Source organism: Pelecanus crispus, chromosome 2, assembly GCF_030463565.1.
Source record: "Pelecanus crispus isolate bPelCri1 chromosome 2, bPelCri1.pri, whole genome shotgun sequence".
Lineage (NCBI taxonomy): Eukaryota > Metazoa > Chordata > Aves > Pelecaniformes > Pelecanidae > Pelecanus > Pelecanus crispus.
Window position 1 is genome coordinate 130488821 of NC_134644.1, and position 72089 is coordinate 130560909.

General features: G+C 39.4%; 1 protein-coding gene across 1 annotated transcript; it reads right to left on the reverse strand.

The window, feature by feature from the left end:
- Window positions 1–13179: 13179 nt before the first annotated feature.
- ALKAL1 (ALK and LTK ligand 1) lies at window positions 13180–45456 on the reverse strand. The gene is made up of 4 exons (XM_075728234.1): window positions 45126–45456; window positions 19275–19328; window positions 15571–15651; window positions 13180–13244 (listed from the first exon to the last, which is right to left on the reverse strand). The coding sequence occupies exons 1-4, from the start codon at window positions 45454–45456 to the stop codon at window positions 13180–13182; spliced, it is 531 nt and encodes a 176-aa protein (XP_075584349.1).
- Between the last annotated feature and the right edge of the window lie 26633 nt (window positions 45457–72089).

The following is a 72089-nucleotide window of genomic DNA, read 5'->3' on the forward strand; positions in this document are numbered from 1 at the left end:
GGTTTAGGGCCAGAAAGGATCATTAGATTACCCAACTTTTTATGTGTTGCAGGCCAAGATATCTTAATATGTTTAGCTACTTACTAAGCCTAATAATTTATGAATTAACCTAGTACATTTTTCAGAAAAACCTCCATCTTCAATTCTTTTCTGATGTTTCCAGAGAATCCAACGTATCTCGATAGATTAACTTTTTGAACAGATGATTGTGATTTAGGACTGTTCCAAATTTGAATCTGCATAACACCACCTTGCAGCTTTTGGTATTTATTGTACCTCTCCATACAAATTTATGAAGTCCTTTTGTGCCTTTCCCTTGGGAAAGTAATTAAACATGGAAATCTATTCATTACTTGGTAGCCTTTAAAAATCAACCAGGCAGACTGAGCCCTTTAATTCTGTCATTCTAACATATACTTTCTAACTCCCAGACATTTGTATTCCTTCCCTACTCTCTCTCTACTTATGCAACAAATCTACATACCTTGGAGCTGTACAGATAAGATACAGATATGGAGCAATAAAGATAAGATAAACACTGTTATGCAACATATTACAAAGGTAGTGCCACTTTTGTCACTCAGGAAAAAGCTTCTCAGCACACCTAATATGAACCTAGAACTCTTCCCAGAGTTTTCAGGATGTAATCCTTCATTCTGTATATATGGTCTGTATTCCATATTTCTAGATGTGCAGCCTTAGTTTTGCTAATATTAAAGCAATGTTAAAACAGGCCTGTCTTATAAATCAGTCTGGTCATCAAATAAGCCATATGATTACAACATTTTTGTGATAACTTAACTTGACTGTTACCAACAATAGCTTCATACTTCCAAATCATAAATCAAAAATATTTAATAGGCTTTAAAAGCATTAATTTCTACATCGCCCCTTTTCAACAACTCTCTCATTTAATGACTTGTCATTCACAATTCCTTTAAGATCAGTCTGTTGGCTATTTGTAATCTGTCTAAATATGCCTTTGGATTCTACACAAACAAAATATAGAATATATAGAACATAGAAGATAAAATATAAGTGAGATTGTGGAAATGAGAAAGTTTATTAAAATGAGAAAAGAGCACATACTGCCTTCTTCAAGAACACCCGCTTGAATTCACCCAATCTAGCAATAAAACTCATACAGAAAAATGTGTCTAGAGTTTGGGGAAAAAAACCAGTAAGAGTCCTTACTTCATGTTGTGCCCCTAATATTGTCACTGTCAGTTAGGATCTCTCAGCCTGTGAGGCAATGACGTGAATAGACATGCTCTCCTCCCACTTCTAATCTTCTATTTTTCCAGACAGGCAGCCTGTTAAAACAAACTGCACTTCTCTCCTTATTCACATATCCAAGTTTGCACTGGGAGATGGTAAAAAGGTAGAGAGCATATATTTTTTAACAAAGACTGCAGCCACAGGAACACAGTGCAGCCTGATAATAGAATGCACTTTCTAAGACATGTGGTGGGATTGGAATATCTTGATTAAAAGCTGTGATGTTGCTGATTTCATTGTGCCTAGGCAAATCTCATCATTTTCTCCCAGTTCTCCAGGTCTCTTCTTTCCTGTGATTAGATGCCAGAAGGTAAAATAAATTAATTTAACTTTTATCAGTGATGGAGAATGATAAATCTTGTAGAGAGTGAGTCAAGACTCAAGTTCACCTCCAAGTCTTTTTGTTACCATTGAATATTCTTTAGTTAACAAGTGATAGGAATTCTATTTAGGAATGACAGATTTAGTGTACAGACAGCTTCTTCGAGTGCAAGTTTTGACTAGATCTCATCTTCCTTGAGATATTTTGCAAATATCATGTTGCAAGGTATTATTAGACCTTATGTTGATTTAAAAATAAAAATTCCACATGACAAAAATATTATGGTACACGTGCCTCCTAGGGCTCAAAGCTAGCAATCACCATGATGGAGTAGATGTAAGTTATGAGATTTCCATGGAGGAAAGAATACTGGACCAGTGAGAGAATGTTATAATCCAGCTGTAGCAATAATTCCATGTAGCTTTCAGTCAGTGAAGTCTTAATAAACTTAAACACTTTTGTAAGCCAGATTTATTGAAGCAGCTTCACATATTGTGGTTCTGGTTTAGGGTTTTCTATTCTGGGCAGAGCACCAACTGGAAAGATGCCTTGGAATATGCACTCCCTAGTCCACCACAGAGTCTACTGAAAACTTCACATACCTTTTCCTCTGCTTTTCCCTGTCCCCCACCGCAGGTATTACCAATGTTAAATAATAATGTAGTTCACACATTTATGCTGGAAAAGTTAAAATTAAAACAAACCAAAAGAACTGTGTTTTATTCACCAAAAGAGGATGCATGTTACCAAGCTTACACCTGAGACAGCAGGTTTCTGACAGCTCCCGTGTGGGCTTGCCTTGAATATCTGGAAAAGTTTTTACAGTCCTGTTTATTCCCTTTTTTTAATTAGGAAAGAGATAAGTATGTGCTGAATTTTGTATCTGCATATTTCATGATACATTTTGTCACTCATTCATGCCATCTTGGACTCAACTTTTTTTGGTTTAATATAATTTGCCCTATATTACTCCCTCCAGAGCTCTAGGATGGCTTCTATTTAGATTTTACATTTTAGTAAAAGGAGCTTTTGCCTTTTCCATGATCACTTGTTCTGTCAAGAATATAGTTTTCTTTCCTCATCCCTGACTTATTCAGAGAAGTTTTTCCATTGGCATCTGCATTTCATTTCTGTTTACAAATTTAAAGGCATATAATTTAATTTTGGGAGTTTTAAGCATCATTCCCTCCTTTCAAACATAAACCAGTCTGGAATTCATCTCTATTCTTTCCAATAATAATTTACACGTATGAAAACAAAGCTTACTTCTCTTTCAAAGCACATTATTCTTCACCATACTGTAAGGTCTCCAGGATCTCTTGAGTCTAGGGAGATTCTAGTTCAGTTCTAGTCTAGTAAACTAGAAGCCATGCCTGAAATGCACTGCTTTGTCTCATGCTAAGACTCCATGTTCCTTGTTTCTTCTCCAAAAATCAGTACTGTGATGAAAAGTTAGAGTATGACTCAATCAGTGCTTCTTGTTATTATTCAAAGTGAATGATAATTAAAATTGAAAATTCTCTCAGATTGTTACTATTAGTGATGCCTTCAAGTCTTAATGAAAAATGACTACAAAATTCTTTCAATCCAAAGCCTTATTTGAGCAAAGTGGTGACAATGACCCTGGAACTCTCCAGGAAGAGTGAATTTGTGAGGAATTTGCATGGGGCCTGAAGAACTGGCCCGAGGATATCAGACAGTGGAGAACAAGGTAGTTCCCTCAGAAGTCTGGCACTCAATTTGGTGTCACCCTTCAGCCGTGAGACTGTGTATAGATTAACTGCAAGAATTCAAGGATTATGATGGTTACACTTACTTTGTTTGGGAAAATACAATGTAACTCCATAAACTGACAAAATCCAGTCTCACCAAGAACAGTTCAGCCCCATATAAACTTAAAAACACATTTCTGTTATTCAGGTGGCGACCAAATATAAGCCGGTGACTTACGTGCTGTGCCAATCTGCTATGTACCCTGAATCTGTGTGTGATTGGTCATGTTCAAACCTATAGTGTTCAGAACCAGTGTTTTTATCCTTTGTACCTGGTTATCACATGTAAATACGCCATACGTCTGCTTAATGTGCCCTGGAAGCTGCACAGTTCATGTAAGGGAGGTACAAGTTAATCTCAGGGTGTGAAAAGATGAAGGAACTCTTCAAGAGCAGGTGAAATTTAAGACCCTTTTCCCCCCGTCTTGCAAACCCCAGTCTCTGATGTTAGTACTTCAATATCTTACCTTTCTTTGTGGCACAGGAATGAGAGAGACCTCTTGAGACACAGAATTTAGCTATTATGGGAAGGCATCTTATAATCTTTTCATTCGTAAACATATTGAGTCCCGTCATAAAAATTGCCAGTTCCTGATTTCCATAGGTCCTAAAGGGTCAGAGAGACAGCTTCCATTTCTGTGCATTGCTACTTTCGTTCTTGCACTGTCTCACTCCAGGTATCAGGAATGTTACCAAAAAGCACTAAGTACCAGCTCTAAAACATTCCCAGGAAATTAGAACTACAGTAAGAAATACTGAGGTCCGGACACCCTGACAGAGGCCATGCTGTAGCACTGAGGCAGGTGCCACAAGGGAGCACTATCAGCAGTGTAGACAGAGCTGGTGTATGTCTTGTTCAGTTCCCTATGCAGTCAGCTGCAACCAGTTGTCACATCTTATCTTCACAGTCCAGTTTTTAGACATTGATACAGTCCTATCTGTGCACAGAATGAAGGCAAATGGCAAATGTGGCAGCTTGGGTGCTGGACCTATTAGTTTTGAAAATATGGTTGGGCAAACTACAGCTTGTCTTACATAACCAAAAGCATGCTTGGAGGAAATCAATATTTATGTCCCTATCCCTTCATCTGGGCATCCTGCAAAGGAACTGTGGAGGGTAAGTTCACTCATATTTCCACCTAAACATTCAAGGGGCCATGCAGAAAATGCATCAGTTATATGGCTCTTCACACCTTCTAGTTGGAGCAGGGAGAACACTGTAAGGCAGAGGCATATTTGCTGGGAGAAGTAGGCTTTAAAAGGGAGAAGAAAGGAAACACTGCAGTTTGTTCTCTCTCTTAGCCCTCTCTTAAGACCAAATGCAAAATATACACATCTCTTATGAAGCAAGATCAAAAACTGATCATCTTAAATATTTTTGTTGCTGATAAGGAGCCTCTCTGGGTATCAAAGATGAAAGTCAACCTGTGAAAGGTTGCTAATAGACCTTAAGATACTTAAAATTCAGTGTGGATGATCATAAAGCAATGCATATGAGAAAAGTCATATTATGTACTTAAGCACACATATAATGATGGGCTTTGAGCCAACATTTTCTACCAAAGGATGAAGTCTAGAAGTTAAATACTTCCATGAAAACATACATTCATTACTCAGTGGTAACCAAAGTGAATGTTACTAGGAAAGGCATATCAGTTACATAAATTGGAAACATTTAATATATGTACAATTTAGGCAACGTGTTCTAAGAGAGTCAAATGGGATAAATGGAGTTCATGCTGCAGAGAACAGAAGAATACTGCAAAATGTGCTTCATAAGTAAGAGTGTATGACCATCAAGGAACATTTCAAATAAAAGATACCAGTTTTGATTGTAGTAACTGAGGTAGTAATCATTCCTTGAACTTGTTGCTTCATATACAAAATGCAAAAATTACCGTATTCAGTGTAAAACTGGACAGCAATTTCAATGAGAAGAATATTCTTCTTAGCAGAAATACCTTTAATAAAAGGGCACAGGAATTTTCTGATACTGCCAGTAAGCAAATGAATCGGATAGCAAAGCAAAGGGCAGAATTACTGCACTTCCATAGAATTATGGGAGTGATAAGGACAAATGAGCAGCAAGGCTAAATTAATTATACTCATTACATTAAATAATGTAATTACATCAATAACACTCTACATGGATGGTAAAGTGATGCTGATATGGTTGAAAATAATACACATTCTTGGGTCAAAAAGCAAAATGCATGCTTTCAAATGGTATAAATTTGTCTGTCAAAGTATTTATTTTCTTACACTGAAGCTACAAGAAAACTTTGAAAAATTTTTGAACCCTGTTTTTCCCCTGAACTCAAGTCTTTTATGCCCTCATAAATCTTGACCTGGAGGATTTTTAATAATGATAGTTTATATTTGTTTTTTGAACACCTGTCTGTGAGCAGGTGATAAGGTTTTCGGATTCATGGGGACAATGAGGACATAATGTCCAAGACTGGGTGGTAAGCTCAGCTGTTAAGACAGTTAATGGAGGAGGAAAGAGATGAAATGTAGGCCAGCAGCAAATATTAGCATAGGGAGGTCAATCATACTCCAGTGCAAAAAGTGCCGCCTATCTTTACTCCTTTTATTTGCACCTCTCCTTTATTTCCCCTTCTTAGCAATCTTTCCCAGCCCAGGTCCAGTGCAGGTAGCACCTGGCCACGGGATGGTGAGAGCAGTGGGGTGTATGTCAGGCAGACACTTGCTTTCTCAGCATGGCAGCCACTCACCCTAGCCTTCTGCACCAACTAGATGTCACAGCGCACAGTCTCTCATGCTAAACCACCCTGTGCTGGGTTGTTACGGCATGTCTGGGAGCAATATCTTTATTTCTGCTGACCTATGCCAGCTTCTGACCCAGGTGAAACAGGCGTCTTGTGGCAGGGCAAGAGGATCAGGTGGGATCCAAAAGGATGTCTGTGAGGTGCTGGTTTCTTTGGCCAGGTTGAAATAATTAGGGTCTTTACATGAGGGGTCTCCTGTGCCCACTGTATTCCTCTATCTGGTCACCAAGCCTCAACGTCACCCTTCCTCGCCCTCCTCCCCCACAGCTGATAAACACTATAGCTATTTACATAACCTTTAAGATATGATCTGAGCATATCTGAGCATGTTGGTTTTTGACATCTCAGTTACTCCATTGTCACTTTTACTGGTCATCACAAAAGGTGACCAGGTGCCTGTGTGCAAGGTGATTTTGCAAGTTTTTGCTTTCTGTATTTTTGTTTGTCCTCATTTTCAAGGTCTTTCATGGTTATACTTTTCTTTTTAAAACTAATGTCTCACTCCATGTTGAAAGTTCAGTTTCTGACCCTTACAAAGTTTTTATACTGTCACTTATTGCCTATGTGGATTTAGAGTTGCAGTTTTTTGGTTTTTAGAAAAATTTCCAAGAATCCCCTCTCCGATCAGAGCCCCCATCATGGGAAGAGTTCCCTATAAAACTTTGTTTGGCTGCCTGTCATGCTCTCTGCTGTCAAGTCTCTCTCTGAGTGATGCCTTTAGACAGCTCACAATGAAGCCATTATCTACCTCACCAATCATCACAAGGTCATTGTTTCCATATACACCTCTCTCACACTGTTTTACTCTATGGCTTTAAACTCTTTGAGATGAGAATAGGGTCTTTGTTCTGCATTTGCATATCACCTAAAACACAGACTAAGACCCCTTCTACAGTGCTGTGATAAATAAATAAGATAGTCAGCGATAAAGAGAGAAAACTGAACTTTGCTTTATAGTCTCCATTCACCCAGATCCAGGTTAAGTTGCTGGTAGCCTTGTGAACCCATCTACAATACACCGGAGGATCAATATTATTTGCCTACAGTGGTTTTTTTTTTACAAATGCAGAAGTCTGGAGCAATGAAGTTCTTTGACAAAGGTGATCAGTTAACTGGAGTGAAAGATCAGGATGAGGCACTACTGTACCTGCTGGCCCTTTCCCTACCCAATATTGTCCATCAGAACATTAGATAGAACTTTTTGAGCATGCAAGGACAACATGGTTATGGGAAAAGCCATAAGCAGACCTTATTTCTGAAGCCAAAATATTATTTAGATTTAATCATATAGAAAAAATTAAATGAAAGCTGGAAAAAAATCATGTGTGAAATCATTTTAACTTGGAAAAAAAGTACAGCTTACTTAAAAGTGTATCATCTCCTCTCAGCTTCTATAGTACTTGGTTCTTAACTGTGTTTCCAATAACTACCCTCTAGACTTGATTCCTAAAATGTAGGCTCATTAACAAATTTTAGAACAGAAGGAATAAATGGTATGTTTCAGGTTAAATAGTAAAGTGACTACACTATGCTACTTTGTGATTTTTATACTACTAATTTTAGTAGCTTTGCATCTAAAAACTATGATGAAGAATGGTGACAGATGACCATATAGAGGGAAGATACAGAAAAGCTGGTTTTAATTCCAGCCATTCAGAGCACCCTGAGCTTCAAAAAGTCTCTAGGGCCAATAGAAAGAAGAAATCCATACCACAGCTGTATCAAAGAATAACTTGCCTCCAGAAAAAAAACTAAGCCATACAACTTCAGGGAAATTAGAACAACTGGGGTTTTTTAGCCTCTTACTCATTTCACACACACTTTTTTTTTTTCTTCACCAAGATCTTAACTTGTCATACTTATCTCTGCTTAGTATCTTCATAACATCTGTGAATCTTCCCAAAGATGGGGAGTTGACCACTTATCTACTCAGTAGGAAGAAGATGCCTTTATTCTTACAAAGTAAAGTGAAGCTCTTGATTTCGCACATTAGATTTGAGCCCTAAAATTACATTAAATAAGGCAAATTAGTTTCTTCTGTTGGAATTCACAGTTCACAAAAAGCCACTGTCAGAAAAAACTTTTTTGTTTGTTTGTTTCTTCTTTCATTGTTCTCAGTCCCTTGAGGAGAGAAAGGAGGGACTTTTATAAAAAATTGAGAAGAAAACAAATCAGAGTGGAAATACAAAAGCAGGATTAAAGACAGAAGCTTTTCTTGGAGCCTCTGATCACTATTCTGGACCTCACCCTTTCTTCTCTGACTGCAGTGCTTCTTTTTTGGCCAATAATCCTCCTATGAAATATGTTTCTCACAGAGAAACCAGGTTCTCCATCTCACCATTAAGCCACTAGGATTTCCCATATGCTATTGTATCTTCTGTATAAATACTGCCTTCAACATGGATTAGAATGAGGCTTTGAAAACTTTGCTTTTACCAAAACATCATGATGGCAAAAAGTTTGAAAAATAACCATGTTAAGCATAAATACAAATGGCACAAGGCAATCTTCTAGCCAGGACTACAGAGAGAGTAGCTACTTCAACAGCTGTGACTAAGGAGCCGGTTAGAAACAGCCGCTGTAATATATTGTTGCACAGACAAAACATGATAGTACCTGCAGAAGTTGTGGGTTGGACTGCCTGCTGCATCATAGGACAGTGCACAACTTTGATGCTGAAACACACTGAAAAATGTAGAAATAAGGGAGAAAAAAAAAAAACCCCACCTTTGGGTAATAGGGTAGCTGTTTGCTATTTGACAAGGAATCCCAGGGCAGAGCTTCCCTGCTATTCTGTAAAGGGAAAAGTGCTGCCCAAAGAAGTTAAGAGGCTCATGCAGCCCACACTGAGGGAAAGGATAGAGACAACATCTAATCTTGAGGGGATTAGTTTGAATGGTCAGTTAATCACAAGAATTGTGATTTGGGCACAGTAATCAATGTGTGTTGTCAATTACTCTGGGCCTGACCATAAAACCTCACTTCATACCAGGTTCCTTGTAAAGCAATCATATAAGCTTGCAATAAAAGAGCTGAGACAAATGGGTAGCAAATGTCATCTCAGTTTGATTTTAAATAAGAAAGATGCACAATTCAAATTGTACTTTGAATTCTTCCCAAATAGTTAAGCTTGATGTGTCACCAGCCAAATTCATTCATTATACCCCTTGGTTTTATGATATTATACTTTAAAGTATTTTCTCTTCTACTAGGATATTTTATTACCCTCTCTTCATCCTCACAGAAGGTTTCTGTTGTTCACAGTGGGTGCACGATGCATTTTTTTTTTGCACCCTTTCAGCTGAAGAATAAATATCTGAATAAAATTTACCACTTGGAAATGAAATGCTGTAAAAAACTAAACCCACAAGTTCTTAGTGGAAAATTATTTCAAGTTCACCAGATAAATTAAATTTATATCTTAAATAAGTAACCTCTTAATAAATTTAAATAACCTCTCCTGGAAAATAGTTTATTTTTATGTTCTTTATTCCACCAAAACTGCATTGCAGTTTTCCAGTCTTTATATTTACATTATTTGCAACTCTTTCCATAAGTGCCAGTACAAATGTAACTGATGAAAATCCAGAATAATCATACAAATGTTCCTGAAAGCAAGGTGCATTTCTGAGCAATTTTTTTTCTGATGCGCAATAATATATATGTATATATTAACAAAGCTTCATAATATAAAATATCTTCCATGGCAAGTAAAACTTCCCCACTTACAGCTTATTCAGATTTCAGTTACATAGACTTTTGCATTTCAAGTTAGTGCAAATAATGAAAGTAAGAGCCTGAGCAGAATGATGTAAGTACAATGGAACAAGAGAAACAAGCAAAATTTTACCAACTCCCTGCATATGGTTATAACATTTAATCAGTATATCATTAGTATTCTTTATATACAACGGATTTAAATAATTGGCTTGTCTGAACTATAGGCAACAAATTTACAATTTAAAATAAAATAATGTTTCACACAAATATGGAATGTCCGACAAATATAGGAAAATAAAATGCATCTAGTAACAAAACGTTGTAAATCAAAAAGGTAAAAGATGTCTTCTCCATCTTGGAAGATTTCAAGGCACTTTCTTGGCAAATCAGAATTCTCTCCTTAGTACAAAGTCTGCAAGAGAAAAGGACATGCCATTTTATAACTAGTTTCAAAACAAAGAGGCAGACCGCTTAGTATAATTCTGTTTATAAATCACAGTTTCCCATGGATTGCATAAATCTTAAGATTAACTCCAGAATGCCAGTGGGTCTTGCCCTCCTGTGAACACTAATGAGTTTTGCCATGGCAAATACTCAGCGTTGATGCTAAGAGGTTTAACACACAGTGGTCCACGCTGCTGCACCTTACAAGGAGGCTTCCCATGCATAGTTATGTGCATTTCTAGATCCTGGGTTTCATCAAATGCTTTACTTCCATTTGAGAGGATCTGAATTAGGAAAAACAACAACCACCACCACCAAACTACACAAGCAAAATGCTAAAAGCCGCAACGGCGACTAACTGCTGCGAAGTGGGCGCGGCGCCGAGCCCCCTCGGGAGCCTTCTCCATGGTGCTGAAACAGCCCGCGGCCGCTCCCTTGGCTCCCGCTGTGGCTGGCGCTACCAGCTCCCCGCGGGAAGGTTGGCTTTTCCCAGGCAAAACTTCATTTCTATCAGGAAAAAACCACGTCTCCTTTTAGTACCCCAGCACTTACAGGAGAAGGAGGAAAAGATTCGCATCATAGCGCTGCAGTTCTTTCCTATGAGGAAAATGCAGCCTATTTTAGTACATGCAGGAGAAATGCTTAAAAATAGTTGTCAGTCCTTCGAGTGGGAGACCCTCCTTCTTCAAGCAACCAAGAATCTCCAAGACTCTCTCATATGTTAAAGCAAAGGCAAAATCCCTTACAGTAAACAGGAACTATGACCACAGGGTCTAAGCTAGGGTGAGGGTGGTGAGGAAAACAGATCCTCTGTGCCAAAAGATGGAGTAGAAGCAATCACAGAATCATGCTAGAAATGCAGTGCTATTGAGGGGTGAACATACGTAACTCCTGTGCTGCCCTGTCCATTTGGAGGAAAGAGAGAGTGACTCCTGCCACTCTTCATCCTTCTCAGGAAAATGTCCCATTCCAAGAAGATACTAGATATGAGTAAACATGAAGACCTGATCCTGTCTTATCTCTAGTGGAAACTAGCCACTCTATCTATTTGGTGGAGGAACATGGCGAGGGAGCACAGAGGCACCTGGGAAATGCTCAGATCATAGCTCTACTTTTTCCTACATTGTTTTCTCTATTTTTAACAGAGAGAAAGTCAACCTAGATACAACTTTAAGTGAACACAGTGCACACGAGCTGCTAACATTGCTTACCATTTAGATCCTCCCTTCCCCACATGTCATCTCCTTGAGTGTATTTTTGGCAGGCAAATTAGAACACCTGGATTTGCAAATCATAGCAACTTTTGATCCTTTTGTATTTTAAAGATGGAAATAGGATGAGATAAATGATTCTGTGCTGTGGATATGGAGGCAGATATTTGACTCATCCTCTTGAAAGAAAAGGAAAAAAAGTATTGGAACACCCAGAAATCTTTCCGGAAGCCCTGAGCCATGAACCCAGAAGTGTAAAGAGATACAGATGAGGGAAAAACAGTCTAAATAGGTGAAAGTGCAGAAAATGAGAGAGTGCTGGGATGTTTCAGAAAGCTGAGATTTAAAAGAGAACACTAACAAACAGGAATTTATGCACCTCAAAAAAAAATCTATCAACAAAAGGGTATTCAGAAAAGGATTCCTGCCCTTACTCATGAAAAGGAGATCCTGGAAAAGTAATGAGATCCCTAGTTAGTCTCTGGTTCAGCACCCCGATATATTCAAAACCATCTGCAAGACCTGGAAGGCAAGAGGCCAAACAGATTGAAAATAGTTAAGAAAAGAAAAGAAGAAGAGAGAGAAATGATGTAATTTCTTCTCAGCACTGAAATATTGCCATATTCTTCAAAGCATTTTCTCACAGTCACCAAAATGAATCCCACCTCCACTTGGAAATCAAATCAGCTAACACTGACTCATATCCTACTCGTCCTTTCTTATTCTTGATTAGTATGAATTGAAGTCTTGATGCAGGAAGAAGTGACATACACAACTCCCCCAAACTCCAAGCTTGCAGTATTTGTCAGGAGGACGTGGTGAAGGAAACCATCTTTGAAGAAATTTAAATAAATGAAATTCACTGATTTTATATATTTTATTGGTCAATAATAACCAGTGCAGTTTTTCAAATTACTGTTGGAAGTGTAACCATCTTATTGATATTCAATAAACTGGAGAAAACAGCTCACTTGAAGATGTTCCTTTTATCAGTAACAATGCTGTTTAATTAACACATTTAACATGCTATTCATAGACAAGAATGGACTGGTTCCTTCCACAGCCTGTTACTTGAAGCTTTTAGTTTTGTCACATCTTTATGTTCAGTTTACTTCCATCACCATGAAGTGGTATTAACTTTAGAGAAATTCTCAGGAGACAACCTGGGAATGACAAGTGGTCCCAAAGATTAATAAAGTGACAGGGTATCTGTGAAGATTGCATTGGCAGACTTGAGACCAAGACATTCTGCTTCTTCCATGGATTAACAACAAAGCTCTCTTGAAAGGCCTGAAATAAATGTGTTGATGAAGTTCTCATGCATTTTTCTTTCACCAACAGACTCCTCCTTCAAATTTTGAAGACTAAGAGGTCACCCAGTGCATAATTACGGACTTTGGTGTCACAAGTGACATGTAGAAAATTACAGTGGGGCTTATCAGAGGTATCTGTGCTTCTGTGTATTCCCATGAGGAACCGGTCGGTCCTTACAGCAATGCCAGAGCTGCATGTTGACGCACTCTGTTAATACCACACTTCTGTATGCATGCCTGATAACAAGGTACAAGTGTGAAGTAAATCATTAGACCATTCAACAAATGAGAAAATGAATGGGGAAAAATGGTACTTACATAGCAAACATCCTAGGACTGCGTACACAAAGGGCTCATAGCTAATCTTGTTAGCAACCTTGCACACCTTTTATAATCTATAAAACAAAATTACCCACAGCAATAATGAATGTCCATTGCCAGATACCCTCAAAAAACCTGCATAAAATTAAACGCAGAATTTGTACTAGAATTTCAGACACTTTACACAATGAAACCATTCTCTGATAGAAATTCATGAAATTATGCACGGAAGATGCAAAATTAGCTTGTCACTTATCCTAGCCAGCGCTCTAGAGGAAATGTGAGTGATCGTAGCAATTAATTTTCTAGTTTCCTCCTAAGATTTAGAAGACCAGGTTCAACTCCCAATTTTACTTGAAGGAATTTAACTCATTAACTGGGAGGCTATTCTAACCAGCAGACCGTGAGGTAGTTTGAGATCAGGTTCTTTCAAACTTTTTATTATTTCACTTAGTATTAACATTGATGGAAATCCATATTTTCCATGTCTAAGTGCGTCTCCTAATCATCGGACTAGAGATACTAGTGTCCCACTTGCTACCTCTCTCTCTGGCGCCGTTGGTTCAAATGACCACTTGGCTCAAGTGGCCCTTGAGCCACTGCCGTCCTTTCTGAACAAAAGAACAAACTATTTGGTAACAAGAAATACTTAGGTGTAATTTTCTTCTCTTGTTTGGTAAGTATTATAATAAAATTTAATTGAAATTTTGCCAAACACGAAGAGACTGAATGCTAGCCCATGTTCAGTTCTTGAGGGAATGTTTGTACAGAATATAACTGGAGAGGAAGTAACTCATCCTCCGACATCCTATGGTGACTAAGGTGTCACTGAAAGAAAATACCAAACCCCTCTAAAGAGACAGGAAAAAGATCCTGGCTATGATCAGCCTTGATAGCTATTCTAAACCCTGAGGTCTGGATAAGGTGGAGACAGTTCTGAGGATTTAGCTCTTATTTTTAGATCAACAGAATACTTCAGGTTGAATGAAACTCATTGTCTGCTTTGGGTTTGGTTGGCGTAAAGGAGAAAAAAAAAAAAAACAAACTGCTTTGGTTTTAATCACATTTTTTATTTTACATTTTGTTTTGTCAGTTGAACCTAAAAATCAGTTCTTCACACAGTCTTAACCACAATCTTTTTTTTAAATTTAGAGAAAAGCTATTTAATCAGAAGAGAAATATTATGACTGTGTTTCTTCATAAATAAAGTGAAGCACTCAGGAAATACAGGGGAGTCCAAATAATATTCATATACTCTGGATCCATATATCAAGGCATACGATATGCAACATGCATGGTATTTTTGTTATATAGCATGTAACAGATATATGTGTAGCCTACTCTTACGTCTACTTACAAAGCTATATGTATGGTTTTTGAGGATCAGCCATGGATTGCTATATTCCAGCTTCTGATCAGTGTAAGAGTGGATAGAGACAAAGGCTGCTCCAGCCCCTTTCAAAAGGCACTCTGAGGTGCTGAGCTTTGGTGAGAAGGCATCTCAGCTGCTCAGAAAAAGTGCTTACCATCTTTCTAAGTTGTGCAGACAAGAAATGTCATTATTTTGTCATGTTAAATCCTGAAAAATTTCCAGAGAACCCTGGTCCGTAGTTTCAATCTCCACTAATGAGATTCACCTTTTCTAATTAAATGGTATTGCTTATTTTCCACTCGCTTTGAGTTGTCCATTGCACTAGAGAATGCTGAAGTAACTTCTTTTTAAGGGATTTCCATTTTGTTTGGGGTTTTTTGTTTGGTTGGTTTTTTGTTTGTTTTATCCATTCAATAACATCTTAGGACAGTTTTATTTTTCAATCTCTCTGACAAAATTACATTCAGGCTGTGTTAAAGCAAAACTTCTGTGGATCTCATACTGGAATATTGTTTGATATGAACTGCACGTATCAATAACAGAAATGATGAATTAATTGATCTTATGTTCTTTAACAATGGGCATATGACAGAAAATTATAATCACAAATTGAACTATACTAAAAAAAAGAGATATAACCATATTATTGACCATTAAGAGAAGGTAGAGAATGGTTCAGGTTGTATCTTATTGCACAAGTTAATAAGTAGAGGTAAAGGGAGCAGGAAGGAGAATATGGCTTCATATCTGCCCTCTGCACAGGCATGTCCGACTGGTTTTTCAGAGTGTAGTTTTAATTTCATTTATATTAGTCTCACTTTAAAGGAACACCACTATACGCAGCTCTCTGCAAGTGCATTAATAGAAAATCTTTTTATATTAGAAGACCTTGGGTATATTTTATAGTATAATGCTAAAGTAAAGAGCAACAGTTACAAAAGGACCAGCACATCAAACACTTAGTAGGAGAAGTAGGTTGCTTTTAAACAAGTACCACAGCTAGCATTATAAGGTACTTTACTACTTACAGGCTGGCGTTGAGCAGTCCCTTGTGTTGTGATACAGTCTATGGAAGTGCTTGCTACACTCTGATGAAAATGTGACTGGCCCTGTTTCAAAGTAAGCAGACGTTAACCACGTGCTTTCAATGTCACTGCTTTGCAGACATAAGTTAAATTTTTGGGGGCTAAAATTACATTTAGTCTTTTACTACACCTTAAGCAATTATGATGCAACACAAGTATAACAATATTACTGAAATAATAGAAAGAAATACTATTGTTACATTCTTATGTTCATGACCTGAATAACAGAAAAATGTCCCTTGGAAATGATGGACTGGCTTAGCCTTGAAATTCCAGTAATTCCAAATTAACAGTAAAATTTCTTACTTGATGAAAAATAGAATGCTGCAACTACAACAGCATTTAGTTTGCTCAGTAATCTTCAGCAGTCTAATTTAGAAGGAATAATGTAGATGGAATGTGGATATTATTTCTAAAGATAAACAAAAGCAACATTTTAAGCAAATATGAGTTTCTAAGCCCTGGAAAGACTAAGTAGTTTCATGTACTAATGCTCCTAATTTGCACATAGATGGTTTATGAAGTTCTTAATATACAATGTGGGCGTTGAGGAAAAAAAATGACAGCTGAATAACATCTAGGAACCTGATCTCCTGTTAAAGTGGTCTTAGCAAGAAAGGGTGCAGACATGCAGAGGACAGCATGTGTTTCAACATTTGGGTGAGGTAAATCCCTGTGTGCCCAGGGTGTAGTGTGCTGTGTCTTTGTTCTTCCAGCCTGTGCTCCCTTCTCTGGATATACAGTGTCAACCGCCCACACTAATATTTGATAAGAATATGTAGCTAGTGGTCTCCAAAACATGTCTCAAAGGTAATGGGGTTGCCAAAGAACCCTTCCATAATTGTTGATGGCCCCAGGAAGGTATTACTGATGGCATCCAAGTTGAAAAGTAAAGAAAAAATGTAATATTTGTATCATGTAACCTGCTTAGCAATACTTCCATTGACAGCTGGGGACAAATTTCCTTTGATTTGGACAGAAAACACTGGCAGAAATTGACACTAACTGAACAAGACTAAAATTAACTTGCATCCTCTAAATTGAGCACAAATAGGAACCCTGAATAAGAATAGCTTGTTTCAAGCAATGCTACAAAAGGATCCATACGAAGCACACTGTGTTGACTAACATTCCTGTCAGAGGAAGACAGCAAGCATTTCAGGGCAAAAATTATTTATTTCACAACTTGAAGGGTTGTTTATCAGCCTGGTAAACATACCAAGCCAATTTTCTCTGGATAGTAGAGCCACACTACCAAAAGCTTGAGAGAAGATTCTTCTCCATGACAGTGAACGCACTTGAACGTTAGATATATGTTACAGCAATATGTGGATTTCATGAGATTTTTCAGCCACAAATAAGCTTTTCAACAAACTGACAAAGCAGCCTTTGCAACTTCAACCTGGAAGATTGTTGCCATTTTTTATCAGAGTGAGTAATTAGGCTCAAGAGAAAGTACATAATTTGAAATTATCGAAGATATACGGAGATAACATCAGCTTTTGTCACTAAATAAATTCCATGACCCTTCAGTTAATATATGGTTTTCTAGCACTCTTCCTTGCCATCAGAAAGAGGCTGTTAATTTTATTTGTGCCTTACAGAGCACTCTGTCAGCTGGCTTTTCAAGCTGAATTGATAGATAGCTTTATGACTCACAAGATTATTTATGATTTTTCCTATAGTTGAGGACTGTTGCATATGGTTCTTATTTGGCTTTAAAATGGTCTACTATTCTTGGCATACTAGAAGTGTACAATAATTTTCTTAACCCTGAAACTGTAAAGATAATGGACTGTAAAGATCATGTTGATTTCCCTTTCTCTTCCCTTTTTCCCAACTTCATTAGTTTAGGATGTTTAACTCTTGAACTGGTAAGGACTATATCAGAACAGTTTGCTTAACTGAGGATGACAGAAAAAGGATTATGATTTGAACGGAAAAACAAAGTGAGGCTGTATTTTAATAAAACGCCTGCAGATTACAGGACCTAACAAAGCTGTGGAAAAAGAGAAAAACAGGCAGAAAAAACCATCACTGAAGATCTTAAGAGCATAATTTAAAAAAAAAAAAAAAACAACGATGTAGGAAGAAATTCTGAGCCAACAAAGAAATAAACTTCAAGAATTTTGGAATGAACTTGCTTTCCTTATTCATTCCAGCTAATGTTAGTGAAATAATTTCAGCAATTTTGATGACAACTACTCATGCAGAAAAGGACTATTAATTTAATGAATGGCTCCAGAAACAGGCCTTCAAGTATTTTTTACTCTGTTTCTTTTCTATGATTTAGTATTCCTAAAATACCTTCTGTAAAACTAATGGTTGTTTTCCACTGTTGTTTTTCAGTAATGAAACTTGTTCTGTATTCATTATTTAGCTTCCCCAGAGTCTTATGTTGAACTTTTTATGGTAGTTGAGCAGTTTTCAAAGTTTAAAATGAAAAGGAAATGGATTAAGTATTAATATAAGCCAATCTTTCCTGTCTGTCCTCCCCAGGAGAGGAATTTTCAGTATTCCTGTGCTACATAGGATAGCATAGTTGGAATCTATATGTTCTTTTTATTTCTTTCTCATATGAACTGAAAATGGTAAGGTCCATAATTACTCTTGTTTACTGTGAGTGAAGGGCCAGCTGGGTGTGGCACGTTTCCTGTAGATGCTGTTAAGCTGCAGTTAGCAGTTGGCAGAAAGATCCTTAAAGTTGTGCTTATCCTAAAGGTTTGAGGACATCTCCCCCATGCAAAAGAGATGAAAAATTCCTTACTTTTTTGCAAAGGACAGTCTGAAATTTCCAGCAAAGACGAAATGCATAATTATTTCCAATTCTCTTTTTCATGCTCCAACCGCCAATTATTTCTCTACTTTTTAGTTTCACTAATCCCAATAACATTGAAAATCACCAACAGATTTTCAGTGTCATACTCCGAGACCTTCACTTTTCTGAATTACAGAACACTTGGAACTGGAGAGTAAAGAACCAGTGCAAGCATCTTACTGTTGGCAACTCTTTTTGCATATATTCAGAGGGTACAATTTTTTTCCCAGGAGTTACAAGACGGAGTCCCAAAGGTAAGTGCATTATACAGCTCCACTCAGTATTCAAGTAAGTACTTGACTGTAATCATAATAAACTTTCATATTTGAAATAGCAAATTATTTTTTTGTCTCATTTACACTGATGTAATCCTTCCTTGTTCTATTTGTTTCCCTTTTTAAAATAAGCATCCACATGTATACATCATATGACAGAAGACAAAAAGTGTTTCCCTGATATAGTGAAAACTTACATGGCCACATAGATCTGTTTCTGAAAGGTATATGCACTCCAATGAGAAGTTTTAAAATTAGAGAATTTGAAAATAAATATGGCAAGCAAAAATAGGATGATAAAAATGAAACAATAAATTTTAAATAACGTTTTAACTTACCATGTTTTGAAAGATATTTTAGGCTAGATTATTCAAAAAGAGAATCAAACCTCATCATAATTAGGGTTCTTTAAAAATTTCTAGACTTAAAATACACAAATTTAACTTCACAAATGTTAAACTTGCTGCAGAACCTCAAAAAAGCTAATGGTGTGACTCTTGTGGCTACTTAGAATATGCATATACAGGAAAATTAAGAGCAGGCAGCTTCCTTACCTGTAAAATGTTTTATGAACTTGTCTTTTAGACTGGAATCCCTTGGAAAAATTTCTGAGAAAAGAAGAGAAGAAAAAAAATGTATCTATGTAGTATAGGAATTACAGTAAAAGCCCTGAAAGCATAATATGCCAAGATGTCTGCTGTAAGGACACCAAATAGCTTCCCAAATTAACTATGACATTAATTTTCATAGTTGTGTGTGTGTGCATGTGCACGTGCATGTGTGTGTATGCAAACATTGTGAAATGTTTCAGGTAATTCACAGATGAATACCAAATGCTCATCCTACAACACACGCTACCAGATTTTCTGACAATCATTTCTGCACATCTTAGATCTGAGTTGGGCTGTAATTTTAGAATGACCATAAATAATATAAATATGTTATCATGTTATGACAAGTATTTGAGTACCTGAACAAACTATGTAAAATACCTAGACAAATACAAACCAAATACCATATTTTGGGTTTTGAAAAAACAGGCACCTGAAGAGACATGATCCTACAGATTACCTAAGATAGATATGGGTCATGCATATTTTCATTGCCCTATTAGTCAAAAAATAGTACTCGTCTCCTGTGAAAACTGCTGTGAATTTTAAAATATTCCCTTTTCCTATATGGTATTTTTTCCAAAAAATACAAAAGAAAGTAGAAGTCTCAGAACAGCCAAAGGAATCAGGCAGAACAGAAATTGGAGCTAACATGAAAACTATGCTGGTTTTTTGTTGCAACGGGATGCTGCCTCTGGCTTACAGAAGAAAGTTTTGATGCAAGTAAATGTTCTCAGAACTAGTACATTTCCCCTCAGTTTCATAAATTTTCCAATGGAAAACTGTATTAAAAAATTCTTGGGTAACTGCATTTATTACTGAAGACAGTAACTGTATGTAACAGCTGCCTGTTATGTTAAATTCAAAAGAAATACCTTTCTTAGCACTAATAAAAGGAACATGATTAATTCTCAGCATTAGGACCTGCAGATAAACATATTTATTCACTAAAAATATTTCCTTACAATTTATGTAATTTTAAATCTTTGCTTTCTCCTACATTTTTTTTCAATCCCCAGTCTGAACTAACATTTAGCTCAGAAGAAAGCAAGTTTCCTTTCATACTATAGGAAGATGTTGGTTATCTGCCAAAATAAATTCTTACCACTGGCTTTAGGCAGCTTCTCAGAGGTCACATGAGTGTATTTTTAGGTTGGGATTTTAAGCTAAAATGCCCAAGTCTTACTACAACTCAGCAAGATTAGGGGACCTAATTTACTTAAAATTCCTCAAAAATCTCAGTTTTAACTGACATAAACTTAATTTGTTTCCTTATTGCAAATGAAATATCACCCCTTCTACATTAAACTTAGAATTTTACCAGCATGAAATGTCAGGTAGTTTAACATTACACAGAATGAAGCATATGAAAACCCAAACCAGCGAAACAATCTGGGTGAGTTTTGAATGGGATGCCTCAAGTGGACCAGTACTGACAAATAACCAAAGCCTGGTGAAGGTTGGGAACAGGCCATTCTCGCTCTGACAAAGAACATTTAGACCCAAGTCCTTTTGAAGTCTAGTATTTGCTATGGGAACAGTAACCACCTTTTGCAGCATAAAATTCTTTAGGAAAATTCCGTAATACAGTATACTGCCAAAGCCCCACCCCTCAATGCACAGAAGATAAAACAGGATAAAGGATTTGATGCTCAGGCAAGGAGCTAGGCACTGCAAGCGTAAAATTGCAGCTGTAGCTGTGTCGGTAAACCTGAGAAGGAGCACTGCAGGGTCTGCTTCCCACGAGTAACCTACATTGGTCCAAGGTTCACACCAGCCCTGCTGTGCCTGTCCCAAGAGGGAAAACTAGGTCAGTTGTGTGCTGGAAATCTGCTGAATGATATTGACTGCGTGCTTGCTCCCTCCCCTGCTGCGGCTGCCATCCCTCGGGGCAGCAGTCAGCTTTTCAACATGTGCCCACGTTTCAGCTTTCTTCAAGTGCTCCTTTTCTTAATAGTACAGTACATTTGCTTGGTAAAACACAATCAGTGAGCCCCCAGCCCTCCACAAAGACAACCTAGGCTCATTTGTATAAAAATCACGGGCGGCACAGGTTACTGGAACACTTCTGTCTGCTGGCTCTAACGGCAGGGGCAACTCCGCCTCAACTAGGAATTGCCCGACACAAACACAGTCATTTTCTTCCATCTTCCAGCAGCACGGCCAAGCCCTCCTATCTGTAGACAACTGTGAGGCTCAAAGGACTTAGTATTTCGATCAAACTGATGAACATCTTTTTTGAATAGAATATGTATCACTGACTCCCGACCGCATCACACTGCAGCCAGAAGCAGGATCCCAAGTCCATGCAGGATGCTTTTATAAGGCAGTGAAAAATCACCATGACAAAACCTTTACGCTAGCTTTTCCTGGCTTCTAACAAGCTCTTAGTTGCTCCAGCCATATTTCACATGGCATCTATCACCTATTAAGACAGAGAGCTTAGAATCCATTCTCACAATGTATGCTCACATCCTCACAATGCAAGTGAAATTCCTTTGATATATTAATTTCACAAAGGAAAAGCAGAAGCATGAACATAATAAGATAGATTGGCAAAGCATTAATAAAATCAAAACACTTGAAAGTCACACTGGGCAAAAATACAAAAGACACAGGAAAATGAAAGAATAAAATACTTTAAGTGTGAAACCCACATGAACAGGAAATATTGAGTGAAGAGAGTTTATTCAATCCATTCTTGCCTCAAGACCATGTTGCACAATCTAGTAAAATACAGCCAGTATATATCCCATGGGATATAGTAACTGTTTTTAATCAGCTGGGAGAATGTTCGAACTGCGGCATTCTTGTGCCCGGGCTTACAAAACCTGCACTGCTCACCAGAGACAGTACATCTGAGTCATAAGGCACTTGTGTTATTGACCCTAGCTTCAACCCGGGTATAGTCTCAGTTTATAATCATAAATAATCTTAATTCAAGGATTTCCTTCTTATTTACCTTAGGACCTCTATGTGTGTCCTTAGATAATTACTCATCTGGGGCAAAATGCTGCCCATCCTACGCCCCTTCCACAGACAGCAATGGCCATGGACAACTATTAAATGGTGCTAGGACAGATCTGCTACTGGATCTGTTGTCTAAAATACTAAGAATATTTATGGCAAAAATCTAGGGACAAGACAAATTTAGAGGGTTTTCCAGCTCTGCTTCACAGACAGAACGGTTAAGTTTATACTGCAAATTTGGTTCTAAACCATCCATTCTGTTAATTTCCTCAAGTTGTGACACCTCACAGATCTTGTGGCTTCAAGTAAAAGATCACTGGATCTGCTTGACTTTTATCCCATGCTGGGATAAATGGGATGATGGGGAGAGCTACCAAGGTCTGAGCTAAGAAGCAGTGAGCAACAGCTGCTCCAGCTCCCCACTCTTTCATTTTGTTGTAAACTTTCCAAAGTTGATTTAAATCACTGTTGTTAAGCTAATTCTGTAGAAAATTATTCTGTGCACTTTTCAGTTGTTATTCAGCACCTGGTAGCTGACATGAATGTTTAATTTTTCACTAATTTGGACACGATCACAGAGAGGTAGAAGACTAAATAAGCCACAGGCCTGGGCTCAGGCATATGCTTAACCTGCAATATAAGACATAGTTTCTTCACCTTGGATCAGGATTTCACCATTCTGTGCCTTCCATCTCTCTGTGTTTTGTCTGTTCAGACTGCAAAGCTGTGACAGCAGGTGCTGATTTTTACCCTGTGTTTGCCCTGTCTTCAGCAGCATGTCACCATAATCATGCCTGGAAAACTCATGTCCTGCTGTAGTATAACTAACAAGAAGAGCTGTGCTCGCAGCACTGAAATAAGCCAAATCCACATAACAGTTTGTTGGCTTGAGGCGTGAAAACTCCACATCCTCAGGTGATATCACCTTGGCAGAAAAAAATCAAGATCTCAATTTCTTTATGCTCCCAACGGGCAGCCTTTGCTTATTTTTAGCTTATTCAGAGAAGCAGTGTAAATCAGAAAGCAAAATTACTCTAGATCTTGGCCTGGTCCGGGTCTACACCAGGGGGATCTACAACATCTCACAGCAGGCCGTACTGTAGGCAAGCACAGCAAATGTGAAACAGCAGAGCTCAGGCTCTGCTTCATTGGCCAAGTCCCTTAATCTTTCTAAGCAAGAAAAAAAAGGCTTCATCAAGAAGCATAATCTTCTCTTTTTGTAAGAATATTTGTGCACCTAAAAAAAAAAACAATAAAATCCAAAGCAATTTTTCCTCAATTACTGAAAAAAAATAAGAAAAAACCTAACTCTTAAGCTATTCATGGAAAACTTCTCCAGGGCAGGTAAATGTTTCAGGAAAGTGTAAGTATATCCAACAGAATGTAAAACCAGAAATGACGTCAGTTATCACCACACCGCTGTCTGCCACCTAAATGATATTCGTTAGGTTTACATGCAGGTGCTAAAGCGCTTGCCACAACACGCTTCACTTACAGTATTTAAAGCTTGCCATCTTTAGCCAGGTTTAATAATTATCTGTCCAGAATATCCATTGTTAATTCAGAATATCCACTGTTATTTTGTACAACATTCCTTGAAATGATATGTCACATGATGGAAAAACAGGCTTTTCTCATTTTTATGACCTTCCGCACTTCAAGAAGTTACTTAACAGAGCTAAGCAGTTCAAATGATTATAACCTCACAGAAATTTTTTTACAATATAATACATAGTCCAAGATATAGTCAATAGCAATGGTAATACATCTTATTATATCATGTAATGGTTACATGACCGTGATCTGGTTTATATTCATTCTGGTAAAGCCATTTTGAGTTAATGTAATTGTCTGTTATTCAGAAAGGGCAATGCTTTAGAATTACACTTCTTTCTTTGCTTTTTATTCTTCTTTCCCAGTGATATTTTCTTTTACTTTATAATCCTTTTCAAGCCAAATTTATTTTAATACAAAGCAATACATTTCAGACGATCTTGCATTACCAAACTTACAATCAATTTTTCCTAGCCTAATATAGATTAATCTAGATTTTGCACAGCTGTAACCCATACAATCTTATGAAAAACTTAATTCCTGCATATTTTGTTTAAAGTTATTTTATAACTATGGCATTTAGAAAAAAAAAAGTTTTATTCTGTATTTTCTTCTTTCTGTCTGTAAAATGGCAGAAGAAAACCATCAGCAGTGTGATGCAGCTGACTCTTCTATTATAAATGCAGATGCAGGCTTCTAAAAATGTTGTTTTGGCACAAAAATAGCATGTGATTTTTTTTGGTTTTTAAAGATCATTTCATGTTATGAACCTGCTTACAACACAGTATGTGTTAATAAAGTTTTAATTACAAGTGACATTTAGAAGGACAAGACTCTCCAAAGCTTCAACTTAAACAAAGGCTGTATTTGTTCATTGTAAAGGAATAAATCTTGCAGTGGTTGAAATATCATGCTTCTACAAGTATTGGAACAGTCAGCTAAACTGCCTCAAGTACATGTTAAACTAGACAAGCCCCATCTATTTGGATGGAGCTTTTCTTTCCTAGAATCTCCCCACCGTGCCTAAAGATGGCAACCCATGTCTACTATGACAACACTACAAGGTGAAACACCAGTAGTAGTAGGTTTCCATACATTCAGCAATGTCAAGATGGATTTAGTTTATGGAAAAATAAAACGTATGATGATAAAAGTGACAGTAAAATCTTTCAAATGTAAATTCATAAAGACATTGATAAAGAGTCAGAAGAACTTAAGCAACAGAGATGAAAATAGACAGGAAGAAGAGAAAAATACCTAAGTAAAGCGACATACTAGAAACATGAGTGAATGGAATGACATTACAATGCCAGGATGAAAGTATCCTCAGCACGATTGTCTTAAAAACACATGAGATCTTTACAAAAGCAGTGCTTAAAAAAAAACCAAAAAAAACACAGAAAAGATGTTCAGAGACCTTAATGACCCAAACTATCCTTCTGTATGCCTTAATTTATGTATGCAATGACTTCTACAAATGTTAGGAAGAGATATACAGCCTCAGTTAAAAAAAAAAAAAAAATCAAGTTTTGCTCAAAAATCAAACAAGTTCTGCTCAAAATCAACAACTAAAATAGAAAACAGTGCAAAGATAAGGCATCCTAGTGGAGAAAAAAATGTTAACACTCATTTTGATAAGAGCCCATGGCTGGACAAAATTCTTAGCTGCAAAACTGAGGATTTCCAGCAGCTTTGGCTATGCTGAAAATGCTGGGGTTTTATGCTGCTATTCGATTGCTACCAGAATGGTATCACTTCTTGTTCTGCAAACAATAGCCATATTAATATAGACTGAAATATTTCTCTGGATCGTCATGTGGTGTCTGATACAGGACAGAAACAGAGTATGTAGTTCTTTGTTGAAAATGTATGACATCTGTATTCCCTACTCGGGGACCACCAATTGATTCTGGGGTCTGTCCAAGGGTGCTCGAAATCTTTAGGACAAATTTGCGGTTGTGTTACAACTCAGTTCACAGACTGATATATTTAATGCATTTTCTATTGCAGTTTCCCATAGGGAGGCAAGAAAAAACATTGCTTTGTGCAACAGAGAGCAACTCCTTCCATCATTAACAGTCATAAATCATTAAACATTTTCTATTATTTGTGTTAGAAATAACTGCCATATGAGAAAATATCTACTTAAATGATGTAATTTAATTCTCCTAGCCTTCTCATCTGTGGTTTCTACCACATAAACTGTATTTCTGCTTTTGTTTTGTTCTTTTTCTTCCAGTTTTCCGTAATTAAAAGCTTTACAATAATTTCTAATTGTCTTAGTAATTTGTTTGCTTATACACAAACACACACCCCGCTTTCCCCCAGTAGAACTGCAATTCATTCCTTTAGACAAGGGAAAATATCTATTTCTGTGCGCAGTATTCCGAGATGTCACTGTGTAACTACTTCCGTTAAGTAACACACACAGTTCCCACTTACTGAATACTTTTATTTTGAGACTTTGATGCATACATACTAAGTTCCACGGGGCATAGATGGAAAATGAGTCAATGCTCCAGACAGATGCACTCCTTTCTGTACGTAATACCACTGTTTGAAATTCAAAACTTATCAGATTCTTCCAAGTGCCGTGTAATAAAGATTACAATAAATCAGTACCATTTTTTGCATTTTCTATCACTGTCTGCTCTAGCAGGTCAAAAAATATCTGGTATCTTAGTATTTTCTGGAAGAAAAAAACTCAAATAAACCCCCAAATCAACACTGCTTGGATTCACAGAGATGGGAGCGTCTGCTCAAGAGAAAATCCTGAATTAATCTACAACTGCATACCACTGCCATCTACTGAATGTAGAATATGTTGAATGTACTCATGCATACCTCTCTGCTCTGAGAGCAGAGTTTACTAGGCTTCACATTTACTCCATCTAAGTCCTAAAATGCTAGTTTTGCTCCCATCCCATGTCAAATGCTTCCATGCTTATTTACTTGTCCAGGTTTGAAATGGTGCTTCTAAGGATACTTAAACTAGTGACTGAATGTTTACTTCCCCTGATACTCATTCCAGTAATATTTTTCTGATGTGAGCATGGCAAATAATACTCCTTTTAAATGCTGAGTAATTGCTATATCCTCAAATTCTCCCAACTTTAGTTATGAATATAGTATCTGGTGTTACATATATAAAATTAAAAGTCTTTATTCTGTAACATTCATCAGGAACTTGAGCAATAAAGTTGGCTGTGACATCAGTCAGTTTAGAAGTACAATGTTATGACCCCAAACAGAAAGCTTAATAGAGTCTGCTTTCATTACAGCTGATGAAGTTTACCATGTCAGTCACCACTGGGAAGGGCACTACATTAAAAAAAATCAGTGTAGTTCTTAAATGTGCTAAAGAAGGGCATAAAAGGAAGCACCAGCTTCTAAAATCTCAGTCTGGCTTTTAGCCACAATTTCTATTTTTTTCCTCTCTTCCCTCTGCCAATCTGTCACATGCACTGCCAACCATTCATTCTTATCCGAGTCTCTACTCACCTGTCATATCTCTTACTCACCCTTGCAAGCCTTATCTACATCAGTTGCTCCCTTGAACCCAGGGAGATTAATATTTGCAGGGCCTTCGCAAGGGAGTAACTGCAATCTATTTGGTTCTACAAAAATTGCAGTACTGCAAATACTGAACATTTTAAAAAATACACAAAGTATTGTACGAAGGGATCCCTTAAACTGACGATAAAAACAGATAAGGACACCTTCTACAAACCATAGTAAAGTGAGAAAATGAACACATTAAAAAACATAAACAGCAAAAGCATACTGCTTTCCTAATTCAGAATGCCTTGGTATTCTGTATAGTCTGTAGAACGATATGTTTGTATGTCCTCATACCATGTTTCATGGATTGACATCTGTGCACTACTACAGTTTGGTGTAGATTTGAAGTATTTCAAATTTCTAGGTTTTCTCCCTTTGTTTGGAATGGAGTATTTTAAATTTTACATTTTTTTTAAGATTTCTAAAAATAGTGTTGAAATAGTTTGAAGTGCTGCCTTTTATAGTGACCAGGGTCAAATTCCACTCTGATGGCTGCATAGTCCCCCTCACTCATCAACACCCCATTAACATAATTGCAAGGGAATTATGGAAGGGGTTTTGGACTCAAATATTTTTCAGCTGTATTGTTATTACAGAGACCTTCAGGTGGGTACCAAGAAAACAGATGACTGACTTTAGACACTTGATTTCAGTTGGATGTATAGCCTTTATTTGAGCAATGGGGCAGTAAACTTTAGCAACACTTTGTTATAAATAGCATGGAAGATTCTGTACATACTATAATATACTATAAATAGTCACTCAAAAAAGCAAGGCTAAGTTGACTTGGAACTTTCTTCAAGAAGAAAGGGATATTTATTTATCTCTGCCAACTGATAAATGGGCAAGACAAGTCTTACATTAGCTAGGCACATTCCAGTTCTTCACAAAGATTATGAACAAGATTCTAGGACGTGTTGCCTAAAATAGCAGATGGCTGGATTTAATAAATCCAACGGATTCCAGTCATAAGATTCCAAGTGTGAAATACTAGCTTTAATTCTACAAATAGCTATCTCATTTATGTTCTATGTGCTATTATCCCCATTAGGTCATTGCCTATGAGCACCTAAGAGGGAGGAATTTCTCCTGGAATTCCTACTTCTCCCACCCCCATGGAGTCCTTTTGATTACATGCTAAGTATTACATAAAGACTATGCAAATTTGTAAATACATGATGATAAGCCATGCAAAACACGCTTTTACCCTGAGAAGAAATACATTCATTTGCTATAGAGTTTTATTGCTAACTCCCTCATTCTTCATTTACTGCAAATCATTAAATGGAGTTAGTTTCTGAATTAATTCAATTTATTTATTACAACAACACAAAGGAGTACATGGGATTAGAAATCAAATGTCTCAAGCTCCTTGCCACATTTCTAGCACAGGGTAAATCCATATGTACCATCCTACTGATCCAGCTAGTTTTTATGAAAAGAATGGTCATTATCTAACTCCTTTTTGGGTGTTTCAGATTGTAAAACACTGCTGTAATTAAACTGTGGTGTACATCATTAGACAGATAACTTTAAAAACAGCTCACTTTTTTCAAGTTTCTCTTTCCAAAACACCACAAGCACAATTGTGATGCTGTCTCAGAAGGCGTTATATGCTCATTTGTATGAGAAACGGCACCCCATACTCCATTCTACAAAGGAAAAAAGCAGAGTGCCCAGGTCAAAGCTCCTGTGCTATTAGTACAGCTAGTATCACAGTACTCTTGCCAACACAGTCCCTCCCAAGCATAATCTGTGGGAGACTGCCTTCTTTCATGCCTGAAGGGAGGTGAAGTCACACAAAGTCCTCTGAGACAAACTTTTGTCTCTAGGTTTTTTGGGGCTTCAGGTGAAACCAGTCCTTCAACAGACACTTTCAGAAAATCAAAACAGTATGAGAAAAAAACCCAAATACATACATTTCACTTGAGTTTACTCTTTTTCATTTTATTATGCTGCTACTTGGGAAGGATACAGAAATTCTTTCCTTTGTAACCTAACTTTTGAACTTGAACTTACAGGACCATCTTTGAGACACCACAACTGCTCATGTTGTCTCAGTTTCCCACTCCCTGCGATCCACATTACCGTACTATATAAAAGTGAATGCACCTGTGACAGTACAAGGGAGAAGGCTGGAAAACACATGCAGAAGTAAGAGAAGAAAAGTAGGAGAAACAGGCATGGAAGCATTTGGTGTTCATCTTCTATCACTTGGAGCACCTACACAGGATGCAAGGCACAGGAGAAGGACACCTACTTATCATTCCTACCTTCACCCATACCTGGGTCAATTCTTCAGAAGCTATGGAGGAAAATTATTTTTAACAAAGTCCCTCCAGTAGTCTTAGCAGCAGAAAAGGTTGACTTGTAGTCACGGGAGGGTGATAAAGACCTGTTCACATCCATGGAAAGGACCCAGCCAGCTGCTGCCCCTACTCTTGCCCAGCCATTGCACTTTGCCTTCTCCCCTCCCTGTGCTCCCCTTGGCCTCCTTGCCTTGGCTGGTCTCTGCCAAGCTGCAAGTGGGAACAGGGAGTGACAGGAATAGTTAGCAGCAATCGTTGCTATGAAGACAGCTAACGGCATGAACAGTAATTCTAGGGAGGCCTTCCTATCTCAGCAGAGCAATGACTATTTACAGCCTGAAAGGGGTTGCCAGCCTCCAGTTCAACACTCTCTTAAGGGCAGTCTCTAGAGTTGGCTCCTCCAAGCCTGGGCACTGAACTGTGGGAAGGACATAACCTGAGGCTGGAGGGAGCTAACTAACTCAAGCTACAGAAAAAGTATTTAATCACATCTGAAGTGACAGGATAGGTGGACAGGGGATGGGGAGGATAGTTTTACCTGCTGTGAACTGTTCAGGGTTTTCAACGCTGGTAATATTATGTTCCCCCTCACCATCCAAGTTTGATTATTCTTTGCTTAACTCATTTGTGAAGGGAAATTAATTGCTCACTAAGTGCTCAGACACTGTACTTTAATTTGTCAGAAAAAGAAATCACACCTTGTTGCTAGTTAAAAGACTGCAGTAATGGTATTATTATCATCATGAGCTTGGAGAGGCTGGACCTTGGTTGGCCAGGGGACGCAGGTGCTTGCCACCCTCTGATGCCCTCTGCGGTGTGAATGCAGAAACCAGCACCTAAAAATCTCCCTATCTAAATCAGAATATTTCCCACAGCATCTTCAGAGTATGACCAGAAATATGATACTAGTAATTTCTTTGTGCTTCGTGCATTTATGATGTCATCAGTTACACGCTGTACCAACAGTCATTCATCATCCAGCCAGAATTTGTGGAAATACACATCAGTCTGTAAATTGGCTGTAGATCTTTCCAAACACTTTTTTTTTCTGTCACCTATCTACCAGTATTTCACTTTGTCAGTAGAACTATGTCAAGCTTCTTAGCCAGGTAATGGAAATGTACTTTCAATAGCACATGTGAAGCCTTCTCCCAAAACCTTTTGCTTCTTCCTGAATGTAAGATTGTCAGTCAGCTGCAGGTAATTTAATTTTGGTTATAACTAAACAATCCTTTCAAGTTTTCAGCTGCTACTCTCTTTCTTCTGATAGTTTCCTCACTCCTGCAAAGCCTTCATGATTAAACATGGAGTTTTTTTATTTAATAGAGAATTTTACAATGCTAAAGGAAACATGCAATAGTGTAACGATAAGAGAAAGAATATTTTATTTCCTTTTATTCATAAAGGTAACAAACATCTCCTATATGTTCATTAAGGAAGAAAAATATAAATTTTTGCTATAAAGTTATAAAGCTTTCATAACAACAGTTTCTCAAGGGGATATTTATAAGCTAATATCTTTGAGTTGGGACATAGGTCTAATTCTGAGATTGTCACAGCTGTAATCTGAGACTGCATTAAAAGGAGGAAAATATATGTACGCCTCAATGGATCTCGTTGAAATTTTCTGAACAATTTCCAATTTCCATGGTTAGAGTCACAGAAGCCATTGTTTGAATGTCAAATTTTGAAATAAGAACCAACAGCAGCTAAGGAAATACATTCTGCTTAAGAATCTTAGCTTATGTCTACAGTAATAAAACACAAAGCAGTTGTGTGCTAGCAGCTCTCTGGATTCCCAACTGGTACAAGAAATGATTCTAGGAGCTGTCGTATTCTCAAATAACACAGTTTTGAAGGCTCAAAGACACTGGAAGGAGACAATGGCCTGATTCTGTTCTCAATAGAAGCAAAACCAGGTCCTCAGTCTGTGTGTAATTCACATGATCTACTTAGCTAAACAATTAAGTCACAGCTCTGACATCTGATATTTATTTTAAGTTCTTTGAGCCAGATTCTCTTCTCTGAGCCAACCCTTTTTTCTATTGTGGTGGCACAAAGGCTATAACAACCGTGGATTTTCCCAGCTGGAGATTCTCCCAGCATGAATAAGGCTTTACCTGTCTGGCAAAACCAGCTTTCATGTTATTTCCTCCGCCTTTGCACGCTCTGAACCTTCGCCATCTTCTTATGAGAAAGAGTAAGAGGCCTGGCTACAACCCTCACTACCATGCTTCAAATATTCTTAGCCTGCATACTTGCCTCTTCAAATTAAAGCTATCCAGTTAATTTTAAATAATCCAGAGGCTATTGTAACTAAAGTGAAAACATAGACTGCTATGATGTTCGTTCTGCGGTATTTCAGAAGACACACAACTGAGGATCTGTCCGAGGCGCATTACCAAGGAGACATCTCAAAAGCTCTGAACCCTTAAACTATAGGTCTCTTCTATCTGTGAGGCCATGCTTAAGAATTTAATCATATTGCAAGGTCATCCTTAAAGACCCTCAATCCAAGAAAGCCAACTTTTTAAACCCCCCTCTCCACCCCAAGAGAGAAGAGGCTGTGTTAAAGGGTACTCTGAAGTCAGGTTCAACTGAAAAAAATCACACAGTTTGATTAGAGTGTCTGTTGACTGTTGCCTGAATGAGGAACCTTTTGGTTAATGGCTGCTCCTTTTACATTATTTTAGGCAATGTACCCAATGAAAAGATCTTTAAATGAGACTAGTTTAATGTGGATGAAAAAATCAGGATGCAGTTTATTGATGCTCTTACTTGAGTTTATTTTAGGCAATATCCTAGTGTGGAAGTGATCTGCTGGGAAATGTGAATCCTCACAGAGGGACTGCCCCATAAGTATGCTGTGGGAAGCAGTGGAACAATGCTAAGCCACTGTGAAGATAGTACCAATTACTCAAACTTCATCCACCTCTTTGAATATGTTTACATTGTCAAGGAATTAGTCAAGGATCTGACTCCAGTCTCAAGATGAGATGCACTCACATCCTAATCCCTTCTGCCTATGCTCATGTTTCATTACCTAAAATCTGGAGCTCTCTGGAAAAGAAAGCTCAAGTATATGCTGATACATAGTGTAGGCCCAAGATCTTATCCAGCAGCATGCAGTGGCCTGAGTGTCACAAACAGATATTTTCACATTACAGTGTAGACTCTGCCTTGGAGAGCTGAAGACACATTGAGTTCAGTAGCAAATGAAAGCAAGAAGCAAGCAGATCCACCAAATAGAAAAAAAGCAGGGCAGTAAGTAAGGAAAGTGTGTCTAGTCTAAGGAGAAACTAAACTTCTACTTGGGCATCGCATTTCTTTCATTGTATCCCCTTTAGATACAATACAGTTGTGCCCCACATCTGGGCAGAATTCTATTCTAAGGCGTGAACTTCAATGAACTCTTACAACGTTCACTAAATAGGTACCTACCACATTCAACTTCCAGACATGCACTGGGATATAATGACCAGCAAAGCAGGCTCACAGCTTCATGCACCAAGATTTTTGGCCAAGGAAATGAGTCAACTTGGGAGGTAAACAACATCAAAGAGTAACATTCAGAATGCAGTGGCCCCTTCTGATTCAATGCTTTCTAATCAACCACTTTCCAATAATTCATTAAGACTTGAACAGAGAGGTTGAAACATTGGCTTCTCCTAGGGCGTCAGCCAACAATGATGAAATTATAACAGGATATATTTACAAGGTTGAATATCTTGAACTCAGCTGTAATGATGTTTATTAGTAATTCTTCAACAGCTGCTCAGAAAGCATATTTGTATTAGTTAATCCTTGCCTGTGGAGACCTTTATATTTGTTTGGCAAAAGAACATTAAGAAGCATGGATTTCTTTTTTTTTTTCCTCTCTGCAAATCCCTGTTTGCATCAGAAAATGCTGTGGGATCAAGAAATAAGCCAAATGTATAAGATTAATTTTCTGCTATTACTATTAATGATCACTCTAGAAAAGAATTAGAACTGGAATGCATATAGATCTAGATTAACATATTCTGACAAGTTTTACATTTGAAAAAGAAATGTAAAAAAGAATTTAGCAACTGTAATTTGCATCGCGAGCCTCTTGAACAGCACCACACACAAACAGATAAGCACTATCTGCATAATTCAGAAGCACCCTTTTTCTTCTTTTCTCCTCTGTCAGATATGTGAACACGGAAAACACTGAAATACATACCTATTTTGAAAAGTAAAAGAAAAATATCTCAAAACAATTACAGACCTGATGCATGAGTTTATGCAAAAGAGCCCTCTAAGAGATTCTAATAAACAGGTTAGGATATCACTCGAGCAATTCAAATAGGAAAATGTATGGCATTATGAAACCGTCACCATTTTGAATACTAAGCTGTGAATATGTAGTTCACTCTTTCCAAGAGGAAAGATGTATTACAATACTAATTGTTCATTAAACTATAAAAGGATAATTCATGGAAAATAATGGCACATGAGGTAAGACTGGTCAAACTATTCAAGGCATTAATTTACTGAAGGTATCATTTCCTTTCCATAATTTTTTTTCTGTAACAGGTAACAATTTCTATTCATTCATCTATCAGCTACTTGAAATCACTAAACTATCAAGGCAGACATTTCAGCTGAATCCAGAGACTCCAAATTATGCCTGGAAAGTTATTGGAGAGCTCTTGGCTGAAGGCAGAACCACTCTTAGAATGAGATACAGAGACTACACATTGATAAATATGAAGAGGAAATTCACTTCTTGAAATTCTGCAGCACTCTATGCAAGTATTCTGTTTTAGCTACCATGGCTGCTAATAAATGTAGAATCTAGAATATTTGCATAAATTAAACACAAGAACAGCTGCAATACATCAAAAGCAATATATGAACTAGTTGAATCATCTGAATGAAAGCTGATGACATGTGCTTAACTGCACACAAGCCAAACTCAGCACTGACAAACAGGCAAACTCTATCAGAGTGAAAGGAAATAGAATTGAGTTTGCCAGAGCATAATTAGACCCTGCTCTTTTTGAAATATGAATAGGCTCCAGGTTGATTGCTGTGCAAATGGTAATGTTTAACTGTACTTTACATTTCCTGTGCTTATTTTAGAAATGTCTCTATTTCCTTCCGAATTAGAACAGATTCAGAACTATCATACTAGATTAATAATCCAAGGTTTCTCCCTTATGAGAACTTTATTCTAAACTGCTGTCTTAAAGGTATTCCCAGTGAACATATGCTGTGTTTATATTCAGGCTAAGGTCATTTTACCCTATCACAGTTACATGAGGAGGCATCTTATAAATGACAACTGGGATCAAAATATTTTATTTGAGTGTTACATATAAATGCATCAAACATGGTGAGCTATTAGGCATACTGATATTGGAGGTCTTATCTTTGAGGATCATAAGCAGGTATAAAATACATGCAAACTATACATTTCAGTGGACCAAAATGAGCTGCACAGAAACTGCTGGCCTTAAATAAAAACCAGAAAACAGTTTCCATATTCTGGGACTGAGCAAATTTAATGTTTCTCTGGTTTTTAATACTGCTGTCACTGCTATAATATTCTGGTTCTCTGAGATAGAGAGTGTAACTGCAGAGAAAAGGAACTGTTACCCTCAATATTCAAGAGGTTTTCCATCTATTCTAAGATAACACTTATCTTATTGGTATTATTTAATCTCCAGATTTAGTCCTTGTTTCATTCCTTGCTCTGACAGGAAAGGAATAGCTGTCCCAGACAAAAGTAAAGGAGGAGAAGCAAGGTTTTTCTGGAGGTGCTGCTCAGTTCTGGGTCAGTGGACTTCAGTATAAACGTGCAGTCTGGATCCATTTTAAGGATTTTGAAAGCCCTGACTGCAGCTTTGATAAGGGATCCTCTATGTCCCATACAGCTGAATCACATATGTACGTATAGAATGACTCCACCATGCAGATGATGTAAAGTTGCCCTGTTCGTGAGCAGTACATCTGGGTGTTAAATTGGCTGTGCCTGTGCAGGTCTTATCCACACAAATGATTGATTTTGTAGTAGTCCCTTTTCTGAAAGTCTGAAAATTGCCTGACATCTGGAAAAGTGGCTTGTTACTGAATAAAGGGGGGAAATCTGTGTGTGTTAACTTTACATGCAAACTGGGGATTTGATCCTATAATAATGGGAAGCACAAATTCTATGGGGTATCTTGCTAAATTAGTACTGATCAACAGGTCCATTCAAACTTTAGGCCCACAGCATAAAAAGAAAGTGTTTAGCCTGCTCTAGATTGTCTTCTGACCCAGAAGATTTCTCCAGAGACCACAAGAAATCCTCATGTTGGTATGTTTTGGCCATAAGTCTTTGTCCACTGTGTAAAAGATGAGTTCTGAAAATACTTTTCCTAAATTTCCTAAATTAAAATTTCACCGACAGAAGTCTCTCAAGTGTTAGGCATGCTGTGTCATTAACAGACAAGGATGAAGCAATTACTCTATCACAATTAAAGTAATAACATCACAGCTATCTCCTCAGCTATTTTAATCCAATGGGATTTAAGGGTTTTACTAATTTAGTGCATATATCCAGCACTGCCACATATACTGATGAGGATGTATTTCTAACATTTTATTTCAAAGGCTTCTTCTCCTGAAACACATCACATACAGCTTGATATCAGTAAGGGTTAAGGAAAAAAAGGTGTCTGACTGTTTTCCAGTAGGGTTTTATTTTGCTTTTCACCTTTATTTTACAGGCTCAAGTAAAAGGAGAACCTAATTTAAGTAGCAAAGCCTTAATTAGATTTGTGCCATGCTATTCCTGAAGTTGTCCAAAATCTGCAAGGAGCATGACAGTAGTTGCTTTACTGATGCAAATTTAAATGTTTTTCTTCAAGCCAAAGACACAGATTTTACATCATCTAGTAAGAGAACATGTACTAAAATGCAATCTAACCAATTTACTTGAACTGACAAAGAAAGACCTAATAGACTTTAAAAAAAAACCGTACAAGAAAAGTTTAAATACTCTTAGTATGCGGAGTTGTGCCTTTACCATAAGTAGTTTTTGTTTGATTGCATAACCATTTTAATTGTATTTCTAAAACCCAAAACATTAGGATTAAAAAGTAGCCACAATTTGTAACTCCAGACAGTATTCTCCATTGGTGTTAAAGCCTGTATTAAACAAACACATTTTTATGCACTGTTTTAGTAAAATCAGTGGAGCATTGCACATCACTGGTTTTTTGCCCAGCAGACATAATAAAATATAGGATAATATAAAAATGGCCACTAACCAATCAAACGCTTGGCTCCTTCATGTGTCAAATCTTGTTTATACCCTAGAGATAAAAAGTTGCATCCTCAGTATGTAATCAACATTCAATCAATTCCCTCACTGGAACAACTGTTTTCCAATTGACCGACATTAAAAATACCCAAACCATGAATGAACAGCCTGTAGGACTTCCACTAAAGTAGTAACCTCTAATGCACAAGTGACAAAATGAAGCATTCATCCTTGAATAGAAAAGCCTAATCATCAACCAAAGCTAACACAGGAGATCAGCTGCACTTTTTCTAGCAAAATGCTTTCCATCATGTATCTTCTTTGGATTTCTAGTCACTTTGCAAATTTTGTCTTGACATATTTTCTTCCCCAGAGTTAAGTTTCAGTTGTGGTCTCATGGGCAAGGAGTCTATGCAATTGCCTAAGTGTCAAAACAAACAAATAAATGTCCCAGAGAACACATTTTTTCCAACTAAAAAAATACATCTTTTTCCGTGTAACACTGCTCATATATGCATACATTCACAAACCATTAAATTATTTTCTAACAGTCTGCTTTAATATTCTCCCATCATCAAAACCAAATGTAAGCAACAAAATATCAAAAAATATTTTTTTTCAGTACAACATCAGCTGAATGCTTTTACTGAAAAAGACATTTACTATGGGTATTAAAGTGCACTACTTTAGTATGTATTCAAACAAGTCTCACAAAATAAGATTTGCTCACCTTTAAGTTTGGGTGTTTTTTTTTTACTTTAGTGAAAAGTTGCTACACTGCTGAAAAATTTAATTCTCTAGAAAACAGTTAAGTATTAAAAAGGTGGAATATTTCTCCTCTTCCACAAACTACTTTCAGGTCACTTGGAGAGATCTTCTTTAACAATCCCAAAGCAGACATATACTTTAGACATGGAACCAGCCTCCCCTTTCTCTCTGCAGCCTTCCAGTGGCTATTTCCCAGATGGTGCATCTTCCTCGGGTCTCTCATTGATTATGAGGTTTTGCTTGTAGTTTTGCACAGTGACTACAACTATGCAATGATTTTTATGCTGGTTTAAGCACTTTGGAAAATACAGTCTACTTTTATAAGCCACCTTTGTGATTTTCAAATCATGTGTAGGTCTGAAACACCGCATCGTTCTCCCTCAAATTGCCCCCAAAACCGATTAATCAAAAGATGAGTGTGTGTGCCTATATATATGTATATATTTATAGTTACACTTCTCATCTTTTAAAATCTTTCTCCCTGTATACATACATATTTAAAAATTGAAATAATCTCCAGACATGAAGCAATGTATTTTCAAGGCTAAAGCCTATCTACCAAACAATAAATGTATTGCAAAGCCTTACACCAGTGCACTACCATTCTCCCACCTCTCAGAGGCTTCCCCTAGCAGATTAACACCTGAAATAACAAACCAGTAAAACACAGAGACCTGCCATTCTTTCTTGATTGAAAAATCAAATCGTGTCTACAGTAAAGAAAAAAAATACAAAATATATCGACTCCTCAGTTTGCTCACAGGCTCAGGGCCAAGCTAGACTAATTCAAAATGCATACTATAGTTCCTGAATTACACACACTTATGCACTTGGATCTACTTTGAAGTGAAACTTCTGTTTTATTTGTTATTCACTTCCCTGCATATTGGAGGAGTCTTGGTGTACTTCAGGCCCAATCCTGGTGTAATTCAGTGAAACTTCTGACATTCATTTTTCTGGGGCTAGAACTGTACATATTAGAAATCATGTCTCTTGTCATGCTAAATACAATTTTTATAAAAATATGAAACAGAACTAAAACAAAAACCAGAAGTTCTCCTCATATTGAGTAAAGAAAAAGTCACTGACTTTTTGTATGCAATAGCTTAACAAAAAAGCTTTTTCATCTGCTGACATCCTATCTTGCTCCCGGCACGGCATACTGCTATCCAAAATGTTTGCTGCCCAGCGTACTGCAGTTCCACAAGGTTTCTCCCTTCACGTGCCAGGAGACCATGCAACATCAGGTCGATACTGTAAGTTATGGAGCACCCTCAGTCTGCTCTGTGATTAATAAAGTAAGAGCAGAGCCCTTTGGAGAGCCAGTGTCATCATTTCATTTGAAGGACTACTCTGGTGGACTTCATTATGTTTTAAACCTCCAGGTACATAACAACTATGTTTTGTCTTCGCTCACTCACTCATCAGCTGTCAGGGTTAGTCCGTGGGGTTGACATTCTCCACCTTGATAAGGAAGATTTCTGGCTTATCCTAGATTTCAGATGACTTCTGTGGTCTAGCTCTATTGCCCGGCAGTCATGTTTGCCAAACACACAATATTGCTATTACAAGGCCTGATACACCTAAAAACCCAAGCAGTCAAGGAAAGAAATGTAGCAGCAGGATTACAGGTCGTAAAGGAATCACATCCGTGAAGGAGCTGGACACAACGATAGATCTGAGCACTTGAATGGAACTGAAGGTTGAAGGAATATGCATTCTCTGCAGCATTTGGAACTTACTTGAATTAGAAACTAAGAAAGCTGGCACGCAAACCAGAGGCACTTGAGATCACAGACATCTTAGAGTTTAGGGAACTAATACAAAGGTAACACGTTCTGGAATGAAATGCTGGTGATAAGTAACAGCTGACCTGAATGAAAGGCAGTAAAGACAAGGCTCATTGAACCGAACTCATTGGGACTGTTCATATTTCTGCATCATGGTGTGGTGAGATCCTCACAGCCCCTCTGATCCTGCCGCACTAACCAGTGGCCTGGGCAGCATATTGTCCTATGGCATCTATACTGCTTCCAGTACCAAAGCTAGTTGCTCTGTCCCATGGCGACTAGTATATAGATGTTCAGCCGAGAGGAATAATATCTGATGACTCATTCAGTCTGTTAATTTATGAGAATATATTTTCTTTTAACTACTAGATCTTGAATATGCAGCATTATAATTTATTTGCCTGTCATGCCCTTCTCAATAAAAATAAAGAAACATAAGTCCCTTAACTGTTTGGAATATCGATTATATTAAGCCTCTGAAAGCAGAATATAGTTGCCTGGTTCTGTTCCAGAAAAGCCTACCCACCAACTTCACTGTAAAAATAATTTATTTTAAAACTTTGGATGTGGAATCAGGAATAATTACTATAAGCCAACAAAATTTATTTTGATTTTTTAATGTAACAGTTATTCTTTTAAATCAATTTCAGCCACTATTTTGCTAATTTCTGAGGTAATGTCTGTTTTGGTACACATGTAATTTTGGAGAATGCAATTTTTCTTAACTATTATCTTCTTTTAAGACTCCTGAATGCCCAGCAATTACTGTTAACACAATATACTAAAAAAAAAAAAAAAAAAGGCTATTTTATTAATAGGAATAATAATTGGACAAGACATAAGCATTACAAAGAACTCTGTGTTACATCATACTATACATTTTAATTTCCTAGAGACAAGGTTTACATTCCTCAATGATCTCCTTTTTTATTCCAGATCTGTAATTACATTCACTGAAGTAGTTTAGTATTAGGCACAGCAGGTCTTGCAGAATTAGGCGCTTCCAGCTCTAACTATCAGTACACTTACAGGATATTTTTTTAAGTGAGTAAAAAGAACAAAACTTTTCTTATGTCTTACATAGGGTTCCATCATTTTGATTCAATTGTAAACTAAAATAAACCTCAAACATATCTTTCAAATCTAACCCATTATAAATAATGGTTAAATTAGCACCATGTCATGGGAAAACTTACAGTTTTCTTCTGCTGATGTGTAAGAAATTTTGGCATAAAACTGAACTCTTAAGCTTAACCTCAAAGTTTAAATAGTCTGAGGGCCAAATTCTCTTCTCTGATATGTTATTCTAAATCTGAAGTAGATATGCTCAGGAGGCTAATTTGAACATACTGGTAAATTGAGAGCAATATTTATCTTCATTCCTTCATGCTTGAAAAATAACTAATCAAAATGTTTTAAAATGTCTTGCTGGTCTCCCAGCACAAAGACAAATTTCAGCCCCCTACCCCTTTTAAGTTTAGATAACTCATTTCTCCACTGTTGTGGAGAATATGTAAGGACAGTTAATGCAGACTTTTTAATTTCCCAAGACTTCTTTAAATCTAATTACATGGAAGCTATTTTCATTCTGCAGAAAGTGTTTCGATAAAGGTAACAAAGAAAATCTGAGAAGAATGACAAAGTATTCTAATTCCCCCAATGTGACATTCAAGAGTAATCCGATGCTGAATCCTCTCTTTGTGAAAATACATATTTTGGTTCTTCAGAAAAGAAACTGACCACAGTTACACAGGAGAAAGAGGGGACAGTTATGAAAAAGATTGCCCATTGAGGAGCTCTCACAACTAAGCTTAAAAACTTTATGAGACACTTTTTAGTGAAAAAACCCCCACACTCAAGCATAGAAACTTCATGGAAATCAGGCAAGTAAAGGATGTTGTGACAGAAAATTTAATCCCACTAGATATAATAATTCAAAGGAACAAGTTGTATTTTTAGTGACATCCTACCAGAAAGCCTAGCAAAAGATGAAGATTGCTTTTTGATAAGTTGGAATACATTATTTCTTCTGAATATACTCTTCAGACTAAGTGCTCACTCTCATTAATCAGGTCACCAAGAAAAACAGGAACAAATCTGTGCGAGATAAGACTTTTGAACATGTGGGGATAAAAGAGATAAGAGGTTAAGAAAGCTAAAGCAGTGGTGAAACTGGTATCTTTATTGTATATGTGGGTGTCCTTCTGGGTCCTACAAGATATAGGATACAAATCTTCATATGGCCAAGAAGCACACAACACAGAATATATCCCTGGTTGTTAAGGGGGAAAAAAGACCTCAAGAGTCACTTCCAGGCAGGTCGCGGCAGCTCACTGCCACAACACGGCATGGCAGGTTTGAGTGTCAATCCTATTTCAGTGCTGTCATGCCCCTTTGCCCCCCAAGGAACGCGCAGGAAGTAGAGCACAGCTGTTATTCCCGTGACATAGCTCTAGCCCAGGACCTGCCCTTCAATCGCCTGCAAGCCACATCCAGATGGGGCATCACAGACCAACCACTCTTGCTTTTACATCTTATATATGTATCTAGAAATGAGTGGTACATGTAGGATGTCTTGACAGTCAGTGTCTCACCTTTCTTTTTCTAGCTTCATTGAAGACACCTTATGATGCTGTGCTTTTCCATTGTGGCCTGAGCTAAATGAGGTCCCCGTTGCAGTAAGGAGGAGGTCCCATCCCCTCACAGCCTTCACTCCTTGCGTGCTCCAGCCACTTCCCTTGTGCTGCTCCTAAAATTCACCTGGTGGCATGCCAGGTCAGTTCTCTTCACTAGGCAAGCAGCTAACCAAAGCCCCAAAATGAAATAAAATAAAAGAACGGTGCGTGTGGAGGTGCTGCTCAGTGAGTTGAATTAGCTCATCATGTGGTTGGACTAAAGCTGGGACCAGTCCTGAGAGTGAGGGAAAGAGAGGAGAGGAAGGACATTTCAGCCCTCCTGCTATTCAGTTCATTGATAATATGGAGTAGCATCCTCAGCAAAGAAAAGAAAAAAGAGCCAACACACAGAGATGATGCTTCTTGCATGCTCTGTTCTGTATACGGCACTGCTCTGGATGCTTTTTGTTTCAAACAAAAGAAGCAATTGGGCTGCTCAATTTTCTTTTAAATCAGATGCTTGGGTTTGATTTTCAGCAATAACAGACAACCCAAATATACAACTCCTGTTTCAATGCTTGGCTGAGCACTCGGCCAAACACAACAATTCTCCTAACTGATGGGAAGATGAGCCATTCTCTTCAGCTGACACCCAGGTACTAGCAGCCGCAGTAAAAAGCGGCTGTTACTGTGTCAGTGACAGGAGTTACAAGAAAAGGGTTGATGACTTGTAAGAAAAGCTTTGTCACACTTCTCTGCCTCAAAAAAACAAACACACAACATCAAAACAGGTACTAATCTATATCCTTGCTCTTTGTTATAAAAAATGGAATGAATATGAAAAATTGACTGTTACTTAAACTGTAGATCTGCCCTTTCTAGGCTGGAGACAAAGCTACCTTTGTGGCTGCCCAGAGAACACTGCACCGACACCAGGGACAATTGGAGAACTTCTCTAAGGATGTTTAGCAGTTCCACTCCTTTTGTATCCAAAATAGTTACTAAAACTAACAATTAGTAGAAAACAGAACCTTATTATGTATCATACTGATGAATTAAATAAAATTCCGCTTCAAAGTTATATAAATATTATGAAATATTTATGCTTTCTACTTTATAGCTCAATACGATTATTTAGTTAGGAGTAAACATCTCAAATGGGAGATACTGTTGTCCACAATATACTTTTTCCTCAAGCCACCCAATACTAGTAACTATTGCTCTCAGATTTATACTTTTCTATCTTTCATTCTCCTGAAAAAAAGACACGTGTAAGGCTTCATGTATTCTGCCTTGAAAAGACCTTTTTACATTTTTTCCCTGGAAAAGTGTATAGTGAGGGTTTCTCACAGCACACAAAGAATTCAAGCCACAGTAAGTAATCACCCATGACCAGTCATGTTGGTAACCAGCAGCATCTTTCCCAGTCAGCAAACAAATCTGTGGCAATCTGGGCTGGGCTGGCTTTCCCTTTACTACCAGAGACTTAATGCTCTGAAAAAGCAAGAATATCTGGAAGTTCAGAGGAACACTACAACCCCTTACTGATGGACCACTCAATACTTGGGGCAGATCACACTCAGCAGAAGCTTCCAAGGCCAGAACATTAATTACTTTTTGTTTGATTTGTCTTTTTTTTAGGCCGGTTTCCTTAGACTGTGCAGCGATTTCACTCTGCAAGTGCCTGCCCTACCAATCAGTTACTCACCTACCAGCTTCTGAACTTGTCACCTAACTTCAAGTTTTTCCAAAATGGGGTTTAATTTCTTTTAAAACAGACCACTGGACAGAGAAGAGCAACTCTACCGGTGCAACTTGGGGAGGGCAGCAGCTCGACCTCACCTATTACCAGCCATCAGCCACAAGGGCGCTCTCCAGGGACACAAATCCCTAAGAAACAAAACTTCCCTAGTTACCCTCATCCTGGTTTCTCTCCACTAGGGTCTCCGGCAGGCAACAAGAGAAAAAAGTTAGTGGGCTAAAGCCAAGAGACAGTTACTGTAACGTCTTTCTTACTGAGCTGCACCATCCTAACTAACCCACACAAACCCCTCAGGCAGCTCCACTCCAGCAGGAAATGTTTTGCATGGCCCTGCATCAAAACTAGCTGCGGCAGAGGTGACCCGCTGCCCGGTCTCCTGGCCAAGCATAGCCTGGGAACATCACCAGGCAGCCGTGCTTGGCCCTGAACTGGCCCCGCTTGTCACGGCCAGGCCTGAAGTGTGCCGGTGCCAAAGCGGCGGCTCCCTGCCCCAGCCTGAGCATCCTCTGGAAGGTGAGACAAGCCCCCGTGCCCAGCACGGCCCAGATCTCCCGCCCCTGCCCCAGCAAACCTAGAAAAATGCATCGCACGGGAACCAGTCAAGTTGAAGAGGAAGTTTGAAGGAGTACGTCCAGACACCTGCCTCTCAGATCAGTCATTTCTCCTCTTTGCGCAAATCAGAGGAGCAGTCCTAAGTTTGGGGAGAAAGGGGGCTTCCTCAGAGCTGGCTGCGCTGTGACACAGGGAAGTTGGGAGGCTTGCTCAGAGGGGCCGTAGATCACCTGTGACCTCCCAGCAGAAGGTGCTGAAGCCCAAGCGACCCCCCCCTCCCTTGCGTCCCGGATACCCGCACCCCCATCGCTGAACGCCCGCCGGGGAGCAGCACCGCGGCACCGCGCCGCTCCCCCTCCTCCTCCCCTGCGGTGCCGGCTCCCGCACGGGAGCGGGGCTGGGCTGCGCTCTCCGCAGCGGGGCAGGACCCCAGCAAAGGCACAAACCTCGCCGGGGGCCGCCGCCTCGGAGATGGGGAGAGCACCCCCCGCTCGCCTTTCCGCTCGCCCCCTCCCGCCTGCAGCGGGCCGCCCCGCCGGAGACGCCGTCGGGCTTGGCCGCGGGAGGGGGCGGCAGGGACGGGAGGCGGAGGGGGCTGCACCCCCGGGCCCCCTGCGCGGGGCGGCGCGGCGGCTCTTACCTCCGTGGCGGGCAGCGGCGAAGAGCCGGGGCGGCGGGGCGGCGGCGGCCGGGGGCGGCCGGGGGGCGGCGGCGGCGATGGGGCGGGGGTCGGGCGGCGGGGCGCCGCCGCCGCTGTGCCGCCAGGAGATCACCCGGTCCCGCCGCGGCGGGCGGGGCGGCAGCGGGCGGCCGCCGTCGCCCAGCGCTTGGAGGAGGAGGTCGAGGAGCGCTCCCCGCTCGGCTCCGGCGGCGGCCACGTCCCTGCCCTCGGCGCCCGGCGGCGGCGGGGCCGAGGCCAGCAGCAGGAGGACGATGGCGGGCAGCGCCCGGCGTTTCTTCGCCCCTCGCATCTCTGCGGCGCTGGGAGGAGGCAGAGAGCGAAGGCGGTCAGCGCCAGGCCCGGCCCGCACCCCGCCCGCCCGCCCCCCATGCCGCCCCGGGGGCACCCCCGCGGGCGCGGAGGCGGTGCGGGACCGCACGCCCGGGACCCCCGACGGGCACCGCCGCCGGCTCGCCCCGCCGGCCCCCGAGCAGCCCCGCCGCGCTCGCCCGGCTCCCCGGAAGGCGCATTTACAGGCGCGGATTAGGGGAAGGGTATTAACCCCGCCGCACGTATTTGCGGTCCGGGGCTTTGCTCGGCTCCCCTTGCCCCCGGCGTTCTCCCGCCGCCGGCGGAGCGGGGGAGCCCCCCCGGGCCGGCCCGCCCGGCGCTTTTCGGGCGAGAGCGTCCGGACGGGCAACCGGACGGAGTTCGGTTAGGGGCGAGCTACGTGGGGAACTGCTGCAAATCAGGGTGCAAAAGGCAACACCAGTTACAACAGGCCGGCGCTTCGAGAGCGGTGCTTAATGCCCCTAAGTAAGCTATTCTAATTATAGCAAACGGTTAGGATTAAGGGGGAGGGAGGGAAATTCTGTTATTTACAAACTGTTTTATACTTGGCCTCCCTTGCAAATCCTCCCGGGCGAATGGGAGCCGCGAGGGAGCCGGCTCTCCCCGACGGCTCCGGGCTCTCCCTCCCTCCCTCCGCCGGCGGGGCGCACGGCAAAGGCGGCGAGGAGCCACCAACTCGGGCTCCGCTGCCGGGGCAGCGACTCCCCCTCACGGCCCGCCCCGGAGAGCCGGCTGCTTACCTTCAGGCGGCGGCGAGTCTGGCTGAGGGCGTGCGGGCCGGGGGGAGCCGTCCTCTGCCGTCGCCGGCGAGCCCGGGTCCCCGCAGAGGCTCCGCCGGGCGCGGAGCGGGGCGGTCGGCGCTGCGCCCGGAGAGGGGGGATGCGCCCTCCAGGGCCATGCGCTTCTCTTATATAGTCCGCACCGGCGTACTCATTTGAGTACTATCGACTTTAGGTGGGTGGCAGCCGACGGAGACACCTCTGGTAATCACTCTTGGGCTCAGAGAAGGTCTTTTCTGACAAACTTCCTCCTCCCCGTTTGTCCCCCGGTGGATGGTAACTGAAAGCTGCGTTTGAAGTGGCTCTGATCTATTTGTGAAATTAGATTTCCCTGAAGATTGGGAAACGCTTACTAATAAAGCTGCCGGCTCAAGAGATTAAAATGTGCTTTAACTTAGCGGGATTCCCTTGGGAATACAGCAAAAGAGCTATTCCCCCCACCCCCCTTTTCTTATTGAAGAAAGAAGTCGTGAGCAAAGTCTGAAGTGTGTATAAATAAATTTGGTTCTGCTTTGATGGCAAGGAAAGTGGTAGACTGTCTTTGGCGGGTAAATTCACGAACTAGGGACCTTAACCTGTAACCAAACCTGTAAAAGTTTGTTTCTCCAAAACAGCTTTTTAAATTTTTGACAAAGAGATTTAATGAAAAGCTAGCAAAAAAGGTGTTGACCTAATGAAACCATTAATCCCACAGGTTAAAAAACTTGCCTCCTAGAGCCATAAATATGTAAGTAAATAATTAGTGAATGAGATCTCAACTTTCAGAGAGCAGTGCATACCACTGGTCTGGTGTGGATTGAAAAGCAATACAATTGTTTAAAATTATACTAGACAACAGTTCACATTATGACAGAATTTGCAAGTATAAGTCTTTGTCAGAATGTACCCCTGAGATATGTACTTAATAAGAGTGGGAGAAAAGGGATTTGAGATATCCTCGAATATGTGAAAATGGGGAATTTAGATTTGGAAGGGATTTAAACTATTCTGCACCTGCCTGATATATGACATTTCACTGCAAACTGTCTCTTTCCCAACTCTGTCATTCATACCCTTCTGTGGTTATCTCAGGCAGAGCCCAGTCAGGGCTGTATCTCACAGGTGCATCATTGCTGGTGATGGGAAGCCACCTTCTTCCCCACATCCTCCTACTCTTGTGCCATCCTCACTTTTGGGGGGGGGGGGGGGGGTGGTGCCACAGAGATCAGGGATCAAACTAAATGAACGGTTACAAAGGTTTTTGTCACACAATTTGTTTTAGAGGTCAGCGTATTGCACTAGATAAACTGGTCTGACCTGTGGATTCCCAGAGTAACAGAAGGGAAGTATCAACCTCTTTCTCACTTCATGAATTCCTGCTTTTACCTCTTTATTGGGGGCATATAAGGACTTTTCTCTGGTTAAGCTGATGGTTAGGCTGAGTGAAGAGGAAAAGGGAGAGCAGTGATAAGCTGAGAAATAAAGCAGTGTATCAGTCTACCAGGTCCAGAGCAAACCCCAAAGCTTCTCTCCATTTGCTTTTTTGTTTGCTTTTATTTTGTCCTCAGAGACACATATTGCCGCCACAGAATGGGACTGAATTCTCTTCTAGAAATGGCCAAAGTATTACCTTCACTCAAGCTCCTCTGCCCGCCTTCATAACTAGTCTTGGATTAGGTTTACATCCTCTTCTAGCCCTGGGAGCAGGTCACATGGGAAGGAAATCTATGTGGCACTGTTAAGACAGAGTAATTTTTCTGCTCATAACAAACAAGTCTTTATTGGGTGTCTGTTTGAGGCAGATAGCAGAATACTCATAAGAATTAAAAGCAATATTGCAAAAAGGAGTTGAATAGCCCCTCTTTCTCTCCCTCACATTCCCCAAAAAGATCTAAGAGGTCTGTAAACTGCTAAAGCCGACTATGCAATCTTCATGGACAACATCCTAGAGCTGCTAGTTCAGGAAAGTTTGTGACTCCTTGAGCAAAGATTATCAAATATGTCACCCACATTCAGTGGGTTTCTGAGATACAAATACCTTTACAAATACTAAGGCCACTAAATGTTGTTCTTTAACTTACATGTTGAGGATTTAGGGTTTTAAAGCTTTGTATGAGAACCCAACTAGGCCCTTTACGAGGGGTCCTTTATTATGAGCCACCCAGCTTTACCCTTCTCCTTTACCTCTGCTGTCACTTGTTTTACTTCTTTGGAAGACCTGCATCCTTCTTTCCTTGGATTGACATTATATCCATCCAGAGGGCAATAAACTTTTTTTTAATTACTGTTTTAAATTAAACCAACCTGACAGGTTGGTTCCTTTATTTGTTACCAGGACTTTTTTTTTTTAATGTTATCCTTTGTGTATTTTCAAAAGAATAAACAAGAAGTCAAGGAAACAAGAAAGTGGGTGTCCTGCAGAGCAGCTTGAGAGGCAGATCTATCAGGCCCTGAAGTTTCTGCAATGATTCCCATTCACTGCTATGGGAGTTGGAGCAAGCCTTAAAATTAAAAGAACCAATTCGAGCCACAGCACATCTAAATCACAAGTTTTAAGTAGCTTTTTCAGATTCTTTCTATGCCCAGAAACCTTAAAGACTTACTTAAAAACAAAACAAAAAAAAAAAAAAAGAGATTTGTTTTCTATTATTGCGTAAAGCTTTGTCTCTTTTTAAATTTTTTTGATATTTGAATTCTTCAGAGAGCACTTGAAAGAATGGCAACCAGAGTGCAACCAGAGGAAGATGACTCCTTTCTAATCCCAGGCAATTCTGGCAGGTTGAAAACCCATTCTTAGGTCACAGTTACATCGGGCCTTTTGTTAGTAGCTCTAATGCACCTCCTCATCATTATATGGAGAAAGAACCTCAGCATGAGATTTACATCAAAGAGAGCATCTTAATACTGCACTCAGTGTCTTATTTAGGAACTGAAAACCTGTTCATAGTGAGCCTAAATAAGTCTGGTTATTCACTTCTTGTAGCCAAAGGATTTAAACAAGGACATCACATTTGTTTCCTGTGGCATGTTCTTTTTATTTTCTGATCTGTTTTAGCCACAACACTATGCCTGATTGAAGTTAAAAGCAAACTATTTAAATCAAAGTATCTTAGGGCTGACAGGGACTTGGAGAGATGATCTAGTGCTTTCCATTGCCCAAGGCAGAGCCAACAGTATCTATGTCATCAGGGCTCAGTAAGAAACCTAAATTTTAATTTTTCCCATGAAACTCAACACTTCAACACAAATCCATTAAAAGAACAATTGGTAAATGGTGGTTTAGTAGTGACATTTTACCTCAGGATTTACACTGAAATATAGAAATTATCTAAATGTATTCCCAAAGCACACACTCAAATAAAAGACAGGCTAAAGCAAAGATTTAAAATTAGGTGTCTCACTGTTTCTAAATAAATCTGTCAGCCAAAGATTTCTGTGGCTAGTCAGCTAAATCAAGAAGAAAAACAGAGAGAAAACCTGGTTTTGTTGATGTCCATGGGATTTTTCCTGTTGACTTTGTTGAGCTGGGATTTAATGAAGGGTTGTTACTAAAGGAGAGGTAAGGAAGTGAAAAATGACCTCAAAAATATGAATGTATTAGCCAATGCAGTAATTTATAGATGGCTGCTGTAATCTCTGATAAGTAACAGAGGATTCCAGCTGGTTTTCAGATCACACTACTTCCTTAAAATCAGAATTTTTAAACAGCCATGTATATATAAGCCTATTGAGGCTGATATAAATATACTAGATCCTGCCTCAGTGCAGAGGACTTGATCGGATGACCTCTTGAATATCTTTTGCAGTCCTTTATTTCTATGAATCTACAGGTTTTTTGCAAGCAGCTTTTAAGGTACACAACATGCTAATGATAGTGGAAGGCCATACAGTTAAAGAAGTAAAACAGTATTACTAAAAGAGATGTGAGGATCAATGTGCCATATATATCTATATATATATATCTATATATCTATATATATATATCTCATAACTTAGTTCATCTTGTAACTTGATGCTATTTTTTACCTTTTTTTTTTTTTGTAAAAATAGCACAGCAGAGAATTTTGGGATGTTCTTAACTGAATGTTAGGTGGCAGCTTCAAATACTTATTCCATGAAATAAAGATCATTGTCCTTCCAATTAAAAAATAAGATCAGTTTTATTATTGCAAACATATCTCAATATTTTGTAGTACACAGCTATAATGATCTTTACTGTCTTTATCATTAAGAAATTCTACCCTGAAGTCACCACCATTTGGGTTTGGGGGGCATTTTGCACCTGCAATTAAGACATAAGGAGTCACTTTTGGAGGACCTTTGGCTCCCCTGTGCTCTGGAAGGCTCAGCTGGAAACATGAAGCAGCTTCTGACAGATATTTCAAGCAAACCCCCAAAAACTAACCTACAAGTTGTTCAGCAGGAAGCAAAGAGGGGATAAGGGACAAAGTCAGGAGGAGGAGAGTCTGGTAGGAGTGTGAAATAAGTCCTTCTTCCTCCTTTTATTTTTTCTGAAACAGTTTCAGTAGCGAAGTTTGTTCCTGCACCATCTGACTGACTGTCTGCAGCTGGGACTATTCAGCTGAAGGAGGCGTCTGATTTCAGAAGTAGCGTCTGGGACTATAGACGTTATTTCACAAGAATCTAATCCAAATAGTTTCTCTCTTAGGCCAATTGGTATTGGGAACTTAAAAGCAAGAAATGAAGATTGCTTGCCTTTGAAATTGTTCTCTGGGCAAGATCTTCTGCAAAATTTCCAAAAAAGAAAAATGGAAAGACTTTAAAACCCCAACAGATTTTGCAGGACCCAAGAGTGGTGTACTGAGGAGAACAGGTCTTGAGGGCCAAGCAATAACCAGTGTGACCAAAGGAGCCTTTTGAACTGCTTGCAGTCCTTCACAAATGTTGTGACATGGATGATTAGAAAGCAATTATTTGTATTACCACGACTCTGAAGACTGACAGTTTATCTTAGAAGATCTCCAATATTTGCTTGGTTTATTGTCAGGTTCTGATTTTGACTAGAATTACATTTAAGAAGAAAGGAGCAGATGCTTCCAAGAGTCCCGCAGCAGGCACCTGCTGTTATCTTACCACCCCATCATCAAATCAAAAATAGGTACCAAATATTCCCACTGGTTTGAATCTTTGTCTTTTGAACCCAGTCCTGGATTCTCAGCTGTGTCGGATGTACCGCAGAATCATAGAATCATAGAATCATAGAATCGTTTAGGTTGGAAAAGACCTTTAAGATCATCCAGTCCAACCATTAACCTACACTACCAAGTCGACTCTAAACCAATCAAGGGTAGACTAGACTAAACCATGTCCCGAAGTGCCACATCTACCCATTTTTTAACACTTCCAGGGATGGTGACTCCACCACCTCTCTGGGCAGCCTGTTCCAATGCTTGACCACCCTTTCTGTAAAGAAATTTTTCCTAATTCCCAACCTAAACCTCCCCTGGCGCAGCTTAAGCCCATTTCCTCTCGTCCTATCGCTAACTACTTGGGAGAAGACAAAGTCCTGTTTCTAAGGTAAAGACAGCTTGTTACGCCTGTCATTATAGCTGTTAGAAAAATTAATTTACAGATGCAGTGGGTCAAAAATAATCTCTTTCCTGAGACAGAAGAAATCTTTACCATGTGCCCTTCATGACAGCAGACAGGAACTTACTGACAGCACCAAAAAGCGGACTGGTGACCAGAATAACTGTGCACGTAGCATGGGTTCCTTGAAGAGTTCTGTCTGGCCAGCATGAGGACCATCATCTAAACAGACAGATCCATTTCCTTTCAAAAAAACCAAAAACTGAGTGGCATTTTCACGGCTTGGCAGCTAGGGTAATAACAAGCAGAAGACATCACATTCAAATCCTGGAGTCCCTGATTCAGAAAAAATGTTTAATTTCCTCTCACAATGAGAGCCTCCAATCAGGGGAACTTGGGCCTAGGGATTTTTGGATGGAAAGGTTCAATGGCAGCCTTCACCTCAGATGGAGAATCACTGCAGGTGTGCTGCATCAGTGGCCCTAGTCTAGAGGTCACTGACGCCCTCTGCTGAGGTAATCATCTTTAAAATAAAGAAAATTTTGTGGAAATGTCCTGTCAGTGATGAAAGAGGAAGCTTGAAACGTTTTAGAAAAAATGAACTGTAGGGACCACCGCAAATGAGAAAGTCAGCCAGCTCAGGTTCATGCCACCTCCAGAGCAGAAGTTCAGGCATTCGATGTCATTTCCTACAGCAAAGACATTTCTTCATGATGTAAGTACATCAAGGATAGATTTCCACAGTGGTCTCTTCTGGATGACCTCTGATTTCTTGTCTGATTTCTCAGTAGGCTGGCAAAGTTTCCAAACCTGCTGTGCACTGATGGTGTCGATGAAAGAGATTTCTAAGAAGCATTTGACTTTGCGCCACATGACAGTTCAGTCAAGAATTTCAGAAGTTAACATGGACTGAATTCAGTGGATTAACAACTGGTTCACTGAGAAGCCTCATAATAAAACTTTTAGTGACATATCCTCATTTAGTTGAATAGCACACACATCAGTGTTGATTTGGGAAGAGATTTTCAGTGGGAATTGATTTTACAGACTGGCAAGTGATAAAGAAAACTGTTTTCTGTTGCAGGTCAATATGGGTGCAGGGACCAAGAGGGCACAATCAGTCAGAATGCAGCCAGATGCAGAGAGTGAAGCCATCTGAGTGTGGATTTCTACCTGAAAAACTGTTGCTCTGAAAAAAAAAAAGAAGTTGTAACTGGCCAAAGCAATGCTGTTGATGTCCAGAAAGAAGAATCTCAACTAATACTATTTCTCACTGATGAGACTGCTGCTCAGATCTTGTACTTGAATCACCAATTCAGACCTCAGGAAGAATAATGAAAACTGGAGACAAATAAGGAATATGCTTTTAAGTTTGAAAAAAATACATTAAAACAAAAGACTCAAGTTTATCAGAGAGAACCTTGAGCTCAGCCTAAAAATATCTACTCAGAAAACAGAAATTTGATGTTAGGGAACTCTTTAAGAACATGAATTTGGAAAAGACTATCATGGTCATTCAGTCTATAAGCCTGAAATTACCAGTAAGAATGCAATAGAGAGTTACTTCAAGCAGAGTATAAAATATGCATTCCACATGCCCTTACAGACTTCGGATGACAAAATATTTTTAAATAGTCTAAAGCAAATTCAAAATGCCTGCACCAGGCCAAAAGACAAATATATAATGTCTGAAGGAACATCAGGGGAAAAATCAAGAACAATGCCAAAGCCTTAAGGCCTTGCAGGACTAGGGAATTTTTTAAATAAACCGACCCGAGGAAGCAGGTCATCCCCTTGCTATAAATGTCAGAATACTTCTGCCTACCTGACCTAGAGGAAAAATTTCACGATGACTCCAGCCCTGGTGACTGATTTATATCTGAGCCTGTGATTATGATACACTAGCCAAGCAGCTGAGAATTTAATGAATTACTAATGGATCTTTTTGACATACTGTCTCCAGCTATGAAATTCTCCAGTGACTCAAAGGAAGGGAAAAAATACCAGTCCTTTCCTCCTCTCCCCCTCCTGAAGCAAACAAGGCACCGAAGGGATGCCTAAGAAATGGTCCCTATTTTCATCAGGTCACTAGTGAAAACACAGGGTTAAAGCAATGGAAATGGAATAGGTGAGTGGTGATCCTATAACTTCCAAATTCACTTGGGTACAGCTGTGGGTTATTTGTAACAGACTAGTTCTAGGAGTGGCATGGTTCTGTTAATAGAGGCAGTGGGACCAATGGCTTTATCTTTTTTTTCCCATGGCTTTCTTATTAATCCTCCAAAACTAAATAACAGTTTGAAGGAATACTTGATAGTAGATTTTGTCTATTTTTTAAGATGTCCATCCTTTAATAAAAGTTAATTTGTAAAAGCCTGTAGCCAATGAGAATCACCTTATAATGAATTACATCAATGCCTTATAAACAAAAGAAATAAACTGTTTAATTTGTTAACAACAGGTTTGAAAACCTTTTAAAGACCTTGCTATATCCTTGGTCCCAATTGAAGCTTCTGATGATGATGATGAGTGGTACTAATAAAATACACATTGTGTAAATGTGTTTTTTTCTGATAATTTTGAAAAGAACAAGCATTTCATTTTGCTTTCCCTTCTCCTGTAGTGCAAGACTAGATCATTGCAGAACCCAGCTCCAAAATCATACCAAAAAAAAAAGAACTAGATCTTCCTAACTCTTTGCAATTGTGTCTCTTTTTGTCCTCTTTTCGTATTCCCTTTGTACCATGATACTCCGAAATCTGAAATATTGACCTTACCTATTCCTTCAACTGCCTCAGTTTCTCCTTGGTACACATTCATTGATCCTGCCTTCCTCTTTTCAGCCATCCATCCCCCACGCTGTTCTTTCTCTTTTCATTTAAAATGACACATGACACTACAGCTGAAATATCAAACATGTTCACTCATGCAGTTTTTTGCTCATCCCTTGTATTTTTAACAAACAGAAAGCCATATACTAAGTTCTTTGTTACCAAGGAAAAGAAGAAGAAACCATATTAAACACACACAAAATTTCTGCTAAACATTTTTTATTGGAACCTGAACTATGACAATTTAATAAACAAGGTAAGTAACACTTCTAATATTTTTTTGTTTCAATTTTAATAATGGGTGTTTTTATTATTGTTGTTGGTTTGTTTTTTTTTTTTTTGTGGGGTTCCTTTTTCAAATTGACTTGGACATTTTTAAGGGAATAAAGATTGACTGACAGAAAATCAAGCTGTGTTAATTCCATGCTGTATTGTTGTTGGAGATTATTTTCAGTTTAGTTGAAACCAATATAAAACTGGAAGTTTTGCTGAGGTTGTACATTCTTTGTTCTGAATTATTGCATCTTTTGCCACAAATCCTGGCAGTGTGACCCTAGGGGAGCTAAGCTGTGCCTATCTAATAGGCACTGGATCCCTCTCTGTGCACCACTGAAGAGGCTCCTCAATTCAGGTCATCATCTCCCTGCTAAAATGGGATCCTGTAATAAAAAGAGAACTCTGCTAGTGTAGAAAGGACCAAATGGAGCAGAAAAAAAAACAAAAAAAATGAAGATGTATCAACGTTTCCCAATCACTGGCAGGATTACTACAAGGCATACCATGATGCTGAACTAGAGATTGTTAAGACAGCCCTGAAGGTGCTCACTCAGCTACTTGGAAGCAGGGTTGCCTGTCACAGTGCATATGGCCCCTTCCCAGACTTGGGAAAGCTGCTGACCCTGCTCTGGCAGACAGGAAAATGCGGGCACTGGCGAGTGGCCAGGGCATCTGATTCCCAGATGATGAATCAAAGGCACAGAGATAGAAAAGGCTTGCCCTGTCTAAGGGAATGTCCCAAGGCACGGGGGAAGGGTATTTATTGGTTTTGGTTGGTGACTGCTTTTTGGATGATAAACACCCTATTTGGAGAGGGTTTTTTTACCAGAATGGCCATGGCAGTTATGTGCCTGACCTGAAGGACAGAGAGGACAGCCTACAAAGTCCACCTGCAGTGATTTACCCACAGCTCAGTTTTGCTTCTCAATACTATTCCAGTCTTCGTAACTGGAAAGTAACACAAACATTTATAATACCTTGTTAAAATCTTTCTTTGTCTGGCCTGTTTTCCTGAGGCAGTGAATTCTCACCCAATTACATTATTTGTCTGTAGCTTCATGCACAATTTAAACCAATATAATTTGGAATGGCTGCCAAAAAGATCAATGCTATACACTGCATGCCTCTGGCCACCAAATTTCTGCCCTTGAGCTTCTGCCTCCTTTACGCTGGCACAATAGTTCAGGTAGTTGCTTACTGAGCTGGGTCAGGATACTTACTCAAGCTAAAATTGGTTCCCAATGGCTAGTTTCCCCATGAAACCCAAAATATAGCTCACAACTCCTGTAGCAGATGTGAAGAAGCAGATACCATGGAGATGTCAGTGAAGAGCTGGTAGCAAGGGAAAGGCAGGACTGCATCTTCCAGAAGCAATGCTGACTTACAGTGTTCACAAATATGTGGCTGCACACAAGACTGTGACGCCCTCTCCCCATCCTAACCTCATTTGAGTGCACTGGCCATTTCAACCATGTTGACAGATATGTAATAACAGATGAAAATATCCTCGTTTCTCTAAACATAAAAGCTAAAGGCAGAGGGAGCAATTTGTTAGTGCATGGAGAGTGAAAGGAACTAAAAATCTTTATGAGTGATGCCCTGCTCTTCTGCCCTCCTTCCCAGGAGGCTGAGAGAGAACTGACTGGGCAGGAGGTGGGCCCAGTACTGCGTTCACTACCACTCCATCTTTCCTGTCTCATCTCCTGTTTTCTCTCCTCCACAATTCTCATTTCATTATCACCGCAGGAATTTGAATATATTGCTGAGCAAACTGCACAAGGCTCCTGCAGCAGCTGTGCTAGCAATCACCTGCTAGGCATCACCAAGACACGCAAAACCTGACTGAAGGCTAGGCAAAGGCTATATTTCCTAAGCCCTTTCTTCCCCTGCCTTCTAAATAAAAAAACATAAAATAGATATCAGCTGCCAGACATGATGCTTTAGAGAGTTTCTAAAACACTGTGAAAAAATGTGTTATTAAAGCTAGTGGATCTAAGATAAGCAGATCTTCTTGGGCCAGACAAAGACCCTTAGCTGTTTGAGGAGGAAGACTAAGAGTAGGGATAGGCTCTCACACTGCCTGCCTGCAGCATATGGACCTTTACTAAATCTGATCTGAGCAGGTTTAACTTATTTGGATGTAAGCCCTACTAGATATTTGGAGAGTAATTCAGATTAAAAGAAAAAAAAAAAAGAGACCAACCTCCCCTTTATCTTCTGTAAGCCACAGTGTCAGCTCTGTAGGGCAGAAGAATAAATACTGCAGACAATGCTGGAAAAGAAAGAAGAATATAGGTGTGTCTGACAAATGGCTCCAGTGACACAGTCGGAGCACTCCCACTCAGTTATCCGAAGCAGCTACTTACCTAAAACGAGCTTCACAGGTACTTTAATCCCTAGCTCAATTCTTCCCTAGTAGGAGACTACTTAAACAACAAAATGATGGAGAACTAAACAAGGACTTCATTGTCCCGTTAGGTGTCATTGCCTTTTTTCAATTCTATTCACCCCACTTTTCCCTCTATAATCTCTTTTTACATTGTTGAGTTCATTGGCAGAGACCTTCTCTTTTGCTCTCTGTGCAAAGCTTCTTTTCCACTATTATTAGCAATAACACTAAATGAGTCAAGGAGCAAATTTAAGTAGGAAAGATAACAAGCTGAGTGGAGGAGGTAGAAAAATTGTTGAAAGGACTGTTGAGTGAGTGCAGAAGCAGTGATGCAGGGAGGAGGAAAGATGCAAGGCATGGAAGGGTTAAGAGAGGAGGAAAAGAAAGTCTGAGTCAATGCGGAGTAGGAGGAGGTGATTAAGAAGAAATCAAAAAGTTGAATGTTAAAAGGAAGGAAGAATTTTGTTACAGTGAAATCAGAAGGGCAAGGAGAAAGAAATGGAAAGACAGAAAATCCTGAATAGGCTGAAGGAAGTGGTACTCCTCACCTTTTCTATAACGTGAAGAAACTGAAGCAAATGAAGAAGAAATGAAAGAAATGGAATAGACTAGGTAGAGAAGAAGAAAAGGATAGTGAGTTGGGGTGGGAGAGGAAATCAGAAAAAGTAAGAAATGTATTTGATATATGGAGGGGAAGAAGCTGAATGATATAGGTGTTGGTATAAATTGTATTCACCTTATTTTCTTAGAAAATGAAGGGTTTTCTCCACAGGAAGAGTTAAGTTGAAATTGAGCAACATAAAAGGGAAGTAAAAAAAAAACCAACCAAACTTTTATAAAGTGGGGGAGGTGTGTTTACAGGAGAAACTCTGCTTTAAATATAATAATTTATGGAGAAAGACCATTGTCTAAAATGTCACCAAATGTATACCTGCAACACATACAGATAAGTCAGATACATTTCATATGCTCCTCTCAAACAAGAATTGTCTTAATTAGATTTTGTTTGGTATGTTAGTTGGATTTTGTGCTATTTACTAGCTGAAAGAATCCCGAAGCAAAACATTTTCTCTGGCATAGGGCATTATATTGGCATTTGGCTTGCTACTGAGGTAAGTGAAAGATGATGAACTTGGCTTTGCTGTTGCATAATCACAGATGAGGTTCTTTAGTTATTATCTACTCGTGCAACAATCCCGAGCTTTTATAAATTGACTCTGAGCATTTCCGAAGCATGACACATTCATAGCTTTCTAACGTTGAAAAGCTAAAGACATCGGCTCGTCAGGAAATTCCCCAAAATTTCCCCTATTCTCTTAGATCATTCCTATCTTTCTGAAATGCCCTGCTTGCTCCTTTTTTGTAATACTTGAGTGCCTTTCACTGTCATCAGCTTCCAGTACCTCCTTTTCTTGAGCCCTATTAGAATACTGTTCTGATACATCTGTACATCTTGAAAGTGCGTTGAGCATGCATTAGTGCAGTCGTAAAGCTAAAGTTCTCTCACATTTGAGAACAGGACTTCTACACACCACAGAAACACTGAAGCTCATTAGGTTTTGTCCCTGAAGGAATACTGCTCCATCAGAGAGTACTGATTAAACAGGACATATGGATCCTGCAGGAGTCCATCAAAAAATTCAACAGAAATAATACAGGTTTCCAGGCAGCCTGCCTTGACAAGACACCAGCCAGTTGGCTGGCAGCAGGGTGGGCAGGTTGCCAGCTCCCTGGGATCCTCCACTTCCCTGTTGGAGCAGCTGGCTCCTAGGGCAGCCAAGAAGCCAGTGCAGCAGCTGGGCAGCTGAGCATCCAGGAAAGCAGTCAGAGAGGTGGGAAGCAAAGGAGTTTGGCAACTGTCAAATCACGAGAGACATTAGGGGGATCTCATTCCCATGAAAGGTGTCAAGTTTCTGACTTTTCATCCTGATCCAGGAGGAAGTATATACACGTGTGTGTGTGCATGTCTGTCTATATATATGTAAAAAAAGGTACTATATATGCATGCCTATGTATATGTACACCTATTTTAAAATGCTATTTCTTGTCAGAAACAAAATCCTTATTCCAGCTGGCTGTAATGCATTGTTGCTGTCTTCTGCCATGAAGTTTCTAAGTAGGCAACTAGAGGCCAAAATTGAGGAAGCTAATTTCAGGGAGCTCAGCTGATTAAAGGAAATGTCATGACATTGTCATTACATGTTGTTATAATTAAATATGATCCAGGGGATGGGGTTAAACTGAGAGAGTGTAGCTTTTTTAGTCCTCCATTAAACAATCATCACTAAAAGCTTTTTAAAGCTTTATTAACGATGAGGAAAATAGGAAGGCAAAAGGAAATAAATATAAGTAATATATTTACAAATATATATATGTGTGAAGTAGGGCTTCTGTGTCAGCAATATGTGTTCTTACATTTCTCCTACTCTTATTCTTTGTGAGAAAAAAATTCCTTAGCTTGGCAGTCTTCAGAGAAAGGATAAAACATGAGCTGAGAGGATCTTGAGCTCTTTCAGAGGACTTTCTGATCCTGGTTCTTTAAATGAAAGGGCAAATTAAGGGAAAGATTAAAGAAAAGAATAGCAAAGGCAGGAAATGCTGTGATCTGTCTCTAGTATGGACATCACCGCTTCAGAGAGAGGAACAAGCTCTCCTCAAGCTGCTGAAGGAGGCGGCCAATGGAGCCACATGAATATGCTAGGGCTGTTGCTTTCCGCTGGTCAAAAGCTCAAGTAGTGTTTTGAGGGATGCAGTCCTGGCTGGACAGACCAACCTTCTTGGTTTCATCTGGCCAATGTACAGAGTAGGGAAAAGAGGGAAGACTGCGGCAGAGACACACAGGTGTCTTGAAAGCACAGGTGACTGACCAGAAGGACAAACAATACAATGCCACAGTTAACACTTTTTTAAAACTGTTTTCCTCCCCTTGTATGTATGACAAGGAGAAATTATAACAAGAAAGAAATGAAGTATAAAAGAAGCAGGAAACCTCCTCATTTCAACATTTGGTTGTCTTGGATGTGGAAACCACTCCTTCCCCTAAGCCCTAAACAAGTACAGAGAAACATAGCATTTTGTTTTCTTTTAAAGAAACAATTCTTCAAATATTATTTATTAGATAATGGCAAATTAAAGACACTGTCCCAAAAAAAGGAATGTCTAAACTAAAGTTAGCAATATCATTTTTCTTGTATTGTTAGTGAAATGTTTCTTCTCTTTTAAAGTACCTAAATAATTTAATACAGTAAACCTGCAACATAAATATAGCTATCAATGCCAGCATGCTTTGATCTCCTTAATATTGGCAAGCCTCTGTTGCCTCCCACTCTTGATTTTGTTAACAGTAATTTAAGCAGCAATCCTTTCGAGATAAAAAGATTACAACTTTATGAAAATATTGTCTTACAAAATTCAAACAAACATTCATAAAGCTTGTCAGGCAGCTTTGCTTGCCTTGTACTTCCATGGTGCATGACTCTGAAAGCCGTAGTCTGTGTCAAGCTGTTTCCTGGTACGAGCGAGTAGCAGTTCCTGGGGACAGTAGAGGCTGTTTGCGAAATGATGCCAAAATCTCTTGCTCTGCTAAACTGCAAGCGTGACATCACTTCCCATGCTCATTTTGCCTCTGTGGATGTGCAAGCACTGCTCAGCCTGTAGGTCTAAAAAGCAGCCCCAGTCCCATCCCAGGGGTCCAGGTAAGAGCTTAGCACGCTTCTACCTGGATACAAAAAAGAGGCAAACACGTCCCAAACACACAGAAGTAGCCTGCTAGTTTTTTTGGAAGAGAGTTGCTTATATAAAAAAGAATAAAATAAATATTCCTTAATAATTTTCCATATGTTCCTAAGACATTTAGCTGCTTAATACTGCTGGCAACAATTTCTTTCATCCATTTAGTTTTTTGAGCTGTAAATCAGCACATTTTATTTCTCATGATTTGTCTTAACTTTTTTTTGGGAGCGGAGAGGAGGGCTGTCAAGTTTCTGAAGTTTTGCTTACTCCTCCAAGGACCTGGGAAACATTCATTTTAATGAATGAAAAATGAAATTTTAGGTTACCTATTTGAATCAATATTCTGCTTTTACATAGAATATCAGCTTTCATCTTACTTGGTGAATCTAGATTATACAGTGATTATTTATAGAAAAAAGATGTCAGTTGAAGTAATTCAAATCCCTATCTATAATTGGCTACACAAATGTCATGGATGAAATTTGAGGCTTCTGAAAGAATACATCAGTTAATTTGTAAGGGGACTGAACTTCTCTCAATGTGTTTAAGAAGGTCTATAAGCCATTAACTAAAAAAATTTCTTCCTTCCAAATTTGTTCTGCCTAATTCCCTAATCTAGAGTCCAAATAATGTAACTGAAATATAAAGCTGCACACAGCAAAAACCTCTTTATTTTTGTGTTAGTTGTAACACAGCTGCAATTATGGCATCGCTCATGGTACATTTGTGCTATCATCTTCCTAGCATAAATAGCTACAACTTCTAATAAAGTTAGTGACATTGAGCCATTGAAGACCTGCTTAAAATTAGTTTTGAATTGTTTATTTGTAGGTATGCAGATCTTCTGAACTCTGAGCAATTAAAATAAAGATGTTGAAGAAAATTACTTAGTTCATTATTACATTTGTTAGTTCTGTACACTTAGTACCTTCATTAAAGGCTATTCAGACACTGGAGATAAACGTTTTAGACAGCAATAAGAGGTTAGTAACTTATTTTGCTTTGCCTTTGATTAATTTCATAGGTGCTGATAGGGACAATTCTCCTTCTAGATGGGTAGAACACTCATGCAGCGTTTTTTTCTGTCAAGGCCAATGTGATAATGATAAACAAAAATGTGGCAATCAGTGCCTTTCACTGAGAAAATCTCACGGTACTTCTTCTCACAAGATTTGTGCCATGAGCAAGGAATTTCTCCCTTCGGCAACCAAGTTATCTCATACTTGGGAATTCCAATTTGTTAATCCCCTGGAGCTCTCCCAGCCAGGTGTTTTCTATTGAAAACATGAGTGCAGTCTCATATGAACCATATAAATGGAGCTGTGTTATAATAGACAAAATAAATGTAAGTAATATAAAGAAAAGCTAGGATAAAATGTGCATATTTCATGTGGTGTAATACTTTCATTTAAAAAAAAAATCATCATGAGGCTCAGTAGGCTGATAAGATATATCTTTAACAGTGTGTGTAGCATGTTCAATTTCAGATAATTATGTAATTTCTAGTGCATTATTTTAGTGAGATAGTAATGTTAGCTTACTTGTTACCAATAGATGGCAGTGATCACTCAGTTTCCTGCAGGAGTAAAAACTGTGGAACAAGTCAGGTGTCAGGAGATGGATAGGTATTCAGGCAGATCCTTCTGTAAATCCTGGAGTTATTGTTATTATTATAGAATCATAGAATCGTTTAGGTTGGAAAAGACCTTTAAGATCATCCAGTCCAACCATTAACCTAACATTACCAAGTCCACACTAAACCAGTTAAGGGGAGACTAGTCTAAACCATGTCCCAGAGTGCCACGTCTACCCGTTTTTTGAACTCCTCCAGGGATGGTGACTCCACCACCTCTCTGGGCAGCCTGTTCCAATGCTTGACTATCCTTTCTGTGAAGAAATTTTTCCTAATTTCCAGCCTAAACCTCCCCTGGCACAGATTGAGCCCATTTCCTCTCATCCTATTGCTAACTACTTGGGAGAAGAGACCAACACCCACCTCACTACAACCTCCTTTCAGGTAGTTGTAGAGAGCAATAAGGTCTCCCCTCAGCCTCCTCTTCTCCAGACTAAACAATCCCAGTTCCCTCAGCCACTCCTCATAAGGCCTGTGTTCTAGACCCTTCATCAGCTTCGTTGCCCTTCTTTGGACACGCTCCAGCAACTCAATGTCTTTCTTGTATTGAGGGGCCCAAAACTGGACACGGTATTCCAGGTGCAGCCTCACCAGTGCCGAGTACAGGGGGACAATCACTTCCCTGCTCCTGCTGGCCACACTATTCCTGATACAAGCCAGGATGCTGTTGGCTGCCTTGGCCACCTGGGCACACTACTGGCTCACGTTCAGCCAGCTGTCGACCAACACCTCCAGGTCCTTTTCCGCTGGGTAGCTTTCCAGCCACTCCTCCCCAAGCCTGTAGCGTTGCATGGGGTTGTTGTGACCAAAGTGTAGGTCCCAACACTTAGCCTTGTTGAACCTCATACAATTGGCCTAGACCCATCAATCCAGCCTGTCCAGGTCCCTCTGCAGGGCCATCCTACCCTCCAGCAGATTGACACTCCCACCCAACTTGGTGTCATCTGCAAACTTACTGAGGGTGCACTCAATCCCCTCATCCAGATCATCGATAAAGATATTAAACAAGGCTGGCCCCAAAACAGAGCCCTGGGGAACACCGCTCGTGACCGGCCACGAACTGGACTTAACTCCATTTACAACTACTCTCTGGGCTCGGCCACCCAACCAGTTTTTTACCCAGCGAAGACTATGTCCATCCAAGCCATGAGCTGCCAGCTTCCCAAGGAGAATGCTGTGGGAGACTGTGTCAAAGGCTTTGCTAAAGTCCAGGTAAATTATGTCCACAGCCTTTCCTTCATCCACCAGGCAGGTCACCAGGTCATAAAAGGAGATCAGGTTGGTCAAGCAGGACCTGCCTTTCATGAACCCATGCTGACTGGGCCTGATTCCCTGGTTGATCTGCATTTGCCTGTTGAGTTCACTCAATATGAACTGCTTCATAATCTTTCCCGGCACTGAGTGTTGTGCTTTTAACAGGAACATTACCATACTTTCATATGTTCCGGTATCACATAGTCCTTGGATTAAGGAAAGCTCTTTTGATCACTCCTTTGAAACCAATTCCATGCCCTGGTATCAGCCTACTGGACTGAAGCCTTCCCAATATTCACCCCTTCTCAGGAGGCAAGCAATGGGTGTACTTTCTTTGCTACCATATATTACGTGGTTTGTACGCATCTCTTCTCTGCAGCCTTCCCTTTCTGCTTCCCACCATGTCTCTCATGCTTAACAGGCAGCTACCAAGGGTGACTCAGCAGGCAGTCACCACTCTCTTTTGAATTGTACGCTCAAAAGCAGAATTGATGGACAATAAGCTTTGGGGGATGAGAATGGCAAATTGTCTGAATAAATGGTTTTGTGTCACTGCTGATGCAAAGAATCCCCTCAGCCGGTGTATGAGATGATAGATTCAAAATTTCTCCTTTCAATTCCTGTGAGCAAACCAGAAATCAGCTAGGATTGCTGTGCTATCAGCGTGAAAGCAACAGAAAAGCAAATGTTCACAAAGTCACTGTTCTTTTTCTGTTCCATATGCTACTCACTGGGCTTCAGTCCTCTGTAGCTCTCAGCAGGGTGGATGTGTTTTCTTGAGTGACTCAGAATATGTAAACATTCATGCATCTTCACAAAGATCAGCCAGCTCCTTGAAGGGTCTGAGTATGCAAATGGTGGAATATGCAACACACTCAAAATTTTCTCTTCCAGCACTCGCACAGCTTACCAAGGCATAAGGTGACTTCAGCTCAGATCTTATCTCTTGACAGCTGTGCCTTCCCCAACATATTTCAGTCCATATCAAACCATCTCATAGGTTTGGTAAAGCAGTTAACCACTTTCTTTGTTTTAACTACTTCCATGGACACTCTCAGTTATTGATTTTCCACTGTCTTAAAGGAAAATGGACCCTTCCCAACTATTTCTTAAGTCTTCAGGACTCTTTGAATTGACTAATCACCGTAGATCCATTAAAGGACTTATACATTTAACTCCTGTTTTAAATACCTAAGCCCAAACTGTAGATGCTCAAAATATCACACTTATCTGTCACCTAATCATGGTTCCATCTGTAGGCACTTCTGTTTCCATAGAGTCTTCTAAATATTTGATGATCAGCCACACATTGGTACTGTACCAAAGCTCCAGCAAGATTAACAAATGAAGACTTTCCTTGCTGCGGCCACTCTCAGAACAGTATTTACACACACACCCCCCAAAGGTAAAGCATCAGTGGCAGCACATTTTTACTCATTAGCACAGTAGTTACAGATTTACCTGAAATTGAGAAAAACAAGTTGTCCTGGTTTCAGCTGGGATAGAGTTAATCTTCTTCCTAGTAGCCAGTATAATGCTGTGTTTTGGATTTAGTATGAGAATAATGTTGATAACACACTAATGTTTCAGTTGTTGCTAAGTAATGTTTATACTAGTCAAGGACTTTTCAGCTTCCCATGCTCTGCCAGGTGCACAAGAAGCTGGGAGGGGGCGCAGCCAGGACAGCTGACCCAAACTGGCCAGAGGGGTATTCCATACCATATGAAATTTGGTATGTTCCAAATATATCCCATACCATAGAGGCAGTGATCACTGGTTGGGGATGGGCTCGGCATCGGTCAGTGGGTGTTGAGCCATTGCATTGTGCATCACTTGTTTTGTATATTCTTTTACCCTTATTATCATTATTATTATTTTATCCTCCTCTGCTGTCCTATTAAACTGCCTTTATCTCAACCCACAGGTTTTTGTTTTCTTTTTTCCAATTGTGTCCCCCATCCGACTGGGGTGGGGGGAGGGTGAGCAAGCATCTATGTGGTACTCAGTTGCTGACTGGGGTTAAACCACGACACAAGGCTAATTCCCTTTTCTACCTGAGAACTGTTCAGACCACAGATCTGAAGAGAATCCCCTAACTCCAGGCTATAAAAAGTTTTGAAATTTTCCAACTACTCCAATCTGTATGGCTGAAAATTCACAAGAACAGAGGTTGAGCCCACTCCTCCCCTTCCCTAAAAACTTCCCGAGCCATTAACTCATTTTCTCCTTGCATTCGCCACCTTCTCTTTCCCACCACCATTTGAATTGCTGAAAGTTTTCCTAACTACAGGATAAGTGTCATGGATATGAACACCGTAAGAAAGAAATACCCTCTTTCCAGCCTTAAGCTAAGCTCCTAACTTCCTAGAGGAACTAGCGATAGCTGCAGATCCATGTCAGAGCCTTATAGAAAGACAAAAGGGATGTCTCCCTATAGTACTGCAAGTACCAAATGAACTTCCACTTCATTTCTGATACAATTGACTGAATTTGTGTCTGGGACATTTTCCCTAGATGCAAAAATCTCCTCTACTCAAAGGACTCGGTTCTCCAGATCTCAGCTGCAGTACTCTAATTGACATGGACCAGTGAATGTGTGAGGACAACTATTCTTTACTAATTTTGGTTACAGTAACTTAGGATGGGAACATCTTGGGGTTTTTAATACAGATCATGGTAGGGCTGAACGGGTGTTCCTCACCTACGAAGTAGCATTAAGAACTCCCTATGTGAGGCAGGAGCTCTTTTGTACTAGACACTTGCATAGGTAACAAAATCTTGCCTGAAGGAATTCTCTACATAAAAAGAAAAGACAGACAAAAAAGACAGAAGTGTTTCTATCTCTGTTTTACAGATGAGACACCAAGGTACAAAAAGATGAAATGGCTTGTTTATTTACTCCCACAGGAGTAACAGAAACTGATCCAAGGTCTCCAATGTCCCACATCACCACCTTAAAGACAACATAATTCTTCTTGCACTGTGAAAATGCACCACAGGAGATGCCCACTTACAGTGAAATATTTCTGACTGAGATCAGAGCCCCAAGGCAGCCTGAAAACAGCAGCTGCTGTGAATATGTAGAACATAGCTAGTGTTGGTCTACTGGCATGTGTGTTGTACAGGAAACTTTAACATTGCTTCTGCTCCCATTATCATCACACTCACATTTCTTCTTGGAAAGACAAGCAACATTATTATTCCTGTTACAAGTGAGATGGAAACCTGTGTGAATCGATACCAACTTATCTAAGATGGCAAAGATGAGGGCTAACTGTGAAGAGCTGCAGAGGGGCTACATGACTGGACCACAAAATGACAGATGAAGTTCAATATAAATAAATGGATGATGAATCACATGGGGAAAAATAATTCTAACTTATAAAATTAGCTCTGAGCTGACAATTAGCACTCAGGAGTAAGATGTTGGGGCTGTGAATAATAGCTTCATGAAACTGAAGTTCAGAGCACAGAAGCAGTCAGAAAAAAATCCCAAACTAGTTGTTAGGAGTTAGTAGTAAAGAAACAAAGAAGAAAGCTATAGCGCACAAAGCACTGTTCTGCCACCTACAGATGTTCAGTTTACTTACATTGTGTGTGTATTCTGGTTCTCTCATCTCAGAAAAGACAAAGTAAAACTGAAAAAATACTTAGAAGTGGACAACCAGGCTGGTCAAAGGTATTGAGTAGCTCCTACCCTGAGGACTAAAGAACTTTTTAATCTGGAAAAGAGAAAATTGTGGGACATTATGCCAGAGCTCTACAAATTCATGAGTGTCACAGACAGAGTGGTTGGATTGTTCACTTTGTCTTCCATTACAATAAACCAGAGACCATCAAAAGTTTCTAGAAGGAACCAGTTCAAAACAAATGAAAGACAACCTTACACCATGCATGAGATATTTGAGCTATGGTCTTCCTTGCCACAGTGTGTTGTGGATGCTGAAAGTTAAAATTAGTTTAAAGGAAGACTGGATGAGACCTCAGAAAAGGCATTCATCAAAGGTCACTAATTAGACAAATAAATGTGTCTCAAAACATACCCAAATGCGTATACAGTTCAAACAGTTGTGAGTAAGTTTGTAAGACACAGAAACATCTCATATTTTCTTTATTTGGAAAGTATATTAAGAAAAAAGTCAGCCTATCTTTACATTGACAGTTTGGATCAACCTTTTAAAATACATCTAACTACATCCATTTGCACTGCTATTTTTACCAGTGAAAAGATTATATTATTCCTCTAAGAAAAGTTATACATATGTTTTGCATATTACACCTGGTAGCAAATACCTTTTGAACTTGGTTGCCTCCATCCTTACCTTAAAACATGAAAGAGGTGTACTTTCAGTAAAGACCAGGCTCCCGTTCAAGAAAAACTGGTTCCAATTTGTCCTAAAAAGAGAAGAGGGAAACACAAATAAACATTGTTTAATCTGTTGGTAGTTATCTGACACATATAATATAATGCTGGCTGGAGATCTTTCATTTTCTTCAAAATGCCATAGGATTTAAATTCATTCTGTGCAAGCTGTAGCCCCATTAATAAGATGCCATTGAAGACCTTCACCATACCACAGGAGAAGGGGATTGCAAGACCTACATACAGCATGATACTTAACTCTGACCACAGAAGACAACTGTTAAATGTTTTGCCCTAAAGGCTTCATTTATTTCCCCCCATTCTCATGCTTTGTCTAGCACTGCTCTAGCAGCTTTCTGCTCTAGCTGAGGCAGCTCTATGATTTGTTTAATCCCTGCCTCTTGCTTTTATGAACCTTGGTCCTGCCTCCACTCCACACTCTGCATTGACTCCTTAATCTAAAGCTTGGAAGCGTTCATTGTCCCACCTGGCCCATCATTGCAGAGGATAGAACAAAGCCATGAAGAGGATATGAAAATGTTGGGACAGAAATATCAAGAGGAATTCTGGACACTTTACAGTGGGAGAGACAGCAAGAGCTGGATGCAGTCTGAACGCAAGATACAAGGAAGAAGGAAGATACTGTAGCCAGATAGAGGCCACAGACAAAGCCAGGAATATTGCCAACAGCAGCAGAGAACAAGGATGGGGACCACACTGCAGTGGAAGTTAAGACAAGTAAGCATCCTTAATTGGATAGGAAGGCTGCTGAAGAGGAGGCTTAGAACAGAATGAACAGATTTAAAAGACAAATCAGAGAGATTGATATAATGACGGTAACTAGAAATGATGGGAGCTAATGGAATCATCTACACAAGGATTTCTTTTTTTTTTTTTTCCTTTGAATATAATCACAAATTTTAATCTTTAACCTCTAGCTTGTCTCCTGAGAGTTACCCCAAGGCTATAAAAAAGTGCCATAGATGGTGATGGCAGTAGTTTTAGTGGGGTATTCATTACATTATACCTTAGAACCACAAGTGAATGCTTCAACTGAGGAGGCTATGGAACAGCACATAAGCAATGAAAAAGGGGAAAAACCCATCAGCCAGCGGAATACAAATACCCAAGGGGAGGGAGCCTTGTTCCAAGCTATTTTTCCTTGCAGACTAAGTGAAAAGGGAGTCACAGATGATATTCCAGAAATACCATTAACATTACTTCCTCTTTGCAAGGGCAAGGCACATTTTAGGATTCGTCTGTCTTTCATCCTTGTATTGAAGAGAGTGAACTGGTCAAGGGGGGGAAGAGAAGTCTCTACTGCACAGATTAGCATACCACAGGCCACTAGCATATTATGTGGGCAGGTTTGGGTAACTATGATTTGTTGCAGTCTTTGGTTTCACACTGCTGTCTGAAAGCATGCAAAGAAGACAAGGCAGAATTCCCTGAAATGCTGCCACTAAAGAGAGGTTGTAGAAAAACTCGTACAGCACCAAGTGGGGTGGGCCACATTCTCTGCATTTATGAATCTCTGCAGAGCTCCCAGCAATTATATTAGCACTAAGGCTATTCTCAATTTCTATCCAATTTTCATGAAGTTTTAAGTGTAGATGGTTTTTTGATCATTAATTATGGAAAAAACTTTTTTTATTTTTATGCAGAGGAGATAATGCCTTCTATATTGCCAACAGCAGTTATATGGCCCTGTAGAGGGCCAGCTGGGACAGAGAGAGAGTAAGGGATACCCAGCTCTACCTAGTACTCAGAGCTTGTTGACTGAAGAGAGTTTTATAATACAGAAAATCACTGAAAGTAGTTTGACAGGAGATAAGTCACCACTGCCAAGGATAGAAAGCAAAGATGGGAAGACGTATGTACAAGTACTTTTACTTTGGTCTTAACCTAGCTGAGTTTTGTCTGTTTAAAAGTGATGTTGTTCTAGGTTGTCTTCTAAAAGTTTTAGCTTTAGCAATGCTAGGAAACATGCAGGCAGACTTTGGCTGACTCCAGATCCTGTTACAACAGTGAATACAGCAGAATTGCCTTGCATTACATTTATTAAATTATTTATTATTAATACATAAATTGTTTATTTATTACTATTAAATTCATTAAATATAGCAGAATTGCCTTGCATTAAATTTATGCTCGCTTAACTGACACATGATAAAATACACCAAAAGTTAAAAGTTATTCAAAGGATCTCCCCAGCTCAGAGAAACTAAGACCAACCCCATTTTATTCTTTCACTTACTACACCCCAAATCATGAAATTCAATCTGTGACAGTTTAGATGTGAAGGTAGAAATGTGATACAGAACTGAATACTTCAAATAGGACCTCCCTAACTCTGTGTTTAAGTAGAAACAGACATAATGTGATATTATTTCTCATGTAAACTAGTCTAGGCTGGGTATGCTCAGCAGAACTAATAATTACCATGGTACAAAAAGCCCATGTAAGACAAAAGGAAAATGGCAAATAATCTGTTGTATCTTTCTCCTTAGGATGCCTCCAACATGAGATGCACAGTTGAATTGGGCAAAACCTGATCCCAAAACACAGAACTTGAAGCCAATGTCCTTTGTAACACCTTATTCATCTATTGAACCCGTTTTGTAGTTGGTACCAATAACATCCCATCCAACATTATTCCCCTTTCAATACTATTCAAAAAGATAAGAGAATGGAAAAGAAATGATAGAATGTGAAACAGAACAGAAAAAGAAAACAAGTTGAATTTTCTCTGCCCTTCTGCCTTATCTTACATAACTAATCAGCCAGGAAGCTTTTAAAATTGAGTGTACATAAATTGACTTGTTTCTCTTCATATATAAATCTGTGTTTAATAAGGCATTAGATTTGTTTTCTGCTTTGAGTCTAAAGTATCAGCCTAGACTCCAGAAGAAAAGATCATTTTTTTGGCATGTATTTCACTAGATTTTATTCCAGTGTAAAATTTTAATTCAGCTGTGGCCCAGACTTCCATAGCTGACTCAGTGCATGACATCCATAAATAATGTAATTTATGACACAGAACTTAATGCCACCAAGACAAGGTGGCAGGAGGTTTTCCCAGATCAGAATGTCTTTTTCGTGTGAGCCTTGATAGGTATTAACAATTTCTCTTAGACTTTTTTAGAAAGGAGTTCAAACTTCTCACTCCTGAACTCCAGCTACAGACCGCCTTGATGATTTCTTGAGTCTCCGGTCAGTGCCAGAAGACTTGCCAGAACAACCTTACTGCTGTTTATTTATGAGTTTCATTGGTTTCTCATTCACTTCGGAATAAATCTAGAGTCATTACTGCTTAGCTTAAATTTACATGAGTTTTTCGTTTCAGAAACATAAGAATCTACCTCTTTTTTTCCATCTGTTACAGTAGCTCTGAGACATTTAAGCTCTTCACCTAATTGGCTTTAGAAGAACTTTTATGGTTGTATTGACTTCTAGGTCACAGTGCCAGATTCATTGCTGTCCTCAAACATAAGTTTGAAAGGAGTAGAAGTCATTAAGAGGCTGAAAATACACTGGTTTATTTTGAATTCTTCAAAAAGCAAGAAAACATTATTAGATATTTAATTCCATACTGAGATCTATAACAAGCATATTTCATAATGTACTAAATATATTAGAATTAATCCATTCATAATAAATAACAGTAAGTCAAGATTATTTGTTGAGCCCAGGTGCCAAACATTCTGTTTCTCTAACCATACATTTCTTGATTTAGTGAGAGATCCACACAAAGAACACAACAGCAATTCAGTAATTATATAACCTATATTTGGATTAGGAACAGT

What these genes read in the sequence shown, in the direction of transcription:
- ALKAL1 (XM_075728234.1), bottom strand. Translation starts at nt 45,456, where the DNA reads ATGCGAGGGGCGAAGAAACGCCGGGCGCTGCCCGCCATCGTCCTCCTG. An exon ending in GTTCATAAAACATTTTACAG is followed by an intron (nt 15,652 to 19,274) that starts GTAAGGAAGCTG and finishes ACTTTGAAACAG; the next exon opens with GGCCAGTCACATTTTCATCA. An exon ending in GGACTGCTCAACGCCAGCCT is followed by an intron (nt 13,245 to 15,570) that starts GTAAGTAGTAAA and finishes TTTGTTTTATAG; the next exon opens with ATTATAAAAGGTGTGCAAGG.